Source organism: Copadichromis virginalis, linkage group LG19, assembly GCF_057382275.1.
Source record: "Copadichromis virginalis isolate Kocher_CV1m ecotype Utaka linkage group LG19, C_Virginalis_male_GT1.1, whole genome shotgun sequence".
NCBI classification, from domain to species: domain Eukaryota; kingdom Metazoa; phylum Chordata; class Actinopteri; order Cichliformes; family Cichlidae; genus Copadichromis; species Copadichromis virginalis.
In genome coordinates, this window is record NC_140636.1 from 27,139,088 (window position 1) to 27,209,851 (window position 70,764).

The 70,764-nt window shown below is 40.3% G+C and overlaps 5 protein-coding genes across 7 annotated transcripts; 3 read left to right on the top strand and 2 right to left on the bottom strand.

Annotated features, from left to right (window-relative positions):
* Positions 1-230: 230 nt before the first annotated feature.
* LOC146686302 (ankyrin repeat domain-containing protein 34C) lies at positions 231-3,948 on the bottom strand. Its single transcript, XM_085440978.1, has 4 exons — positions 3,736-3,948; positions 3,085-3,267; positions 2,594-2,810; positions 231-1,084 (listed from the first exon to the last, which is right to left on the bottom strand). Exons 1-4 carry the CDS (start codon positions 3,946-3,948, stop codon positions 231-233), a joined length of 1,467 nt encoding a protein of 488 aa, XP_085297104.1.
* Positions 3,949-8,904: 4,956 nt separating this feature from the next.
* Positions 8,905-18,755, top strand: LOC146686303 (RNA polymerase II elongation factor ELL-like). Its single transcript, XM_085442409.1, has 12 exons — positions 8,905-9,177; positions 11,503-11,547; positions 11,664-11,785; positions 12,259-12,419; positions 13,264-13,556; positions 13,798-13,922; positions 15,275-15,749; positions 15,837-15,924; positions 16,012-16,078; positions 16,195-16,366; positions 17,514-17,558; positions 17,659-18,755. Exons 1-12 carry the CDS (start codon positions 9,043-9,045, stop codon positions 17,785-17,787), a joined length of 1,857 nt encoding a protein of 618 aa, XP_085298535.1. The 5' UTR covers positions 8,905-9,042; the 3' UTR covers positions 17,788-18,755.
* Positions 18,756-19,282: 527 nt separating this feature from the next.
* Positions 19,283-23,168, top strand: d2hgdh (D-2-hydroxyglutarate dehydrogenase). Of its 2 annotated transcripts, XM_085442411.1 has the most exons (10): positions 19,283-19,420; positions 19,928-20,294; positions 20,382-20,439; positions 20,518-20,657; positions 20,789-20,982; positions 21,062-21,230; positions 21,360-21,503; positions 21,632-21,774; positions 21,925-22,090; positions 22,179-23,168. In XM_085442411.1, the coding sequence occupies exons 2-10, from the start codon at positions 19,955-19,957 to the stop codon at positions 22,442-22,444; spliced, it is 1,620 nt and encodes a 539-aa protein (XP_085298537.1). In that variant the 5' UTR covers positions 19,283-19,420; positions 19,928-19,954; the 3' UTR covers positions 22,445-23,168. The 2 variants fall into 2 exon arrangements, with proteins under 2 accessions (XP_085298537.1, XP_085298536.1); XM_085442410.1 differs by lacking the exon at positions 19,283-19,420 and having other exon boundaries at positions 19,431-20,294.
* Positions 22,615-32,396, bottom strand: acvr1l (activin A receptor, type 1 like). 2 transcript variants are annotated; one of them, XM_085442412.1, is made up of 10 exons: positions 32,237-32,396; positions 31,486-31,569; positions 30,555-30,809; positions 30,233-30,444; positions 28,111-28,210; positions 27,173-27,319; positions 26,353-26,628; positions 25,934-26,131; positions 25,573-25,703; positions 22,615-24,469 (listed from the first exon to the last, which is right to left on the bottom strand). In XM_085442412.1, exons 2-10 carry the CDS (start codon positions 31,556-31,558, stop codon positions 24,338-24,340), a joined length of 1,524 nt encoding a protein of 507 aa, XP_085298538.1. In that variant the 5' UTR covers positions 31,559-31,569; positions 32,237-32,396; the 3' UTR covers positions 22,615-24,337. The 2 variants fall into 2 exon arrangements, with proteins under 2 accessions (XP_085298538.1, XP_085298540.1); XM_085442414.1 differs by having other exon boundaries at positions 32,233-32,396.
* A 3,667-nt stretch (positions 32,397-36,063) lies between these two features.
* On the top strand, positions 36,064-43,309 carry otomp (otolith matrix protein). The gene is made up of 9 exons (XM_085441335.1): positions 36,064-36,252; positions 36,742-36,878; positions 37,110-37,212; positions 37,388-37,573; positions 38,469-38,643; positions 39,241-39,308; positions 40,838-41,022; positions 41,348-41,519; positions 41,714-43,309. Exons 1-9 carry the CDS (start codon positions 36,162-36,164, stop codon positions 41,722-41,724), a joined length of 1,128 nt encoding a protein of 375 aa, XP_085297461.1. The 5' UTR covers positions 36,064-36,161; the 3' UTR covers positions 41,725-43,309.
* Positions 43,310-70,764: the final 27,455 nt, after the last annotated feature.

Genomic DNA, 70,764 nt, shown 5'->3' on the forward strand with positions numbered 1-70,764 from the left:
AATTTATTTAAGTGTTGCCAGATAATTTTACCATTACCTTTGGCTCTTTCAATTATATTTATAAAATTTTTTGCTTTGGCCTGTCTCAAACTTCTTGTTTGAGACAGTTCCTTCTCCAAACTTTTCTCTTCCCATGATTATACAGTAGAGGCTAAAACTAGTCCAAGTACTGGTGAACCTAACTTGTAAAAATGACGCTGGGACCATTATCCTTCAAATATAATATGGTCTCACATTTCTAAATAGTTCATCCGTGTTCCTCCTTTTAGCTGTTCAAGCTGCACCGAGTGACGACGCAGTGACCTCCTGTTTCTCTCGTTGTAGCAGGAGGCAGAAGGAGGAACCAGTGAGGTGACGGAGGAAGCTGAGGGCAGTGGAGGGAGTAGAGCTGGCCTCACTGATGCTCTAGAGGGAGGAGAGGAGCTGGGTGGGTGAGGCAGAAACACCATGGTTCTGCTTTTGGCTGGTGAAACCTGGGTTGGAACCTGGAGGTGAGATGTGGATTGGCTTCCCAAAGGAGGGAGGTCAAGTAGAGGAGGGTCGACTGTGACAGAGGGGAGGGTATTCCTGCGGAGCTGGGAGTGAGGGGGCAGGCCGGTGGGGAGCTTTTTGTCTGAGAGTGACCCTGCAGGAGTGACACATCGTTTGAGGACCACGCTGCCGGGCGTTGCATGAGTCGAGCTCATCTCAGTGAGCGAGACGACAAAATGAGAAGTCTTCAAAGAGAAATCCTCATGGCTGCGGCTGTAATCCTCTCCTCCATATCCGTTATCTCTCCTTTGAACCTTGCCTCTTCTCCTCTCTTCCACTCTGGACTGATCAAAATGGGACTCCTTTTCTTCTTCCTCCTTTTCCTCACCCTTACTCCTTCCTCTCTCCCCTCTCAAATCCTCTCTGTCTCTCTCCTCCTGTGGGCTCCTCTCCCTCCTGCCCTCCTCATAAGCTCTGTTCAGACAGGCCAGGTTGTGAATCGCTAGCCAGGGTTCAGATGATATTCTCTGTCTGAGAGGGGGAGAGCTGCACCGGCTCAGTGGTTCACAGGAGGGACGTCTGCTGCTAATGCTGCTGCTACTTCCTCGTTGGCCTGGAGGAAGAAAAGAAGTCAGTTTTAGGGGTTAAAATCATAGATGTAGAAGCTGTTGAGAAGAGGCATCCTTTCTCTGTTGCTGTAATGTTTCTTCATATTTGTCATAAAGCTGGCTCCCTGTTGGATACATATAAGGCTTTTAATCTACCAATATAGTGTCTTAAAAAAGGTGAACATCTATGATAAAAGTCACTGATAATGTCTTGTTTAGAAGATATAAGCTGCAGCAGTCGTCACATTGTGATATCTCTGTCCCTGTGATTTACATCTGCCCACTTTGAACACCTCTCACAGTGCCACGTAGGAAGCCATGGCAATCCATCCTATTTCAGTCCAGAATAAAGCGAGGCAAAGCTACACATTCATATAAATATGTTGTGCATAGCGTGTGCTATAAATTCTAAAAATATTCAGCCAGGTTTTCCCCAGTTCATCACTTACCCTCACATGACACATCTTTCCCATAACAACCATCTGTCTTTATTCACTCTGCTTCTATGGTACAAATCGAGTTCATAGACGGGACCTGTAGCTTCCTTCATTACAAGCTTCACTCACCCTGGCAACACATGTTCATTTTCTCTCCTCGGGAATGAGCGTGCAGCTAATGATTTCAACCACAAGGCATTTATTCTCATCTGTCTAGACTTGTTTTTGTTCAGTGCTGATCTGCTATTATCCAGGAGAGGCAAGTGTCTGCATATAGAGATTGCAGTATTGATCTGTTTTAAGGCGGTATAGCCAGACAACTCTGATAATATTATTCAGAGCCGGTTAGGGAATCCGTTATGCTGTGGGGGGAGTGTTTTGTTGACATGGATCGGGTCCGCTAATCCTTTAAAGAGAAGCGTCTCTGAAAATCAGAACTCGTCCTGTGATGAAATGTTTCTGTTCAGATGGAAAATGCCGTGAGGGCTGCAGTAGCAGTTCTGACTGGTTTGGTGTGGTCAGAAGTGCAGCTTTGTTGGAACTTTAACTAAAACCAACAGTCGTGTCAGTGTCTTTAAATACAGTTGTGGTCAGAAGTTTACATGGAGTCATCACGGGCATGGCTGTCAAGATCATTTTCGGCTTTTAATGATTTCCTTTGAATTCTGCTTTTTCCAGGGTGGAATGATTATACAGCAGACATCTTTATTGACTTTAAAAAACAAGAATTGGATGCACAAGTTTTTTTTCAAGTATACAAGGAACTCACTGAAGATCTAAGAAATAGAACTGAAGATTCAAACAAACTGGTAATGTCTCTCTGAGCCATTTCTAAACAACTGCATATTCCAATATCATCAGTTCAAACGGTTGTATGTAAGTACAAGTTATTCAGATATGTCTTAATAACTTGGGGATTAGAGAAATTCCAAAATAAATTCAAATGTATGCACCCAGTTCTTTTTATTTAAGACATTGAAGGTGTACAGCCATTTCAGTGTACAGCCTGCTGGTGTGGGATACACCATAATTCAATTAAACCAAGGCATTTTCCTGTAAACAAAGCTCATTACTCACTTGTTGCTCTGAAGTTGAAGATGTTTTCGCCCTCGGGTGAGTTTGGCGAGCCTGTCTTCAGGACTATGTCAGATGGGGACATGCAGGACACCGGTGAGGTGTTTGGGGATGGGAGAACATTCAGATAGCGTCTGGTCACAGGGCCTCCATGCACACCCACCTCCGTGGCAATGATGATGATGTCACGACCTCTGACCTGACATGCATCCATCAATACCTGAAGTACAAGAATGCTGGTAAAGTAACTTTACAGGTCTTGTGGAGGTGTTGAAATCTCCTTCTTTTGGAGTTCTATTACATCCTGGTAGTTTTAATGATAATCATTTAAAATGAACTAAATTATATCAATTAATTGAAATGAACTCCATCTTAGGATGGTATAGGGTTAAAACCCTAACTTATAAACAATGCAAAACCTCATAATATCCTCTTCCATCCTTTAAATGTATTGATTCACACTTCATTTCATTTTTTCTTTGCTCCTTACTAACCTTCAGAGTAGGCTGATGCTGCGCGTTGATGGCGTAGACCAAAGCTGAGGCTCCAGAGTAATCCTCCATGCTTGGGTCGGCTCCTGCAGCAAGTAGTGTGGCTGCGACCTGAGCTCCCGCACGCTCCATACAGGCGTACATCAGCGCAGTACGCCCCGCCCGGTCTTGTGCATTAGGATCTGCCTGATCAGTGCAAAAGATCCAATTGAGTGATTAATTCAGTGATAAATGGTTATCCCAGAAGGGACATGGTCCGGTGTTAGGAGTCACTCGGAAAGCTCAAGTGTATATTTTATAGAAACCAAATTTAGCAGAACTCTGTGCAATTTGGCTAATGCTCTCTTAATTAGAACTGATCTGGAACTGTTGCTTTTGTGTTGTGGCTCTCAACTGTGACTCACAGTGTGTTATATTCTGTTCTCCGGTGCCAGCATGTTCAGGAACACCCTTTTAGTTGGATGGGGTACACAAGCAGAGCTGGATAGATCACAAGCCTGTTTACTATGCATTAAAAGTTCTCCTCTCTTAGAGCAAGTACAGTTTTTTATGCATTAAAAATACACCTAAGTCAATAAACTGCTGAACTTGTATGCACATGTTTACATTCAAGTGTCTGTATTTAATGGTGACTATTTGTCACTGAGGACTGACCTTGTTCTGGAGGAGGTATGTGAGGAGCTTAATTGTCTCAGACCCAGCAGGCTCCCCTCTCAGGGCCTTGCAGGCAGCCAGCAGAGCTGTCTCTCCTTTAGGGTTGCGCCCATTTACCTCTGCTCCACCGTCTACCAGCAGACGGACCAGACGGAGCTTCCCAGAGGATGCTGCACTGATGAGCGGGCTACAGTCTGACAGAGGGTCCAACATCGCCGCTGTAGGGCATTCAGTCATTTATCATTCTGATACTTATAACATCATATCATATATATAGATGCAGAAATGCCTCAATCCTGTAATCAGAGCACTAATTGGATTACTATGACATGCACATGCACTATATTGCCAAAAGTATTCACTCATACATCCAAATAATTGAATTCAGGTGTTCCAATAACTTCCATGGCCACAGGTGTTTAAAATTAAGTCCTCAACTTTCTGCAGAGTCAATCTCTACAGACCTGCAAACTTCATATGTTCACCTGATTAGTTCAAGAAGCATGCATAGAGAATGTTTTTCTAGTGATGACCCCTTCCTGTTCCCACATGTCTGTGCACCAGTGCACTAACCAGGTAACATAAAGACACGGATGAGCGAGTTTGGTGTGGAAGAACTAGACTGGCCTGCACAGAGTCCTGACTTCAACCAGACAGAACACATTTGAGATAAATTAGAGCAGAGACTGCGAGCCAGGCCTTCTCATCCAACATCAGTGTCTGACCTCACAAATATGCTTCTGCAAGAATTATCACAAATTCCCATAAACACTCCTAAACCTTGTGGAAAGCCTACCCAGAAGAGTTGAAGCTACTTTAGCTACAAAGTGGGCCGACATCATATTAAATCCTTGGATAAGGATGGGCTGTCATATGTGCATGAAGGCAGATGAGTGAATGCTTTTGGCTATTTAGTGTCTGTGTCAGCAGTCGTCCTCTCATGCACCTGTCGCTCATTCAGATGTGCAGAAATTCTACATCAGAGGTGTGCAAGCAACAGAGATACTTATAAAAAGTAAATTTAAAGAAGACTGGGGAAAGATTTTCGATTTTCTTCCTTATGTCATTTTAAAATTTTCTTCTAATATCAGTGAAATTTTTAATGGATGAGCAGAGTATCTACAAAGTACCTACATTCAACATCATTCTTACCTTAATTTTTCTGTTCAGTCTGTCTTCTTCAACAAAACACAAAGACAGCAGTCATCTTCAAGTTATCTAGATACGATGCAAAAAAAAAAACCCTACTACCCTGCTCCGAATTTTATCCTGATTCTTTACTAGCTTGGTTTTCTGCATGAAGCGTCCTCGTGTCGCTGGCCTGCAGCAATCAGCCGAACATGAAGTGATAGGATACTAACTTTCATGTACTCCCTCGGTCTCTGTCTCCCTCCGTCCTGATCTGTCCTCTCCTTACCTTCTGGGTCAAAGGGAGGTTCAGCCCACGGCTACTGTTCAAAGTCATAAATGGTTTTAAGCCCAAAATGTCACCTGTTGCAAACACTACACTTCAAAAGAGCCAGAGGGCCTTTGATATGAGTCAGCTTTGAACAGTTCTCATCTGCTTTGAGACCATCTGTGTTCAAACACTGGCAGGGAGACATAGATGAGAAACCGAACTAAGGCTAAGCAGGCTCACACATTAAACTCATGGCAGCTCATTTGTATCAGAACATTTTTGACGCACTTCTGTTGTTTGTATTTTAATCTTTTGTTCTTTCAGAGCACTAAGCGGCTGTTAATATACAGTCATGGTAAAAAGAAGTACACCTATACAGTTCTTATCGGGATAAATTAGGTAAATATGACCTCAAAAGAACAACACATTAGGATATAATGTGACATTATTCAGACCTACTACAATGACCATTAAGTAGGTCATTGACCTACTTAATAGTTACACCAGTGAACAATTAAGTGAATCATCCTGGTGGAGGACCGTTTTTCTTTTTTACAGAAAAGAGGCTTTCGCTTCTTCTAAACAAATCATACCTTTTCAGTCTTTTTTCTAACTGTACTGTCGTGAACTTCAATATTTAAGATGCTAACTGAGGCCTGTAGAGTCTGAGATGTAGTTCTTTGTATTTTTGCAGTTTCTTTGAGTATTACACAATCTGTCCTCAAGGTCAATTCGGTCAGGTCGGGACATTCCCTCTCAGGGTGATACAGTTATCTTGAATATTTTGTGAATAATCTTTCAAATTGAAAACTTTGTAACCTTTCCCAGACTGACAGGCAGCAACAACTGCTTCTTCAAAGCAATGACTTCTGCTTTTTTTTATAGAGACGCTCACAACCTACCCTCTTAATTCCTGTAGAAGCAGTAAAGTTGTACTATATTTTTATATTTTACATGTAAAATAAAATGTAATTTGTTGTTCATACGAGATTGTATTTAGCTAATTTTAAGATATGTTGATATATAAAACCTCAAATATGAAGGAGAGTGTATGAAAATGCAGATGAGTGTAATACTGCTTCCAATACTGAACTTTTGATTGAAATACAAATGAATTCAGTTAATCAAACTGTGTCAAATAAAACTGGTGAGAGCTAAGACTATAAATCAGAAAGAATCTGGATATAATAGAGGTGCTCACACTTACTGATGATTGGATAATCGAGTGCATTTGATTAGCAGCACCTGGCTGGTGTTTACATTTAGTTTTTGTATACTGCTCCTGCAAAGTGGCTGAATTTTTGTTAAATATATAATTACTTGTTGTGTTATGTAGTTGATCCGACCTGCCGAAGGTAAAATTGTATTTTTATGTCCCGACACATAAAATGTTATGAATGAAAGTGTGTGTACTTTCATTTTTGTGTACATACTTTTGATTTGAATGAGAGAAAGAAGGAGGAAGAGACAGTAGATAAACATTTCAGAAAATTGCACACCGGTTGTGTACTTGGGCCAAACCACAATTAGGTCAAGCAAACAGATTTAGCCCGGAGCAAAAGCAGCATGTATAACATGTTTATAAGGCAGTGTGAAACAAGCAGCACTGTGTCTTATGGTATTTACATTATTTTTAGTATTGAGGGCTAAAAGCTTTACTACACAGTAGAGCCTCAAAAAGCAGCAATCATCTCCCTTTTTGAAAAGGTTATCTCAGCATGCAAAATCCTTAAAGATCTTGTCTTCTATCTACAGAGATGTAATAGAGCAACAGGCTGGTTTTGAACTGTATGCAAACGTATTATCTGTCAAAGTTTTTTGGGGTGCTATCTATAGTAAATGTCAGCTGGCTCACTTTCCCAAAGATGCATATGTTAAATGAAAACTTCATCTGTGTGTGTGACAAGCTGTGTGCAAAACAATGTGAAATATCAGCTTGAGCATTTAATATCCATTTAGATACATATATATGGATTGCAGTCCAAAATGCAGTGTTACTGAGTCATTGCATCGCCTGACACACCCCATTCCTCCTGCTGGGAATGACTTCAACACTCACTCATGCTGCAGCATTCTGAAGAGGCACATTTTGAATGAGTACCTAGTAACATCATTTTGTCATGGTTACACCAATGTGAAATGACAACCACCTCCTAAATAAGCCCTTCAAGGGAAATTCCAGTGATACATGTCCACCACATCTAACTAAAATAGGCAAAATTAAATCATTAAGATTGTAATTATTAACACCTAAAAATACAACATTATCTTGTTAAAATTTGCTGGGAAGCATTTGGTTTCTGGAATTGTTTCACTGGGTCTCTCACAGCTGGAAAAAGACAAACACAGAAGACTAAATTATCTCTATATGTGTGACTCAGCAGCGACAAAATCCACCAAGAAAAGCTGAGAATGTAGATTCCCTCAGAGCCACTCTGCATTATATTTCAGCACGTGTTGAACTGTCACATGGTGCCACATTTATATCTTGATGTTACTAGTCAAAAAATTTAAATGCATCACTTAGAGTTGTAATTGTGAGCATTGTAGCGGTGATTCAGCCCAAAAAAATTGCACAAATTCTGTTTTGCAACAGGCGGCTAGAGACACGTGTCTAAAGATATAATGTAAAATTGGTTCTTTGCTAAGATGTCTGTTACGTGTCGTCACAACAGCAGTCCGTCCCTTGAGTTAGGTGCCTTTTTTTATACTTGAATGATTCGAAGGTCAGTGTTAAGCAGCTTAACAAACAAGAACAAACATAAACATTCATCAGAAAATGATCAGGTGCAAGGAATGGACTGAAAATCAGTGAAAAAGCAGCCAATGTCTGATGAAAACATTTAAAAGACCTACAGAGAGCCTGATGAAATATTGCTCAAGCCAATTTTTTTTTTAAAATTACAAGAAAGTCTGGCTCCTTGGACGCAGACTATTAAGAAATGAGAGATGTCTCAACACTTGTACTGCTGTCGCCACTAACCTGAGTATACATCACAGATCTCTTAGTCTGTCTGATTCCACAGGTGGATGTAGATTTAAGATTAACTTTTACATGCACAACACAGGCAAAGCACACGTTTTGTTAATGGTCGCCATAAACACATGATATTTTTAATGTTGTCATATATTAGGAATATCATGTAATGGCTTGTGACCATTTTGCATCCCATTTTTGTTTAATCTAAGCTGAGAGTTGTGGTGAGATTTGTTTTAATATACTGGAACTTTAATGTGTAGTCCGCTTTTACAACAGAGTAGTTGTCAGTTAGTCAAATTGTACTCAAATTGTAATGTAGTTTAAAAGAAAAGGTGGTTAGAGAAAACCTACTTCCTCTCTATAGCTGTGCACAAACGTGCTAACCAGACATCCTAACTTCCTCATTTCTAAACACATTGTTTATTCTATATGGATAGCAATCATTGCTTAAAATATTAGGTTTGTCTTGCTCACACCCTTTTATTCTTGACATGTAAAAAAGTACCCAAAAAATCAGCGTAAATTAATAATACTTGTATCAGTATTTCGCTCAGATAAATCTCCATCCAGCCGTTTATAAATCGCTGAAACAAAATCACCTGTGTCCTCGCACTCACTGTGCAAAGTACCCTCATCATGCCAAAGAAAGAGAATTAGCATAGTGAGAGGGGAAGTAGAAAAAAACAGTAGAGGTGGTTACGTAAAGCCCTACGTAATGGTTTATTTATGTCGGTGGGCCAATAAAATGTGCTCTGACTTCAGCCGTCATGACGTAATGCGATCTACTCCAGAATAGCGCGCGGCGGAGGAGCAGCCACACGGTGCAGTTCAGCTCTTTCTCTCTCCGGACCGTCTGGCCAATGTTTGTTTATTTATGTCGGATTCGTGCGGTCCGGAATAAGGCTGGCAGGGCGGGATTTGCGGCGGCATGTCGGCGTTAAAGGAGAACCAGTGTTACGGGCTGTCCAGCGGCAAACTGAGCCGCGGCGGTAACATCTCCGTTTTTCACGTAAAACTCACTGACAGCGCGGCAACAGCCATTAATACCTTCCAAAACGGCAAGGTGGGTCATTTTCTAAAGTATTTTCTCTTCAAATAATTACAGTTAAGTACACTGACATTTAAATTTAACGTACCACTTTGTCAAAGGAACAATTTTTGGGTTTTTTAACAAAGGAAAAGACGAAGTGATACTAAACGCGGGTTTGTTTTTTGTGTGTGCTTTAAATTTCGGCCGAAGTTCACCACTACCTTCCCCGGTTGTTGACTCCTACAAGCTCCCCCCTTTTCAAGCTATGAAATGGAAATACATGTTGCATAATACAACGCAGAAGCGTTTCCCTGTGTGCTGATGTTTGTAACGAGCTGCTGGCCCACTGCTCACAAGCTGCTGGCAAAGTACTAGGAATGCTAATCAGTGCCGGGGTCGAGGAGAGGAGAAAGGAAAAAGGAGGACAGGCTGTGTGTGTAGGGGGGAGGAAGGGAGGTTAGTTGTGGGAGGATATTCTGAATTGGATTTAAAGACATGGAGTACTTGTGTGATTTATTTTTCTTTTTTTAATTTGCTGAATATCATAAAGATCAGAAGACAGATGGACGAACTCAGGCAAACATTTGACCCAGTTAATCATAAATGAATCAGACGCTGCAGGAAGTGTAAAGCAGAGAACAGTCATGTACACTTCCTCAATGCACTAATTCCTCCTAATACAGATAGGAAACTCCTCAGTGAAGAAATGACAGCTACAAGCTTTTCTGATGAAAGGTGGAAACCACGCTGCTCATGTCATGTCCTCACTTTCAGCGTAATACAGCTGTGATGAGATCGAGGGGGGAAAGCACCTGATGAGGAGCAGGCTGTAATATGCATATATCAGTGTTTCTGAGCATGCATTTAGGTTCTTTATTTAGCTTTAAGCATGTCTATTCAAATCCTACTTGGCTGGATCACAGATACCAAAAAAGAAAAACCCAAAAAACACCTCCACACCTTACTCTGTACTAGCAGCCACCTCACTTTCTCTGCACTCATCAACAGGTGGACTTATGCAAAGGTCAGAATCGAGTCATCACATACTTTCCATCCCTGCTGCAAACGTGTCACTTTGGCTAGTTCGCTCCCTGTGAGAGATGATACTGTGTTTCATCATATTTTTATCTGTGGAGCTGCTTATTGACCTTAGCCAGTGCAAGGGGATGGAGGAGCAGCAGGACCTGGAGCAGACAATGGTGCATGTACCCATCTGTTTAAATGGGAACTGAGCACTCAAATAATACCTGACATGCTTGTTTAATATCCTGAGTTTATTAATAGGACTGGGTTTGTTCTTGATATGAACGCAATGGGTGTAGGGTTTCTTTTTCTCTTTCGGATTCCTAAGTAGGAGGGGGAAGTAGCTTCTGGGTGGTGAAAGTGAAGCAAGTACAGAGCTTAACAGTGACTTAACATGCATTCATTTTAATGGCCAGCAGGAGGTGACTTTTCTAGTTTCAGGAAGAAGTCCAGTTCTAGAAGTCTATTGGAAAATGACCCTGCTGCTCACTTGATCTGTACCCTTATTATATGGTTGTCTGATAACTTTATGGTTTCAATTACTAGTTTCACAGCTTATTCAATACAGCACGATTCAATAAGTGTCCAGAGGGACAGTAAAGTGGCATATCTCCCTTGTTTTTCCATCATATCCCTCGCTGTTTATAGACAGCAAGAGAGGGATGGGCCTCACTAACCAATGGATGATGTCACAACAGCATTGTCTTATATCTTATATACAGTTGGTGTGCACTATGCAGGTTAAGAGCTAATTAGGAAAGCTCACATCTTTCTAAATCGATAACCCTGTTCAAAAATAAATAAATAAATGAATACATAAATAATCTTCCAACTGTAGCACTTGAGACCTGTAATCAGACCCTTACTGGGCCGCTGCAAAAGAAGGGATACTACCTTCACTTGCAAGCTGGTGTGGGGTTGTGAGAAAAAAAGATGTTGGAAAATTCTCTGAAATGCTGTTCACAATTACGAAGAATAACAGTACACAAAACAAAATGAAAATGGGCTACTAGCAGCCAGAAAACCACCAGAAGCATTCAGATGAATAGTGCAGACCACAAAACATCCTCTACTGCCCTGCTCTATATGTATATGTGTGGGCTTGTTTTACTATACTTGTGGCATCTGCTAACCTTGTGGAAACTATTATAACTGGACTCCACAAGTTTAAGGTTAAGCATTTGTTTGACGTTGTCAACGTTAGCAAATGAAGCACTCATACAAAGAGGGTTGTGAGAAAACGAGTCAGTATGTTAATGCTTGTGGGGTTTTAAAGATGCACACATCTAATGTTTTCTCTCTTTCTTTCTTTCCCCCCCCCCCCCCCCACCACAGGGCTGGTCGGCCCAACCCACCATCTGTTTTAGTGGAAATGAAGGGGTAAGAAGGACGTCTTACTGCTGACACAAAGCGATCCTAACACATTTTAAAGCTGATAAATCTCAATCTTTCAATCTCAATCTGCTCTTTTTCTTCTTTCCCTATTCATATTACAGAGAATCACCATCCCTTGTTCGGAAAATAGAGATGAAGTCAGGAATTTCACCTTTGGTGTAACTAATGTTGCCCGTGATAATCCCCACGGAAGCTTTGACTGCATCAAACAGCTCAGCACCAGGTAAAGGCAGCAAAAAGCATCAGTTTCGATATAGGAAGGGTTTTCAGATTAAAATAGAGTTGTAAGGCTTTAACTGTATTGTTTTGTCTGAGGTGGTTAAATGATTATATGTTTACTTAGTATTATAGATGTAGAAATAACTGACTGCCTCAATGAGTATTAATCTTTTCAAATGTCTCTGCCCCCCTGCTGCTGTGTGAAAGTTACCCTGCTGCTAACGTTTCTCTGCCTTTAAATGCCAGAGAAAACTCAGGGTTCCCGACTGCATAAGCATAGAAATGCACTGAAGTGGATTTAAATGTCATGTATTGGCGAGGCAGACAAGTAGTCCAGCATGCATCTAACTGAACACTACCTAAAGCAACTGCGTCCTGAGAAACAATCTTTTATTTGACACGGATAACCTTTGCAAGGAGTCGTTAAAGCACTGTCAGGTCGCTGTCTGTACACGCTGTCTTCTCTCCTCCTCTCAGTGCCGCCGAGGAGCTGTCATGTCTCGGGGTGATTCAGAAGAAGATGACAGTCAAAGCCACAGATGAGTCGTACGATAAAGCTCGTCAGAGCATGGCCCAAGCCGAGGAGGAGACGCGCAGCCGAGGGGCCATTGTCATCAAACACGGAAGCCGCTACCAGGGTATGAAGTATAGAAAACACTTGCACGTCCACAGAGCGTACTCTGTTATACAACAGATAACTCCAGCTAAGCGAGAAGATTGGCCTGAAGAAAAATTTGTTCTGTGCTTATAAGCACAGACAGCCATATTGCATTGGTTGCCTTGGCAACATGTGTAGTAACCAGTGACATGGTAACGGCCTGTCTTGTTTTCTCCTGCATGTTTTGTCCTTTTGTGTAGCTATCTGTAAACTTTCTATATGTGATACAGTGGTTTTAAAGAATACATGGTCTCTATGCACATACAGAAACTGCGTTCTGCACATGTTCCTCAAACATGAATGTGCATGATGAAACCAATGATTTAGCTTTTTTTTAACAAACCACCAAACCATTTCCGTATGAACTGATATATTATAGCCTGAGTCTCAACTGCTTTCACCGAAAGGGCACATAAATATACGCGTATATATGTAGATGGGTTTTGTTGATTCTGTCATTTCAGAGGAAGCCTTAAAAAGAGAAAAAAACTTCCTTACAACAGGCTTGTGCAACCATGTGGTTACTTCTTAAATTAGACAGCAGGCTTTGCTCGCTGAGATGCGTGTGCATGCAGCTTCGTAACCTAAATGTGGGTTTCTGAAAGGTGAAATGAGGTCTTGTCTTTGTGTTTCTCCACATCTCTGCTTTTGGAGAAAGTTCAGGAAGAAAGTCCTTTTCCCCCTCAGTATCTGATTTTGCTTCTCTGTCTGGAAATAGCAATACATGTTAGGAAATGAAGCACAAGGTTATTTTTGATGATTGAAATCTCAGGAAGTGCTCCCCTGATGTCATTGATGTAAAAAAATGTCCTGTTTCTTTGAAGGCAAGAAGGTAACAGTGCGAGCCCCAGCCCCTGCTCTGGCCAGACTCACCAAGCCAAAACACTCGTCTCTTCTCAGCAACATTAAGAAGGGAGTCGGTGCGTCCAAGCCGAAGAAAGATGCCTGTGCATCAAACAGGAGAAGCAGTTGTGATTTGCAAGAGAAGCCCCTCAGGGAGAGAGTAATGCACCTGCTGGCTCTAAGGCCATACAGGAGGCCCGAGTTGATCCTGAGGCTGCAGAAAGACGGGCTGACAGCAGGAGACAAAAACATGCTGAACTCTGTACTAATGGAGGTATTTCTGTTCCAGTTTTATACAAACATAACATGCAAGCATTAGACTGTGTTAAAACTGCCTTTATGCACGTGACTCTTGGTTTCCTTAATATCAAGATTATGTTTTTGCAACCTTTGACAAATCTGTAAAGAATATGAACACACATGGATCAGTTTGGGAATCAAACTCTTAAGTCAACTCCTCAAAAACAATTGTCTTAAGTCTTTTCTCCCCTGTTTTTGTGCATGCTTGTGTTCAGGTCGCTCAGCTTAATAGTAGAGACAGCACATATGTTCTGAAGGACAGTCTGTATAAGGAGCTGCAGAAGGACTGGCCCGGCTACACCTCTGGAGACCAGCAGCTCCTCAAGCGCATCCTTGTCAGGTAACTTAGATAAGGATGTGCCTGCTGCTGTTTTCATACTTTATGACTACTGCAGAGCTCTCAGGCCCTACGTTTCTTCATTATAATTTGTTAAGCTTAAGGAATGGAAATAACTGGCATTTTAGTTCATTTTCATCACTTTGTAAATCACTAAAGTGGCAAAATTTTCAGAGTTCAGTGATTATGTCTAAGTGTTTTTGAGGGTTACAGGTTGCTTTTCTGCAGTGATGTAATTTCTCAAATTTGTGTTTCTGTAAATAGAGTCAGTTTCAAAAAAATCTTTTTGCATGTTTATGTAAAGCAACCGTTACACTGGCAGCAACAGTTCAGACCTGCATATGTAGGTTTTTTTTTTCTTTTTTTTAAGCTGCTGTGATAATTCGAGAGTATGAAATGACATATTTGGACAGAAGATGCAGCGATTGTGAAATTCTGAACCAAAATGAAAGTTTACCGTAACAGTTTGGCTGATGATAACGATCGACATTTAAAAAAATTAATCAGTTCCCTTTTTTTGTGCCAAGCCATTCATGATCATCCTTGATGCCAGCTTCATATCATCTTGGTTGAATTGTGCCGAGATGGTGTTCGTATTCAGCAAACATCCCTATTCAACTGTTGTAGTTACTCATAATACAGAAGGAAGCACTCAGGTTGCATAAACCAGTCTTAGTTTGAAATTCTCTTCAAATGCAGTTGCACAGCGATCGAAGGCACTGATGAAACTTATTCTCACAGCGAGTGCTCTGGTGCTGCGGATAAATTCAGTTAGCAAGAGGCCACATCTTAGAGTTTAATTATCTGATCTGTGACACCGTCAGCCGTTCGGAGGAGACTGCATGAATTAGGCCTGTATGGTTGAAGCAGAAGGTGAACGGATGGTATTTGCATATGTGGGTCCCACTACGTAGCATGGAGGAGGAGGTGTGATGGTGTTGGCGACTTATTCAGGATTCAGTGCAAAATTTAAACAACATATTTGGCAGCAACACGTCATCCCATCTGGTTTGTTTAGTGGGACATTTATTTATTTAAATAACAGGACAATGAGCCACTGGACACCTCCAGGCTCTGTAAAGCCTATTTAACCAAGAAGGAGAGTCAGGGGAATTATGGGATATGTTTGATCACAGAGTGAAATAAAGGCAGCTTCTAAAAGCATAGCATTGTGGTGCTTTTGATTTAGACTTTTTAAACATTTAACACTTGCATCATTTATTTTTTTTACCATATTATTATGTGTTTATCTGGAGGGCTCTGCTGTTGCATTGCACTGTACAGCACATGCAAGAAAGAAGAATGGATTCCAGGGAAATGCTAATTAAAGCTGATGCCCTGTGTTTTCTGTGCAGGCGACTGTTTCAACCGCAACAGAACCTCCTCGCTGTCCCTGAGGCCCAGGTCAGCCCACTGCGAGACACGCCCAACTCTTCGCCAGCACACCGTCCAAAGCATTCCCTGCCAGAGGAATACACTGACCCTTTGGCCTCCAAGAAGCCCAGGATTTCCCATTTTTCCAGCAAAGCAGCCAGTGACAAGTCAAAAACGAGGCCTTCTAAACAAGCTCACGAGGACATCACAGCAGATGACAAGCAAAGAGTATCGCTTGATCCTCAGAGACTTATTGACTCCTTGTCAGCAGTCTGTCAGCAGGAAGAAAAGGTGGCTAAAAGGTTAGAACCACCTCACGCTCCCCCGAAAGAACCCGAAATTCCACAAGATCACCCTCAGGATAACTCAGATCGCCCCCCGTCCCTTCTAACGGTGCCAGATCTTACCAAACATACAATAAAAAAGAAGAAGCGCAAACACAAACACAGAGACCATGTGAGAAACTGCTCCTTATTTGTCTTTTAATAGTTATTCCATTTGATGTGACACATTGCTAATTTGGATTTGTATTCATTTGTCAAGGAGAAGGATAAGAAGAGAGACAGGATGGAGAAAAGAAAAAGACCCAGCTCAGAGCATCCAAACAGCAAAGCCTCTCTGGACTGCACAGGTGAGGCCTAATGGCTGCTGACTCATCAGCACATGTGCTGCTTGTTTAGTTTTTCACTTAGCTGACATGTTTCTGTTTTTCTTTCAGAGCCGGCTGACATTTTTTTTGACTCTAATGCACTTCGAGTGGACAGTGACACACCAGACTATTTATTGTAAGCATCATTCATTTGAACAAGTATTTGCAATGGTCAAAAGGGGTTGTTTACTTGTCTTAATGCACTTTTATTCAATAATTTCCTTTTCTTCTTTTTTCCCGCCCTCTTCACAGGAAGTACACAGTGATTTGTAGCCACGAGCAGAGACAAAGTTACAAACAGGACTTTAACAAGGAGTACAATGAGTATCGAGATTTACACGCTCGCATTGACAGCGTGACGCAGCAGTTCATGGATTTGGACACACAACTCAAGCAACTCCACCATGAATCACATAAATATAAGGTAGATGTACAGAAAGTCTTTATTTTTCTTTTTTTTTTTTTTAAATGGAGGAAGTTTGCATAAACATCCTCTCATCTTTCTTTGCTGTTTGTAGTTAGTCATTAGACACATACCGTCCACTTTATTAGGTACACCTTACTTGTACTAGGTTGGACCCCCTTTGGTCTTAAGAACAGCCTTGGTTCTTCATGGCATAGTTTCATTCTTCAGAGATTTTGGTCCGTGTTGGATTGCATCACACGGTTACTGCAGATTTATCGGTTGCACATCCATGATGTCAATCTGCCGTTCCACCATATCCCAAAGGTGCTTCATTGGATTGAAATCTGGTGACCGGAAGCAGAATTAAGTGCAGTGACAACTGAAACCAGTTTGATAATGTTTGAGCTCTGTGACAGTGTGTTATTCTCCAGAAAGCAGCCATCAGAAGATGGTACACTGTGGTCATAAAGGGAGGGACATGGTTAGTAACAATACTCAAATACGCTGTATTGTTTAAATGATGCTCAGTTGTTCCTAGGACGTCCAAAATGTATCAAGAAAATATCCCCCACACCATAATATGACCTGTCGCCTAAATTTGTTAAACTTACGCAAATTGTAGCCTCAGTTTCCTGTAGTGGCAACAAGTTAGGTCTTCTGCTTCTATAATCCATGTGCCTCAAGGCTGCAAGTGCATTCAGCAATGCTCTTCTTTATACTTGTTGGCCCGAAGCAGTTGGGCCTGTAAAGTCATTGGGAATCCCCAAAGCACTCTAACTGATGTTAGAGTGCTTTGGGGATTCCCAATGACTAAGACATTTTCACCTACAGAATTGCCACTATGGGTGAAGGATTTATTTTTGGCTCATTAGACTGAGCAGATGAACAGGTGTACTTATTAAAGTGAGCAGTGACGTGTATATGTGGCAAATTCAGTCATATTTTTCCTATATCAAACGTTCACACACAATGGGGCCCCTGTACCAGCATTTGGGGGGGTGAAATTGTTAGGTCATGGTTCCTGAAGCCTAATAAACAAAACCATGAAGACAAACAGTGATGTATTATAGTTTTTCTGTGATCTTATAGTCACATAAGGATTATTTTGCAACTTTTCACAGACTTGATTTAAATTAATCTTCATTTCTGTATTTATCCCTGGCAGACAGTTAGAAATCAAATTCTTCAAGAGTATCGGAAAATTAAAAAGGTAATGACTTTCTTAAAACTCCCCACTTTTTTTTTTTTTTTCTTTTTTTTAAAAAAAACCACCGCTTTTAAATAATCAAGTTTTCCTTTCCTCACTACAGTCCAACCCAAACTACAATCAGGACAAGGCTCGCTGTGAATACTTGCACAACAAACTGGCACACATCAAGAAGCTCATATCAGAGTACGACCAGCAGCAGCTCCGTGTGGAGCATGCCGCTCTGAACTGAAGAGCCTAACTCGGGATGACGAGTGAACTTCACGAGTACGACAAAGATCCCCAGCCAAAGGGGATTCATGCTGCTGAGCTCAGTGCCATCATGCTTAGGTCTGTGGTCTTAATGGCTAAATATAGTATCATTAGATCTACTGCGATTGTTGGCGAGGTTAAGTCTAAGTTTTGTGAGGAGCTGGAGTGATCGGACGGCAAGATGAGGGATTTTCTTTGAAAGTGGTCAAAGTGATGCTACTGCAGCAACACGGGAGTAACATTAGTTTTGCTCTAAAACCTAGAGCTAGGGTCTTACTCCTCAAAATGCAAACACATGAGGAAATGAGGTGAAAAGCCTTAAAAACATTTGGAGATTCTCATCCCTATTACACCTTTTAGTCGTTGATTTGGGTTTTTTGTGTGAATTTAATCAATTTGAGTATTTACTAACATGTTCTGTCAAACGCATCAGTGTTGAGGTTTAAACTATAAACATGAAAAAATAATAAACTACACGCTGTACCCACCCAGACAGCTCATACAAATGGCAGGTGAAGGTTAATGTCTGATGGCAGCTGGGACGCAGATGTGTCCTGAGAAGAATCCGTCCTGTTCTTCGGGTTTGGTGAGATTACAAGTCTTGCCAGTTGGCTGTGACTGCCGAGTTTTGCCTTGTGCTCCAACTGGACTCGATTCATAGTATTCCACTGGTACTGTGCTTCAGGTGATTTTCCTGGATCACTGAAGACTGTTATGTTGAATGTCATGTGAACTTTAAGTTGTAATCAGGGAATGTGTGTTCCGCACGAGCTTCAGTAAAAGTGTAAATTTAAAATACGTTTTAATTGTCTGGAAGGACGTTATTATACTGTTTCTGGGAAGGAATCGAAATATGAAAAGACGTAGTTGCATGCTGTGTACTTTACAGAATGCATGATGCATTACTCAAGATTTTGTCTGAGATTCAAATAAATCTGTTTATACTCATTTTGTGTGATACTTCTCCTTATTTACTGTAATTTTACTCTAAATACCAAATAAAAGAGTAATGAATGATGTAAGATGAAAAGGACACTGTAATCATCGTTTTGATGCAGAAATACTACTTTATGCCTGTAAAATGTTGTCTTTGACATCTTTTCAGATAAACTAAAAAGGGGGGGAAACAAATGTGCTTTTGCCATAAGCTTGCAACAAAGATGTGTGGTTCATCCCTTGAGTTGTCTGGGGTTTTTTTTTTTTTTTTTTTGGGGGGGGGGGGTTATGCTCCAGAGTTTTATAGATTAGTTTTAGATTCACAAGTATATTAATTTGGTCCTGTTCTAAATTAATCAAATGAAAAAGGTCTGTAATTATTTTCTCTCTAAACCTCGATTCACAGCTTGATTATTCAGTCATCACTCTGTTTAATAATAAAGAAAGGCTCCCACCCATAGGCTAATATCCATTGCGTCAATCTGAAAACATGCTTCTGATTGGTCCGTTTTCCTCTCTGCTTTTTTTCTTACTGTCAACCTCAGTAAGCAGCTTCATGCACTTGCTAGCAAGCTAAAAACACGGGATGTGCCATGTTTATGTAACTGAACTGCCCTTGAACTTTGTGACTTTCATGACGCGAAAAAAAGACACACATTGCTAAATGAACGCTTCTGGTGAGTAAATGAAGCCGTTATTCGGAAATATCGGAAAGGAGCGTGCTAAGCAAAGTAGCTAAGCTAACTGAGGTTGCAGCTGCTTCAGGTGGTGATATTTGCAAGAAGAAAACATGCAAAGAGGGTAATAAGATGCATTGCTGCTGGGAAGTAAGCGTATTTGCTGCAAAACACATGTAAAAAGACAGCTTTAGTTGGTGCACTTACTAAAGCTGTTCATATCTTAGGTCTCTTATACCTCATATCTTCCATCTCCTATTGCTGTTTGTGTTTATGAATGGATGCAGAAAGAGATGCAACGAATTGCCACCAATGTAGAGTTTAATCAAGGTTGGCTTTTTATTTCTGCGTCTTTGAAGCAAAGAAAATGCAGTTAACTTCTAGCTAACAATCCTAACATTGCAGATGACTAGAGACAAAATAACTAGAAGCTTTCAACTCCACTACAAGATAAAAATGCTTTTAAAAATATCCAACTCTTCTTGTTGTCCCACCTGTTTTCTGCAGCTTGTGTTGCCGCCTGTCTCTACAGTCATGGCAGGACTTTTGAAAAGAGCACTAAGGCTAAGGACAGCTCTGAGATGTCTGTGCGACTACAACATGCTCTCACGATCTACAGCCACTCTTTCACCTGTTGACTTTCACAGTCCTTTTCTGACCTGCAGCTCAGAGCAGGTTTTGGCCTCCACTCGTAAGCTACATGCTGGGGCAGACGGGTCTAAAGTATCTCCTTCTGCAGCACCAGAGAGGTTGCCTTTCTGCAGAGTAACTGAGGAAGATCTGGCCTTTTTCAGGAAGATCCTAGCAGGCAGAACCATTGTTGACCCTGATCTGGTGGAGCCTAGTAATGTGGATTGGCTAAAGTCTGTGAGAGGTGAAGGCTACAATTGAATCCTTAATATAGTTCATAATAATAATCTACTGGTGTTGATGGCTCATTTTTCTGTTATATGTCCTGCAGGTTCTAGTGAAGTGTTGCTTAGACCTCAGACAACAGAGGAAGTATCACAAATTCTAAGGTAGATGGTAACCAAATCAACAGAAAGGTGTTTATCTAGTCATCAGACTTTTTCACATGTTTTGTTTTTCTCCTATAGTTACTGTAACAGTCGTAACCTGGCGGTGAACCCTCAAGGAGGAAACACTGGGCTAGTTGGTGGCAGCGTGCCAGTTTATGATGAGATAATTCTCTCCACCTCTCTAATGAACAAAATCCTTAACTTTGACAGTATCTCTGGTAAGTTTACTAGTTTAATTCAAAAGAATTCAACTTTGTCGCCATAGGCTGACAAATACCTGACAAATGTGTTTTTGATTTATGGTTACTTGTGCTGAAAATTCTCAAAGATCACTTTGTTTCCCTCTCAGGTGTTCTGACCTGTCAGGCAGGTTGTGTCTTGGAGAACTTGTCTTTCTACCTCGAGGAGAGAGACTATATAATGCCACTGGATCTTGGGGCAAAAGGCAGTTGCCAAATTGGCGGCAATGTAGCAACCAATGCAGGTGGTCTCCGGCTGCTGCGGTATGGGTCCCTACACGGGACTGTGTTGGGTCTGGAATTGGTGAGTGCTGGACGTTTGATACTCTTCCCCCCCCCCCAAAAAAAAGTAAAGCTTATTTTCAAATCTGTAACACATGCAGGTATTGGCAGATGGGCAGGTGTTGGACTGCTTATCCACCCTGCGGAAAGATAATACAGGATATGACCTCAAACAGCTCTTCATAGGGTCAGAAGGCACTTTAGGAGTCATTACTGCAGTGTCCATCCTTTGTCCACGGAAACCCAAATCTGTTAATGTTGTTTTCCTGGGTAGGATTTTCTATTTGCTTCTCAGATATACCTTTGTAAAAGATGATAGAGAAAGTTTTGTAAACCATTAAATGCGTTGCTTTTCTTGGAGATTAGCAACAAAACTCATGTGTCTATCTCTGCTGTTAGGTTGTGAGACCTTTGAGCAGCTGCTGAAAACATTTCAGCTCTGCAAAGGCATGCTGGGAGAAATTCTGTCTGCCTTCGAGTTCCTGGACAGTGAATGTATGAGGCTGCTGAATACGCATCTCAAACTACCCAATCCTATATCTGGTATAAGCACGTTTTCTCTCTCTCTCTCTCTCTCACACACTCACACACACACACACACACACACACCTGTAACGATCCTATAAAACGAGTGAGCACACGCAGACCTGCCCTTTCCGTTTGCTGTGCAGACTGTCCATTCTACATCGTCATTGAAACTTCGGGATCTGACCCGACCCACGATGCGCAGAAACTCCACAACTTTCTTGAGGAGGCAATGACATCATCGCTGGTCAGTGATGGAACGGTAGCAACTGAGGAAGCAAAAATAAAGGTCGGTGGACATGATTGGGAAAAATATGCTTCTGTTGCATACAGTGAAGAAACTTAAGTATTCCAAGATTGATCCAAGATCATTTTATGTAATTGCATAGGTAAATATAATGCCAAATGATAAAAACATTTTCTGCTCCCGTTTTCTCAGGCTCTGTGGTCACTGCGTGAACGTGTCACTGAGGCACTGACTCACGATGGCTTCACCTACAAGTATGACATCTCCCTTCCAGTGGAACGGATCTACCAGCTGGTGACAGACATGAGGAAGCATCTGGGAAACCGGGCCAAAAGTGTGGTGGGATACGGACACGTAGGTAAGACGACTTGATAAAATGATCTGCACATACTCTATACACATACTACTGTCAGCTATCATCCAATTCTCTCTTACTTATCCTGTAGGTGATGGTAACCTCCACCTGAACGTCACTTCTCCGTCTAAAGACCCTGCTCTCCTGGCTGCCATTGAGCCATTTGTTTATGAATGGACAGCCAGCTGTCGTGGGAGCATTAGTGCAGAGCATGGACTGGGCCTGAAAAAGAGGAACTACATTTACTACAGTAAACAGAGCCAGGCTGTGGCACTGATGGGTAACATCAAGGCTATGCTGGACCCCAAAGGCATCCTCAACCCGTACAAGACTTTACCAGACAACCTGAAGCAGTGATGTACGCAGAGGTCATGCTCGAGTTAAACTTTAGTTACCGGTACAACCTCAACCCTATATGGCGTGTGTGTGCAGTTAAGGTGCTTTTCACACATTTGGTGCAGAGCTGACAGTTCACTCAAGAAACACTATTTGTCACACAAGCCACAAAACCCAGTCTTGCAAAAAAGAAAAGACAAAGTAGTTTCATTTTATACAAAGCATTACTTTCAGACAGATATCTTCTTTAGCAAGCTGCGGAAGTGAAGTTCCAGTTTAAATATTTTAACTACCCTTGTTAGTTGCACTGATAGAGTAGCCTTAGTCTGATGCACTCCATATTCTATAGAATATTCAGCAGGTTTTAGAGCTTGAAAAGAAAAAAATTCCACTTTCTCAGAGGAAACAAATGAACAATGACTGTCCTTCATATGGTGTTTGAGTGCCACTAGAGGGCAGGTGGGTATAACAGTATGGGTATAACAGTGTGGGTAAAATGTTGTCTGGATAAACTGATGTTTGATACAGTGAATGCCACAGCTTGTAATTGGTGGCCAGCCAGATGTTCTGGATTTGGATGTAGCCATAGTAGGTGTCAGCAGCTGACTGTGTACATGTACTGAATGTATAATCATGCAGTAGCAGATTAAAGCTTTCCAATTTTGTTTGTAGAAATCAGAGCACATACTGCCCATTCATTAGGCAAGAGTGCAGTAAATGTTTACATATAAAAAGGCAAAACAACTTTTCCCCCCCAAAAAAACAAAGCCAGCATTTGAAAACAAAATCCTTCATACACCTGCAACTTTAAATTTAAAGTCTTCAATAAACATTTCCAAATGAAGACAGTTTGTTTTTCCATTATTCAGGCAACTTGTACACAACTAGATTTCACCTCCAGTCTCTTAAAATAAAATGCACATTAGAACACAAATAAACATTTTGTGATTCCTCCTTGCCTGAGCAGAAGACTTTTTCAGAATCAGCCACAGTGAGTTTATAAAGTATGCCACACAGAGGATCAGGTCATTTCCTATTCCTATCACAAGTTACACACTAATTCCTATTGGCAGGTACTTGCTGCTTCTCTAGTCCACAAACCATCAGAATAAACATGTTTGTAGTGTTTTGATCTTCTTCCCTACCCTTGTCCACTATTTCTCAAAATATCATTTCCTGTCCAAATAATGATGACGTGTAGAGGAAGTCCAGTAGAGTAAATGCCTATATATGTATGCAGTCAGTTTCACACACCCATCGCACATTAATCTGTATCTTCAGTAGTGTGGTAGCAATGGTGATTCAATACATAAATAACATACTAGTGTTTTTTTTTCTTTAAGAAAAAGGTTTAAAAACAATTTTGATTCGATTGGCTCTTTTTTCCTTTTATAAGTGAACATTGTGTTTCTGTGGTGATGGCTGATAGTAATAAATGGGTAATAGATTTCTGATTGTCTCTGAGCAGAATGCCAAAAGGCTGGAGATCAGAAATTTGAGTAGACACTCAGTCTTGTAGTGTTTGTACTGGAAGGCAAAACCCAGTGTAGTCCCGCATGGGCATTAAAGCATTGGGATGGGGTTCCTATAATATACCAGCCAGTCACACTCAGTAACAGTCCATAGTTCAAGTTGGTGGAAACACACTGGCAATTGGTTTGCCTCATATCAAAGGCTGGCTTATTCAGAAACGACAGGTCCAAATGTCTGTGTGGGCTTCAAGTCAAACATGTTGGTGGAAGGCATCCACAGAGAAAGTGAGAGAAGGATGAGGCTGAATGACTCTTGGAACACCTCTTTCCTCTAGTCCTCTTTCCATCTGCCTAATCTCCCTCTCTCTTTTTAACAAAACACTGGGAGTCTTGTTGAAGCCAATCCCTGACACCAGGCAGCTGCCTCTGAAACATGGCACCCTCACGACTCCTTGCCCTTTTCCAGAGAGCTGTGAATCTTGTCTAGGGTCTTCTTGATGCGCAGTGCTGTAAGCCTGGCAGAGGGGTTCTGGTACCAACATTCCTTCATTAGTTTCACCAGAGCAGAGAGAGTCTGAGGGAGAAAGAATGAATAAAAACAGTGATGAATCCATTCTGAAAAGAATCAATGTGACTGCAAGCACTTTCAGATGTTGGCCCATCACCAGATAATGATCACATATGTAGGCACTCATGAGTCATGGATAAAATAAGAGCAAGAGTAGTTGGTTCGTCATCATATACAGGTGCTATTAAGCAATTGCAGAAAAAACAATATACTTGATGGACTGTTTCACAGCTGTATGCCTCTAGTTAACTATTAGACCCATAATACATAATGAAGACTGAAGAAATTTAGTATAAGCAAAGTATAATTGTCTGTCTAGTAAAGCTGAGAGTAGACAAAATGTCAGATATTTTGTACAACTGCTTGTTAATGCAACCTGCCAATCTAATCTGCCACTCATGTGGCAGGAGCTGAGTGCATCCAGACATGTTCAAGATTTCATGTTGAAGGTCAAACTGAGCATCAGCATTAGAAGAAAGGTGACTTAGGAGACTCTGAACATGATTACTGGTACCAAATGCACTGGTAACAACAACTTGCATAGCCATCTCTATGGTTTAAAGAAAATGACATAAAAAGATCAAATATCAACAGTCACTCAAATAACCGGCTGTTAAAACCAAGGTATATAGAAGAGCACGTCAGAACACATCAACATTTGCAGCAGATGGGCTACAACAGCAGAAGACCGCACCATCAAGACTCGAAAAAGGTTGCCTCATCTGACGAGTCTCAATTTCTGCAGTTCTACTCGTTTCACTGAACTCAAATGGCCTCCACAGACACCAGATCTCAATCCAACTGAGCACATATGGTGTGTGGCGCTATCATTTCAACATGGACCAAAATCTCTGGGCCATTAATCTGTGCTTCAAAGATCTCAGGGAATTCTGTTCAAAGGGGTCTAATTCGATATAAATGGACAGTAAGTGTAGATGTTACTGCAAATAAAGTGTCTCATGTCAGTATTTGTCATAAACATCGCAGAAGGCCTATATAATTACCACATGGCCAAAATCTGACTTTTTGAACGCCTTCATCCTATTGACAAATATGTTGACACACAGACAAAATATTGCAGACAGACACACAAAAAGATTCTTACTCACAGGATCAGAGAACCATCGATTAGGAATGAAAGGCCTCTGCTGTTCCACACACACCACTTTCCTCATATCCTCAAAGCTGGGATCGTTTGGCACCTGATCGTAAAACGGAGGTTTGTACTCCTCAACAATGCCTGGAAAGTGGAATTTGAATGAGAAAAATTAGTGAAAATTTAAGGACAAGTTAAACAACAAGGAATGAAGAGACAACCAGAGGGCCTGGCACAGATCACCGCACTGCATCATAGTATTTGACTGTATTACAAGCAGCAGGAATTTTATGTATGAAGGAGTGCATCGTGATCACATTAGCGTACCACTCTCTGTAACGTCCACAGCAGTGCACTATGTGCATGACACTCACCATTGCTGTACGTGCGTCTCGCTATCTCCCACAGCACCAGTCCAAAGGCCCATATGTCCACTCGCTTGTAAGCATCGAAGCAGTCTGTCTGAATGGTTTCTTCCAACACTTCAGGTGCCATGTAGCGCTTGGTGCCAACCTTTGGATTGTTGCCCACATCCAGCAGATTGTCTGCCTGGGAGTGGGTCACGGCCAGCCCTGTAGCATGCAGTTACACACAGTGTTATAACAGGACCTGAAATTGATGTCTCCTGAAATGAGCGTATGATTTTTTAGTACTTTTAGTATCTAATTAATTTATGTTTACTCTTTTGAGCAGGTAGCACTGGTGAATCACATGCCTACAGTTTATCTGAATCCCTGAAATAGGTGAAAATCCCAACAGTTTGGAGGAGACAAAAAGCAGAAAAGTGACTGACCAAGGTCTGCGATGCAGCACCGCAGCTCCTTGGTCACCAATATATTTTTACTCTTCAGGTCCCGGTGTGCGATGGCCGGTTTCCCCTCTGTGCCAAAGATCTCCGTGTGCAGGTGCACCAGGCCGCACGCTATCGATGCAGCCATTGCCAGACCTTCTGATGTCTCCACTGCGACTCGCTGCAAGTAGTCATAAAGCGAACCATTTTCATGGTAATGGGTGATGAGCCACAGTTGAGTGCTGGAGTTTCGAGAAGTCATATCGGATGCCATGAACCCTGAGGGACAGAAAGGTGAAAGGTAATATCATGAAATTGTGTATTATTGATTCAGACGTAAGTCAAGTTCCTCTGGCATCCATCACACTTATTACTGTTGCATTTTGCTGAATCCTTTTGTATTATCTTTCACAGATCATCTTGTACTTCCTGGTCCCTTTAGGGGGTCACCACAGCGACTCCTCTACCTCCATCTCACTCTGTCCCTAGGATCCTTTTCTGTCATACCAACCCTCTGCATGTCCTCTTCTTCTGCATTAATGAATCTTCGTGGTTTTACACTTTTCCTCAAGCCTGGCAGCTCCATATTCAAGATCCCTTTGTTTAATATATCCACTATCCCAGTAGCTCTAACCTGAGCCGTCCCGCTGACATCATGATTTCCGTGACTTAGTGCTTTAAAATAAACTGAGAGATTGTCCAGTTCAGGAAAGCTGAGGTTAAAATTAGGAGCTGCCATTACTATGCAAGGAAACACACATGTTAGCCTAACCAAATTTGGGGACAGTCAGCAAGACCAAAACATTAAGCGTAACAGACTCACCCAGTATGTTTTCATGCCTCAGCAGCACTGTATTGTAGATCTCTGTCTCTCTGAACCAAGACTTCTCATCTCTCGAGGAAAAGATTTTCACGGCCACATTCTCGCCCTGCCACTGTCCTCGCCACACCTCTCCATATCGTCCTTTGCCTGGCGGAAAAAATATATATGTATAATAAAGAGAACACAAGAGGAGACAACAAACAGCAAGTCAGAAAAGAAAAAAAAATACAGATGCATGCATTTTAAAAAGACAATCACTGTCTACTTTTTAAAATTTGAGGGGTGAATTTTCACTCTATTCCATTGCTACAGCAGTGAGATTCTTTTGGCCCAGATTTGATGTTTCCACATCAAAAGCTCAACTGTGCACAAAGCCACAAACTTGAAAACCAAACTCTTACATGCTGTAGTTCATGATAATGTGGTATATAAAAAGGACCCCAAGACAAGTAACCTACATACTTTTATTTGAAAGCTACATCAAAATCTGTCAGATTTTATAGTGCTTTTTACAGTGACATTATCTTTATCTTTAACTTCTGACAGGTGACAGTTTTGAACATGGTCAACAACTCACACAAATAAAAAAGGAACTGATAAAATGTTTTGACAGTTTCTTGAAGTAAGTCACAGATGATTTGACCTCCCGTCTCTTTGACATCACTCAGATTCCACGGATATGTACAGTCATGACTGTAGTCAGGATCGCCTGTGGCGTTAATTATAAGCATGCTCGCTTCTGGGAAACTAACTAATGTGTGAATATATCCCTTTCCTCCTGATTAATGATAAGAATTTGTTATTTTCGTGATGAATAACTTATGTGTCATGACTTTGGATTTTTTTCATGTCATCTGAACAATTTGCTTTTCAGTAGAACTCTATCAGATCTGCCAGTCAAACAGATATGAATCTGAAATGTTACGTGTTATACCTACCTACGCACTCCATCAGACTAATCTGTCGGGCCACAGTTCTTTGAACAAGGAAGGGAAGACCTGAACCACTGCCGGACGTACATGAGTGATCCAACAGGTCCTGCAGATAGACAGATTTGATTTTAGCTTTGTTTGCAAAGATTTTTTTTTTTTTTTAAAAAGAACATAAATCTTTACATGTCATATGTAACTAGCATGTAGAGTCATATACAGGTGTATGCTTAATATGCTTGCTGAAAGCTACAGTTGTGATCAGAAGTTTACATACACTCATCAGTGTATGTAAATCATGAACTTTATGGCAATTTTGTACTTTTAATGACTTCTTCAAGAATTGGGTTCACAAGTTTCAATTTAATTGGATTTTCTAAAATCTGCATGGGGTGAAAAGTATATCTGTGAAGGTTCTCATCCATCCAGGTCATCGTAGCCTATAGGGCTGCCACGATTTGTCGACTAGTCACGATTACGTCGACTATCAAAATCGTCGACGACTGATTTAATAGTCGACGCGTCGTTTGAAGCTTTGTAAGATCACAAAAGACGCAGGAATAAGTGGCAGGATTTAAGAGTGTAATAACGGACTGAAACAGAAGATGGCAGCATTGCATGTACAAGGATGTCAGCTACCGCTAAACCCCGAAGAAGAAGAAGAAGGAGCAGCTGTGTCCCAGAATTCATAGCGCGGCCCAGCGCAGTTTCCAACAATGGCGGCAGCTAGTTAGTTTTAATGTTACTCTTATTATTCTTTCTGGGTCACAAAATAAACGTTTAACATATTTTCAGGCGAGAATGTAGCTGTGTAAACCTCAAATATCTGCTCAGTTTATCAAGACACCACATATTTTCAAAAGCGCTCCGACGTTTTCGGAGACATCTGTTACCCACTAGCTTAGCCGGGGCTAGGCTCACTAGCGCCGTGAGAACACCGGACTCCCCGCAAATCGTTTTCAAACCCACCGCCGTCTTTCGCTACTCAGGTTAAATATATATGAGTCACTTAGATAACTTAAAATGTTATTGTTTGGCTTTTTTTTTTTGTATTTTATTTGTTCCTGAGTAAATCAGTTTGTCTGAGATTAAAGTTATAGTTTTTACACAGCTGAATAAACGTCAAGCAGACAACTGATTATCAGAAGTGTGAGATGCTCCAGAATATACTCCAGTGTCCTGTTATATTTTAGATAGCAAGGAGTTTATTAAACTTCACCGAAACAATCTGCAAATTTCATTAAAATTTAATAAACTATCATCTTGTCTTTATTTTTAGTTAGCACAGACCTTAAACACTTAAAGCTGTAAGCTAATGATAGTTATATAAGAGCATATGCTGCATGGTGCAATAAGCTGTAGTTTTACGTCCAATGGATGATGATCTGATTAGTCGACTAATCGCAAAAATAATCGGTGACTAGTCGACTATCAAAATAATCGTTTGTGGCAGCCCTAGTAGCCTAAGGAGCTTGGAAAGAAAAGGGTCTGGACTTTTTTAAGTTGCTTGAAGATGTTTCACCTCTCATCCGAGAAGCTTCTTCAGTTCTAGGGTCAAATGATGGAGAGCCCCAGATTTAAGCCCCAAGTTACATCTAGACCAGAACCTTTTGGTAGTCATTTACATGTTTCTGGCAATATATCTCACCACTTTTTCTGCAGAACTGGCACAGTTGGCAGGTAGTCATTGTCCTCCATTATTCCATCCACTTTGTGCAATGTACCAATACTATAGGCAACAAGACAGCTCCACGCTGGGCAGTTGTCACAGTGTTTTTAGGTTTGAAAGGCTCACTTTTACTACACTTTTTTACTTTTGACTGTGTAGTTTAGAGAAACTCCCAAAATAAGTTCAGACTTGTGCACCTAGTTCTTGTTCTTTAAAGTCATTAAATGTCTATGTTGTACAATTATTCCACCCTGGAGAAAGAACAGTTCCAAGGAATCATTAAAAGCCAAGATTACCATAAAGTTAATACCCATAGGGGTATGTACACTTCTGACAATAACTGTTAATTCAAGGTGAAAAATATCCCAATACTCAGAGGCTGGAAGAGAACACAAAGCGTGAGATGGGCCTTCTTCTTGCTTTGGCCAAATCCCTTTTCATGGTTATCTCTGTTACTCTTACCGCTAAAGTGCTGTCTCCGACATTGGAAGTGATGAGACCGTCTATGGCTCCCTGCTCAGCGTCAAACTCCTGCAGTCTCTGCAGACGTCCATGATGGAGCCTTCTGCAAGCCAGCACAGATACTACAGACAGCAGAGCCAGAACGACCACTGGGCCAAGTACGAAGAGAGCTAATGTCTCCACACGATATCGAACTGGCTCACCTTCTGGGGCTGTGGGTAAATGTAAAAAAGAGATATGTATAGTTTGAAATTGGGGAAAAACATTTATAGTAAGGAAAAGAGCTACAGGACAGTCCAATTTCCTTGTAGACATAAAGCACCTGATGGTAGCAGAGACATCAGATATTCCCTGGTGGTATTGCTGTTGCACCTGTCCTGGGAGCAGCATTGAATAGCCTGGTGGTAGGACGTAGCTGTGAAGCACTGGAGAAGGATTTGGTCCGCGTCGTCCAAACAGCCACGCTCAAAAAAAACTCCACTCTTACTAACTTTGACTGAAGAGAAGCACTGGGTACCTTGGCACCGGGTGGGGTGGAGGCATTTAGGACCCTCACATGCACACTGCAGCTGTCCATCTGTAAATAACAGGATGCAAGTTCACAATATTAACTTTGAATTAAAGGTAACAGGTTCTAATAAAGCAAAAGACATAATAAAAGATAGGTAATGGACTCTCAGTGTGTTCGAGATAGAAGGTAGGTGGGCATCACCAGACACCCCGTGATACAATATTTTCACATTACTTTAAACCCACAATATATTATTGGGTTTTTAATTATTGGGTTGCAGAGTGTTACAGTGATATATATTGCAACTTCTCAAATGTTTTTAACTGCAAATGATGTCATCAAATTTAAACTTTGTCATATCCGTTTTATTCAATAAGATAAAAATGATCTGACGTCACTTATTTTCTCGCTACAAAATGAGTACAACATTGCCACTTAAGTAAATGTTGCCTTAAGAGAGTGAGTCTGCTATCAGTCTGTGACAGTTAGCTCCACCCACACATCAGCTTACATCTTAATTTCTTTTTTTTTTTCCAAATCCAGAGTACATCACTTGTAAAAATTTTATTTATTTATTTTTTTTGTCGTATATCACACATAAAATTAAAGACCATACCTGTTCCGGGTATTATTTTTCTACTACAAATAAACAATCTCCAGCAATTTAATATTCAGGCTTGAGCACAAAGCAGCGAGAAGCAGTCTCACAAACAATAAATGAAAAAGCACATGAGTACAATACCTGGACCCTCAGCTGATATCGACAGAGTCTGCAGCGAGAGCAGCAGCAGGACATGGACACTGCAACGACCCATGTTTCAGTGCACTAAGAGTGGGGAGAAGATGCAAGATGAGCCAGAGAGTTCAGAGGAGTACACTCATAATTACATTTAGCCTCTTTATGTTATCTGACGAGCCTCATAAGGCTCCATACAGAAATGAAACAACAAATTATAAAGGCTGAATGAGTTCAGTTTGTCTTAGAAACCATTACTTAGTATACATTAGTGCAATGGATTAAACAGAAGCCTTTTTAAAAAGACAGTCACCATGAATTACTTCCAAATGTATAAATGTCTTCACCTGAACATAATATAATCGTGTGGTTTGTTCTTAAGTGGTTGACTAATAGACTAATTGCTTTATATGTAAGACTTGATGTACTATAACTGTTCCTCCGCAGGCTAGCATGCACAAACATACACTAAAGTCAGCCTCTGGTTTTGACCTAACATTCAGAAACAACCAAAGCTATCAGCAAATCCTTCTTTAAAAGGAAAAAAAAGATAGGGGACCTAGTTGTTTGCTGTGGCCATTAACAGGCGACCTCATTGGCCGCTCACAGGCGCCCCGGAGGCGCCAGGATGCCTGGTGCTGCTGCCCTGTAAACTAAGCTAAGCTAAGCTAAATTAAGCTAGCCACACAGCACAAAGCGCAGACTTACAGCCGAACGAGGACAGCCAAAACAGAGCATTAAAACAACACCCACCTACCTGGCGCACACGCAGCGCAGTTTCTAACTCATGCTGTTAAGCCTGCACATTCGTACACGAGTATTAAATAATCGTATCGGCGTGATTTTCGATGTAAAACCACTAAAAGAAGGGACCACTGCCCAGCCCACCCACTGGCTGTTTTCGCTTCCAGCTACACTTGACGTCACCAAAACATTAACATCAAGTTGCATTGTGGGGCAGAGAAGTCCGCCAACTTAAAATCAGTGTAACGCCAGTGATATTAATGTGTATTTGAAGTGTTAATAACGTCAGCCATTATTATATGATAATTAAATGAGAAGAGACTATTGTTTGTTAACCTCTGTGGTCAGTAAATGCTGCTCAATGGGTCCTAGGCTGCAATCATTACACGTTTGTGTAAGCACTTATTGAATTTAAGTGCATTTTTTTTTTTAGCATTATGCTGGTTTCTAATAGTGAAAGATTCGCTTTTTACTTCACAACATACCCTTGTTAATTCTCATATCATTGTTTAAAATATTATATATGTATTGTTATAGATTAAATGACACAAAGATGCATTGAGCTATTAAAGTTGGTCCCACGGTGACCAGCTACAGTATTAAACCTGCTTAAATCCTCTTACATTGATAAAAAAGAAATCCAGCAGTGATAATTTTACACTGAAAGAGTGTGCATTGTATTAAATCACTTATTTACGTAAGCTGAATTTCAATAAATACATTTTTAAAAGGTCACATATGCATCTATATCAAATCTGGATCAAATCCGGATACCAGACAGCTGATTTTTGGCCTTATAAAGAAGGCATTTCAACATCTCTTTCTCTATCAACGGGCCAGTTGTTGAGAGGCTACATGTGCCTATACAAGTCGTCATCATGGGACTTAAACACTGTTTCACATTGTTAGTAAAGCGCACCTGGGGCTCTATTTCCTCCAACCAAGGAAATACAGGGTTAGTTGGGAAAGTATAATTCATTTGTATAGAACTGTTATGGATTAATTTCTCCATCCTGACTTGGTATAGTAACACAATCAATCAGGGCAAACAATTGCTTGAAAAAGTAGTAAGTAGAGCCTTCAAGGTCATTGGTTGAGGTCTATCTTCCATAGCTTCACACTATGGCACCAGAATCACCAGGAAGGCTGGAAGCATCATCACTGACCCCTCCAACCCTGTACATCACCTATTCAATCTTCCTATATCAGATTGTAATCAAAAAATCTGGAACCATCGAAACCTATATTTATGTATCATGTCATCATATTCAAGTTAAAGACACTGGCAAATATCTGTTTTTGTCTCGCTTGAGTAGACTAAATTTAGACTTAGTAGAGGACTAGTGTCAGAGCACAGGCTTTCCAAATACGAACTATGACTCACAGCAACAACCCAGAGGAGAAGTTATGAACTCACCTTTAATTTTAGTTCAAAAAAAAAAATACAGTTCGCTTATACTTTGGTCTGTGTGGGGGAGACTTTCTTGCTATTATTACAGCTGTTATTGCTGCTATTATACACAGACATTTAGAAACAAGACTAAAAATAACCAGTGACTTCCATTAGGAGCAGTATTCAGACATGATGCAATCTTTGTTTCCCAGTTAAGAAATTTGTGTAAAAACTGCTGATTATTTTATTTGATAAAAGTTGGTGAACTTCACATTACAACTAAAGACACTGTTATTTTCTGGGGAAAAGTTGGCAATGACTACATTTAGATGAGTTTGATTCTCTTTAATTATGAACCAATTATCAAATGATTTGCTGCCTAATTATTCAGAGTGATACACTGCAATAAGGTCAGGTCTAACTTCTTGCTGTGACACACTTTTTATGCATGTCAGGGTTTTTGTTTCTGTACCTCTTTAAAACTGATGAAGAAATGCTTCTTAATTAAGATTCAGTAGTGATCCATCCAGGTGGGTCACATTTCTATTTCAGTTTTAAGACATCTGTCTCCTGCAACTCCTGCATGTAGTACAGAGCAGGTCACATTCCTCCTGAATGTGCTGAGCAAGATATTGACCTCAAAATTGCTATTGTTCTCAATTGCAAGGCAAATATCATTCCATCTCTAGTAATTATTTTGGCAATGCAGCTTTGATGTGGAAAGGCAAAAGCGGGACGAGGAGCAGCAAGACTCCCTCTTGGAACAGCAGAGACAACAAACATTAAATTAAGTATGAATGGAGCAGCTGGTGTGGAGGTGTGTTGCAAAACGACTTGCAGATTGCAGAGGTCCATCTAAACAGGTTATCAGGCTTTATGCAGGCAGAAGCAACATAAATAACATGTCCTGTATAAGATTTGCCACAGGCATCGGCTGAGCCTTCAGCAGGTGTTAAGGTCACCTGATCTGCCAGGTTTCTGTTGGCTGAACTTGACTCAGTAGAGCCATTGCTACGCTAGCATTAGCCTTAGAGAGCATTTTGAATTGATCTGTCTTTTTGCCTATGTTTTCATGCTGTCTTCATCCTCCAAGGAATAAAACATTTACAGTGATGGTGGTCAATGGTGGTTTTAAAACGCGTCTTAAAACCCATTTTTACTCCTTGGCATATGACACTGTATGACCCTGATTTCATTGGTTTTATTGTTTTTAATCTATTGTGCTCATTTTATTGTTTTTAATTCTAATGATCATTTTAGACTTTTTTTGTGCTATTTGTGCTTATTTTTTTATTTTAAGTTTTTATTTATTTTATTTATTTATTTTGGGTAAATCTTTTTTTTTTCTTTTTTTCTTTTTTTTACTTAGTCATGTATCATTTTTGGCATGCCAAGTGTACAGCACTTTGTGTTCAGCTGTGTTGTTCCGAAAGTGCTATACAAATAAATTGCTTGCTTGCAAGGTAAATAAATTAATAGAAAAAAGGAAAAATAGCACAGTTATTGATATGAACCAAATGATTAAAGATAAAGATCTGAATGTTTCAGAAGTTCATCTAAACAGGTTCTTTTGGGAAAATCCTATTTTCTCTCACTAATTTCTCAAAGCTCCACATTTAATCACCAGTATTATGTGAGTGCTAGACTTCAAAAGTCCTTCTGTGCTCCCTGTCCCTTCACTGAAGTGTGCAGAAGATCAGATCTCCCAACTTTCCTCTTCCTGAAAAGGTTCAGGAAAACCAACAGGACTCTTCGTGCCCTGAGCTCTCATGCAGATCTATTATTACATAATACTGCACCTAAAATATGGACTCAATGATATATTAATTTCACTTTTCACCTCTGAAGACTCCTTCAATTATTGATTGGCACAGTAGATGTCAAGAAAAATGGCAGTGAGTTTCTGTGCGTGTGTGTTTGTGTGTACGCGTGTGGATGTGTTATTATGTGTGTGCAGAGCAGAGAGCGAAAAGGAGAATTGTATCAAGTATCCAATACGTTTTCCCTCCACAGGGTCCGTTGACCATGAACAATGGCCAGTGCTGTTTGTTCCTGCTTACCTGAGGCTTAGGTCTCCAGTGAGTCAGCGCAAGACCCAGCCAGTATCTATTCTCCAGGAACAGAGTTCCAGCACAGAGACACATTATCCGCAGCTTTCTTTAATTAAAGACCCCCGGTCGACACTCTGTGCCAGGTGACCTGAACTGCTCCGAGCCTGCATGTTTCTACCACTATCCTCTCCACTAGGGATAAGTCTCAGTGGATAATTAGAGAGGGAAATGCTATACTGCTGTCATGAGATGGAGGAAGGATTATCTACTAGGACTTTCAACTGAAGAGGCGGGGAAAGAGGAATAATGTGATGGTTTCTTCTACAGTCAGCCTACCTATCTCTTTCTCTTACCTTTCACCCTCTCTCTTCCTAAGACCAAATAATAAGCGAGGGAAGGGACACACAAGTGACTTTTCTTAATGTATTCCACCTGTTTCTCATCTCAGCTGTGTTAGCGAGTTAGTCCCAAGCAGGTTTCCATCCAGAGCTGACATGGAGTATCCAGGGAGAAGACTGCTTTCAGCGTTCCTGCTTTTTCTGCCTCTTCTGTATGTCAGATGTCTCTCCAATCAAAAAACTACAGGTATCAATTTAATACTGTTGGATAGTCAGATTAACCTCCTAAGACCCGAACTCTTCCATGGCATGCATTTTTAATTTCTCTTTGCTATTTGGGCTGATTTGGACCTGATGAATGTAAAAACAAAGAATTACGTGATTTTTTTTTTTACCTTATTTTTGTTTCTGAGAAAAATGAGATTCACATATGAGGACATTCACATTAAATTTCGATAGAACAGTGGCAGTGTAACGTTCTCGTAAGTGGATATCAGGCCCTTGTAGAGCAAAATTTGGTACTTTGGTCTAGACAACCCAAAATATGTAGTCAACATATGTGGACACCAGGTCCTAGGAGGTTAATGCTAAACACATCAGTGATCAAATCCTGCTTGTTTGTATATTTAAAGGGAGGCTTTAGTGGCAGAACTGCATGAGTTGTGGAATTTGAGGTCTAACTGTTTAAAGTTTGCACATATGTAATTTGCAACTTGTCCCTACTGTGTTTGAAAAGTCTCCTGGTGTGTGCTGTCTGATGCTGAGGAGCAGAAGTGTCTGGATTTGGCCGGAAATGCTACAGCCCGAAATGTAAAAGGAACACTGCAGTGTGTCCGTGGCTTAAACACCAGGGACTGTATGGAAAAAATCAAGGTACACAAGAAACAACTGATGGGGAAAGTAGATTCTTACCAAAAACTGTCGTACATTTCATTTCATTTATTTTATTAATTTTTATATCAGCTCTGTCAGATGCATGGCAGTTGAAATTTCTTAACATTAATAGGAACTGTTATATCTAAAAAGTGACTACAAAAGAAAATAAAAAGTATCTGTGAGACATAAAATGGGAAATATAAAAATATGAATATATATTTTGCTCAGAATGGAACTGCAGATGCAGCCTCCATGTTTGGAGATGACATCTATGCTGCTGGTTTCTGCCATGGCCTGGAGCTTGCTGCAGGAGAGTCCTACAATGGTGTAGGTAAGTCACATGTTTAAGGTCTGCAGCAGGTGACACAGGAAGGCACTGAAGTCTCTGCAGCTTATGCCAAAATGCAGATACTGTTCACACAAAATACTTTCTTGCACCCACTGCTTAATCCCAATTTTAAAATTGATTCCTTTTATTTATTTTTCATTTTTGGTCTCTTCTGTAGATGGTATCAGCTACTATGTGGTGGCAATGGCGCGCCGCTCCTCCTCAGACCTGTCCCTGCTCGAGATGCATGAGCGCAGCTCTTGTCACCCCGGCATTCGAACCACAGTGGGGTGGACTGTTCCCATTGGCTATTTGGTCAACACATCCCAAATCAGTGTAGGAGAGCAGTGCAACTTCCCGAGAGGTGAGTCAGAGGGGACAGGGGTGATATAAGTGTAGATGTGTTTTGGTGGAAGGTGTATGAAATGTTCAATGCAAGGAGGGGAAATCGGGAAAGCAGTGAAGGGGAACAAAGAGCTGAAGATATGAGGCAGGCTGGAGATGCAAGGAGAGGAGACAGTCACACAACAGTGCTTCTTTCTGTAAATGTGAGGTGGATAAGGGGATAAAAGGGGAAACACAATAAAAAATCAGAAGGAAGGATAAACAGGAAAAATGCTGTCTCTTAAAGTTTATTATTATGGTGCTCTGGACACATGGTTCCCAACCATCAAGAATTTAGTGTGGTCTTTTTTTCTATAAAAATCCAGCATCCAAATCTTAAAATACATTTTTGGCTGAGCATAACTTGCACGTGTGGTCCCAAACAGTGAAGAGGCTCATACTTATTTAATTTTAAATCAGTAGGTAAATTTAAACTGCACAAAAAAAAGATAAATCTGACTTTTAAAGTCTTGTGATATTGATAGCAAACTATAAAATTCAACAGTGGGAAGATGAAAAAGAAAGACAAGTGGACCTGAGTTATTTACTTTGACAGGGAACCTTTATGGTCATTTCCAGTACTATATTTTTATTCTTGGACTCTCTTAACTCTTGGAATTGAGTAGTTGGGCATGACTCACAGTTCACCCTGTCTGAGATTTCTTCTGTGATCACAGTAGTGTGAGCTTAAGATGACCACAATAAGGATATCCCCTCTCAATTACATCATACTAACTGAGTTTAGAGCGTTCTGTAGCCTTGTACAGTCCATATGCTGACCATGCAATAGTTTATAAACAGGACAAAAACCTTAAGCATGAAAGTGCAGAAGACTTTTCAAGTGTTCTTTGGTGTCTGTGTCTTTTTATTGTTAGTGGTGGGGAACTTCTTCGGCTATAGCTGCGTGCCAGGCATTAAGGATCCCCAGCACGATCCCAGAGGCAACAATCCAAAGAACCTCTGCGAGGCCTGTATAGGAGACGAGAACGACAGACACATCTGTGCCAACAACCACAGAGAGCGGCATTACGGAGAATCTGGAGCTCTGAGGTACACTGACATTAGTAACATGGGAAATAATACAACAACAGCACCCAGAGGTGAAGTAGATGTTATGACTGCTGCCTTTGTGTCTGCCCTCAATTTATATCCATCCCAGCGTGCTGCCTCCATAAAGAAAATAATAGTGGAACTCTAGTGTATGCCTTATCTGAAGGTATGCAGTAGAGATAATAACAATACAGTGACAAATTACTGTGTGTATATATAGTGAACAGATGGAACACACAACCAGATTAAAATAAGAGAACAGAAAATAATAAATCTAACAGTTCCTGTGATTGTGTCGCATAATTTGTTTAGAAAATCATGTATGTATTAAAATATAAATATATAATACTGTTTGTGCTGTGCAGTACTGCCGTCTGTGCAGAACAGTCTTTGGCACAGTACTGAATGTACTTCAGAGGGGAACAAAAGAACTACAGGGGGTGATTTCTTAAAGTGCCACAGTAAGTGGCAGAGGGAGTTTACTTATGGTCTCCAGAGTGTGTTAACAGTAGCACACTGGCAACTGTGCTGATTTCATTCATATTTCAATCTGTTTATAGACTGAATGTGTCTTGCTGTTTGTGTGTTTTCGTTCAGGTGCGTGGCTGAGAACCTCGGCGACGTGGCTTTTGTCAAACACGCAACAGTCTTTGACAATTTGGATGGTCAGTGTGCAAAATATTGTTTATTTTAGAGACTATGATAGTCGTTGTTGTGTGATATAATTTTTATAATGTCTCAATTTGTGATTACATTGCTTGGAATATGCAGAGGGTGCAACTCCCTGTCAAGACATAGGATGTCAGTGTTTCATAACCCATTTGTGCTTTTTACAGAAAGTGGAATACAGTGATTGGATTGCACTATAATTATGATGTCATATGATAATATGTGGGAATGTGAGGCGGAGAGAAAAGTAAGCAATCTGAAAACAAGAGAAGATAAGAGCGAGAATGAAAAAGAAACAGATATCACACACAAACGCACACACAGGATAGTCACAGAGTTGCAGACATTTTGTCCAGCAGTGAAGTGCCCTAATTCTCTGTTTGCTGCATCTGCTCCTCTGCTTTGGGCAACATCCAAAATTAATGGCGATCATTATCGCCGTCACGCTACACAGGCTCTGCTGGTATAGCCGAGAAGGAGCAGTTTGACGCCAGCTCCACAAAATGCTGTCGCTGCTTAACGAAGCATGTTTTATCATATGGTTCAGAAATGTCCAGAGTCAGAACGATTAACAGAGGTCAGGAAAACACAGAAGGTCTGGGCTGTTGTCTGGGAATGCTGTAGGCTTCAAGGTGGTTTACCCTTTTTTCACACAGTTGTTTGTTTTGTTAAACGGGGTTTCGTTTCCCTTTTTAAAATTCGCAGGGGACCGATCAAATCTGACAAAAACAGCATATAAAATATTGGTAAATTAGTCATAAATCAGGATTGCACTGTTTGATAAATGTGTCATCATAAACAAATTAATGAATGCACAAAAGAAAATGAAAAACTAAAGTAGTTCTTAGTTAATATAAATAGCTTATTCAGAGTATGAGGAATAATCACATACTAAACATTACAGCTTTCAAATGGTTTTAGATAAGGAGGTCAATGCATATGATGTTACTTTCCTTAGACTTAACTCAGAGGGAGACCGTGCAATTATATGGACAACTATGTCTTGGTATACTTACTGTAAACTTTTTTTAAATATTACTTTCGTGGCATTTTAGCCTTTATTGGACAGAGACAGTGTAGACAGACAGAGAGGGAAAGACATGCAGCAAAGGGCTGCAGGTCAGACTCGAACTCAGGCTGCTACTTTCTTTCACATGCTCGCCTGCTCACCCACTGAGCTAAATTGGCAACCCACAACTTACTGTAATCTTATCATCATGATGAGGACCCAGGATATCTCTACAGCTGGCCAAGAAATACACTAGTTTCTCTAAACCACAGTAAAACCATGTTAAAGAAAGTGCATATTCATTACTGGCTTTTAGAGGCGTTGGCATGTGGACTTTGCTCTGTGATAGTCAGAGATACCTAATCCCTTAATAGTCAGGCTGAGCTTTAATGTAGCTGAGCTTTACATTTAATAGACAGATTGGTTCCAGTTGTCTTATGTAACGCTGTGAAAGAAATCAAATGTGCATTTCCCATAATCCCAATCTCCTGTTTATACATCTCCTCTCTTGCCCAGGTAAGAACCAAGAGTCCTGGGCCCTGGATCTGGAGGTGGAGGACCTGAAGCTGCTGTGTCCTGATGGAACGGATGCCGGTCTGGAGGAGTATGAACGATGCCACATTGCCGCAGTCCCTGCCAACGCTGTGGTGGTGCGTATGGAGGACAAGTGCCGTGTCTGGAAGTACCTGGAACGCTTACAGGTGGGTGTGGACATAAGCTGCATGTGCTTTGCTTTTGTGTGCGTGAGAGTGTGTGTGTGTATGCACGTTTTTCCACAGAGCTGTGTGTGGATCTCTGGAGCCTGTGCTATTTATCTGCACATCTTAGTACGCAGGTATCTGCTAAACTGTCACCCTTCCTCCGTACTCAGTGTGTGGGAGACTCCAGGATGATTGATACGTCCTGTGCTGATCCGCCCAGCCTGCACTTACAATCTGAAAGACACTTATGTACACAGAACGCCAACGCACATCCATGCATGCCCTCATGCATTAAGCGCAGTCACACACTTCCTCTCTCCTGCAGAATGTGTTTGGCAATGCCACGGAGGGCTTCAGCCTGTTCAGCTCAGCAGGCTATGGCCAATCCGATCTGCTGTTCAGTGATGCCACCCACCACCTGCAGAGAGTTCTGGGTAGCTACTCCTCTTGGCTGGGCCCCACTTATACCACTGTGCTGCAGGCCTTCGAGTGTGAGGGTAAGAGTGATGACGTGTGCCTATTTGCCTGTGTGTAAAAATGTGTTTATGTGGAATTGCTGATGAAGAGTGGGTGGCTAAGTGGCTGGAGGAGTGTTTTTTGCTTTATGTGTGTGTGTGTGTGTGTGTGTGTGTGTGTATCTGTGAGCGCATCCACTGCAGCTGTTCTCATTATTGCACTCTCCCACCACCAGGCTTCTGCTGATGGAAGAGGAGGAAGACATCTAGCACATCATCTTCCACCCCATCCCGCTTTCTCCATCCTCCCTCCCTGCCATCTGTGTCCCCCGTCTCACCATATTTTCTTCTTTTAGCTTTGCTTTATTAATGTTTTTTCCCCCCTGCATTTCACCACCCAATCTTTAATATTATATCCTTGCCCTCCTCCAAACTTTTATGACTTTTAATATGCTTGCTGGCAGGTTATGACAAGGTTAAAGAGTGGCTAGTTGGCTGTTAAAACATAACTAAAATTGAACATGTTTTTTAAAGGGCGCTGGGGGGGAAAGTGTAGAAAAGAAAGGGATAGGACAAAAAAGTTAATGATTGTTGTGGTTTTTCTTTTGTGTTTGATTAACACATACCAAAAAAATCTCTTAACATTTGCTGCCCTGTATATTTGTTGGGAAACTGCAGCCTTCTTGGCTTGTTTCATTAGACTAAGCTTCGGTACCACCTTTCCACCTCACTCCCACAGGGTCTGTCTCTGGCACTGAACAACTGGGTGCTATTAACTTTTTGCTTAGAAGTCTCAGTTACTGTGTGTGTGTGTGTGTGTGTGTGTGTGTGTGTGTGTGTGTGTGTGTGTGTGTGTGTGTGTGCACCTAATTGGTGCTCTGGCATACTATACTGTTTGTGCATGTGTGTGAGTGCATATGTGCGTTAGTGTTGATAGCATTCCTGCTTTCCCATGCCTTGTATAGCTTACTCCTTTGGATCACTGCTTTCTCACGTCCGGTATGGTGATCCAGGCTGTGTCAGCTCACAGTGTATTTTAACACCTTATGATTAGAAAAGGGGGAGGACTTAAAGTTGAGTTGCCTTCAATGACCCTTGAGGGAGTCTTAAAAAAATGATAATTTTCTCATCTGTGACAACATTTGCGTCACCCAGATTCCTCAAGATTTGCAGCCTCTCCCACACTGCTGTCTTTATACACATGTGGGGGGTTTTCCTATAATATGTCATTTATAATTTAACATTACCACCAGTAGTGAGATGATGATAATGATAATGTGTAAGAGTTACTAACAGCAGGATGTTTAATTAGTCAGTTTTGAATTTAATCTTATTAAAAAACTGTCCTGGGGAATTACTAAAGAAATTGCAACTGCAATTGACAAAAAGAAAAACAAAACAGCATCTATAAGCATTTATAGGGCTCTATAATTAAAGAGACGCAACCAGTTTAACCTTACTTGACCTACTGAATCGTGTACTGTAATTGTGGGCTTTTCACCTCATGTCCACCTCATGTTATTCCACATAGCGCATCACTGAGCTTGGCAATCAACTGATAAGCCGGATGAAGTTCTTCTCATCAAACTGTGGTCTTTAGACCTCGTCATGCATGAAGAATCCACAGCTGGTACAACAGATAATTTGCAGAAATTTGGCGGCAGATTTTTTTGTGTGTGCATTTCTGTTGTATTTCTTCAACTCTGGTTTTGGTGCTGTTTGTTGCTACTTTTGTCCAACAGGCTTAAAAGAGGCTTGATGTAAATACTCGTCTCTTCGTGAATGTGTAGTGCTGCAAACCTTCTTTATTTTCAACCAATTAAACGAATGATGATAAAGAGAATAATCCTCTCTTCTTTTCACGCTGGCTTCTAATTATCCCGAAACAGCTATATATCTGTGTGGAAATGAATTAGATTTGATATCAGCTCTTTTGCTTCATCACCCACTCTCTGGCTGCCTCTTGCACACACATTTACTCAAAAATAGTCACTTTGCTCCCTCTCAGTCATTTGGAGAGGGACACAAGAGGATGAAAAGAAGCAGAAAAGCACAAAGGCTCAGGTGTTCACTCGGTTAGCGAGAAGCACCTCCCAGGTGGACAGGTGAATCAGAGACACACTATCTTCATAGGTGGTCTACATGTGCAAACAGAGCTCCATTCAGGGTAGGCTAAATGCTCCTGCTGGCAAAGCTACCAGATTTACAACACCAGCGGCTTAGAGAAAGCCCATGTTTTTGATGGAGCAGTATCATTTAGAAGTGAGCAGATACTGTAGATTGAACTGCATTGCAGCAGAGTGCTGCAATCATTCTCAATCCTCAGCTCTCTTGCTGCCCATTTTGCTGCAATGCACAAATAAAAACAACTAATTCAATTCAGTCCTCTGAAACTTGAGTGTGAGTATATAAGAGAAGGGAGCGTGTCAGTGCAAGTGTTGGAAAGTGATAATTAGTCATTTAGAAATGGAGTTTTTTTGCACGTATACCAAAGCATACTATAGCTGTTTGCATCTATATTTGTGTACTGGTGTGTTTGCATTGCTTTGCTAACATAAGAGAAACTTTTGCTGGATTTATTGTCTTGCTTTGGCTTTGTGTGTGTCTTTGATTACAAAGAGAGAGGGATTATGGGAATTCTACCTACACAGAGGCACATCTAGAAAGGCCATTACACCTCCAATAAGATTATTGGACTATCTAACAAGAAGCCTTATGTATAACCAGAGGTCCAGATAGCAGGAGATCTTAAGCATTTAGATGTTATTTTGTGCAGTAGCCCAAAAAGGTCAACAGCAGTTGTGCATGGGCTGAGTGATGAATGTGTATAAAAAGATGCTTGAACAGGAAAAGAAGCGAAAAGTTCACACACAAAAGAACACATAGCGAGCACAAACATTGGCTCCAGTGTGCAGATGTCATTGTTTTTAACACTTTACTACAAAGACGTGTATTATGTAGTTTGTCTATTATGACTGGATTGAGGGTTTGCAGACACATTAACACTTACCATGTGGCATTTGTGTGTCCAACACTTTGAATCTGTGATAATTAATCCTGATAACAAAGTATCAAGAAAACAAGGCACCAGATACATATGCTTACAGGCCAATCCATAACCATCTGGCAATGACCAAGTGAGGTATTCCCCAGTTGGCAAGCGATTGCTGGAAGTTGACAGCGGTCACCAGAAAATCAGTTGCTAAAGCCCCAGTCATACTGGCCTAGAGACCAATATGTGACACACTGGCAACCATGAGTCACAAGTGGAAAATGTGTATTCCCTGACAGTCTGGCAAAAAACTCCTTGATTTGATTGCCAGCAGATTGTATGTGATCACCTGTAGTTTGCATGGAGCGTGAAGACTTGTCAACAAGCACTCACAAGCTACTTCAGAGAATTACTGAAACTGGGAAATGTGCAGCACAAACTCAGAAAGTCAGAGAAGACCCACCAAACCCCAAATTCATGATCCAAGATAGCAGAAGTGCACACAAACAGTAGTAAAACTGTAAAGTTTTTAATGTGTGTGCACTACTGCGTATTTCTAAGTCGCTAAATAAGTGATATGCAGCACACTGACAAGCTCCTATCCATGAACATGCTGCAGAGGCAAAATGAGTAAAGAGCACATTTAACATAGGAAAAATCCTGGCTATTGCATTAACATTGTGAAGAAGCTAGATAAAATGAAAGCTTAATAAATTTAATTTCGGTTACTGTACATTCATCAAACTACTGTGTTTACACCTCAGCAAAGTTGTGGTCTGTCGCTGCAAGTGGTAAGATTTCTGTGAAGGTGTATGTCAGGCCACAGGCTGTAGCTGTAACACAACTATAAATCAGCCTGAACACTTTGGAGCCATTTATAAAAGAACCACTTCAGTTGCTAATGTTATTTTGCTAGCCTTAGCTAACAATACTCGCAGTTTAAACTTTTAATGTAAATGAAACCTCTGGATGATTTTCCTATTGTTTTTAATACAATAATGCCTACAAAAGTTGTGTTTAGTGTCATCTTGCGTGTTTGTGGGTGTCTTCATCTGCGCTGACACGGGTGATGGCGCGAATGGTTTGACCGGAGGTTGCCAGGCGAGAGAGCCAAAGATGAAGGGGATGACAGTGATGGAGGGGGAGAGGGGAGAGGAGTGACAGGTAATCCATCAGAGGCGTTACTGTCATTATTCAATTACCACCCATCCTTAGCACTCTTGATAACCCTAAAACACACACACAGGCTACAAGTGTGTGCATGCAGTTGGAAGCTGCAATGGGTTAGCAGATCCTCTTACACACAGTGGGTTTGTGCTGTGTGGGTGGTGAGGTGAGTCGGGACACAGAACTTGGCACTAGTTCTTTATATGCTTTTAGTGCAGTAGACCCTTAAATCTCCACCTCTTCCTCTCTAATGTCCTCTATTCCCTTCTCACAGCTCTCATCGCTCACGTTTTTCTCCCCTCACCTCTCTTTATCGACCTCACCCTCAACCTAACCCTCTTGCTCCTCACTTCTCCGTCTCCATTCCATAGTTCCCACCATACCCCCCGCCTCCTCCTCCTCTTCCGCCTATCTCTCTCCTCTGTTCCGTCTCCTGAGCCCAGAGCTGATAAGGAACACAGAGTATGATTAGACGCCAGTGACACCAGGCTTATCGTTCTGCTTCCACAATGCTCCCAAGATCACTTGCCCAATAACAGCCAAGCATGGCAAGCATGAACACACACATGCACACACACATGTTGCATCCATAATACGGCCCAAACTGGGTGAAAAATGACCACAAGCAGCAGATTGTTTAAATGTGAAGTGGTGGGGAGGAGGACGTTTATGCAGCGTAGTGTGCATAGGTGTATAGAGCGTGACAGAAGATGCACGCTCAGGGTTTTAAATTTAAAACACTAGATGGCACTGTCCACTCAGCAGTGTTCGTGTATTCATTAATGCTTTTTCCAATAAAACCATTATAATGCCAGAGGGCATACACATTACTGACGCTCCTCAGGGTGTTTCAGCATCCTCTCTTTTCCAGTTTTCCTCTCACTTTCCTCTTCTCATTTCATTTTCATTTTCTCCTTTCTTTCGCATTTACACTTCTGTTTTTTTGCTCTCTTCTGTCCTTGTGTCTGCCTTTCTGTTTGCCCTTTTTCTTCCCTGTGTCCAATCCCTTTCTCTTTTCTCCTCTCTGATGTTCTACTCATCAGTTTTTGTTTTCGTGTCTTGTGTCCTCTATTTCTTGCCATCTTTCCTCTCTCCCCTTCTTCTAAATCTTCCCTGCACCCCCAAATTTCCTTCCCACGCTTACCTCTGCTCCACCTTAGTCTCTTCTCTCTCATCTCTTTTCTCCTTCACCCTTCCTTTTCTGTCATGTTTTTTCACTTCCCCCCTCTGTTTCTAATTTACCCTTTTTCTTTAATTGTTTCACCTCCTTCCTTTCCCCCTTTTCTTCTTCTCCTCCTCTTCTTTCATATATTCTTCTTTTCTGGCACTTCCTCTTCTCTGCCCTTTTTTCTCTTCTTCTCCACTCACACACTTTTTCACTCTCCTCTCTCGTCCATGGGGCAGTAGCTCTGTAATGTTGTTAGGACATGCTCTCATTAATAACCTACACTTTGAGAGTCTTTGCTAGTGGAGCGTGAATCTCCCGTTCGTTTGGGGACGAATAGAGGGTGTTTCACCGTGTGTGCGTGTGTGTGTGTGAGCATAAAAGAGAGAGAGAAGACAGACAACGAGAGAAAAGCCAATGGGTGAGTGTAATGCACAAAAAGCATGTTGTTTCCTCACATTGTTTAATGGTGCTCGATCAGCTTGCAGTCTGCTGGTCCAGTATGTTTTATGTGTGTGCGTACTGTAGGTGGGCGTGTGGAACCGTGCCAGACGTCCTTGAGTCTGACCCTGTTAAGGAACCTTGCCTTTGGGCATCCCATGGCTCAGTGCTCATTACTGCCATAGTCGCACGCATGCACGTACACCTTTTCAAGCTCAACCACATGCCAATTGATCGACTCGGGAGCCAACACCCACCTCCAATTACAGGTAAATTTACAGGTCTGTTCTTCAAGGTGTGTGTGTGTGCATGCACACTACAGTATATTCACTACATTATAAATTCTAGGTGAAAGACTAATTTGTGACCAGCCCTTTCTCAAACCGCATTACGAAAAGTGTTTTTTAAGTGTCACCATTAAGCGTGAAAGTTAAGGTAATGGCGGAACTCAGGCAATTAGCGGTGACAGGAGAAGTTAAAGCAAGTTAGAGAGTGAGTTTGAGTCAAACACAAGTATAACAAGGATGTGTGAAGGTGTGTTTGCGTGCCGTACGTGCGAGTGTGTGTTAGATTTATGTTCCGCATGCCTGTTCCTGTTCCTGCTCTCCATAACGAGCCGACAGGTGTACGAGCCAGCAGGCTGGACACTGACTGATGCAGCACTAATGCTCACAAACTCCTCTCTCCCGCCCCTCACCACCTCTCCCACCACACACACACACACACGCACATGAATAACATACTGTACAATAGGTGTTGTCTTACCTCAGCAGTACACTGAGCTTTGGCAGAGAGGCAAAAAGAGAGAGGAGTGATTAAATAGTCTAGTTAGTCCACAGAGTGGTTGAGAACATTAAGAGCTTGGCCATTCATCAGAATAACACACACAAAACACTACATATACACGCACCCACTCATATTGATTGTACAAGTTAAAAATGTCTCTGCTTGGTGAGCCAGTGAATTCTCATAGGAAAACAGCACTCAGACACAGAGACACACACGCAAAATCCCCCCCAAAACTCACATATGCACATCCGCACACACACACTTACTTCCTGTCTCTCTAAAACAGATTAATTTTCCATCACTTACCCCTCCTGTCATAAGTGTGAGCACCGACTCATTAAAACTCTTGAAACTCCCTCCCACACCTCCCCATCAGTCTCTCCCTCATAAATGGACAGGGCTCCTTTACTGCTATGGAGGTGGGGATATAGAGCGAGAAAGAGAAATACACAGACACACACACATACAATGAGAGTCTGGGAGGATGAGGAGGAAAAGCAGGTGGGCTGTCAGACAAGAGAAGATGAGGAAAGAGAAGAAGGGGGGAAAAACAGGTGGATTGTCAGAGAATAAGCAGGCAAAATGAGGAAGGAGGAGGGAGGATTTCTACAAATAGGATGAAGAATGAGCAGACGGGGGAAAGGACAAACAGTCCGGAAAAGGGAGGATAAGCTGTTGGGATGTTAAATAAGAAGGACACAGAAATAGAAGGACTGAAGAGGAGGAATTAGGAGGGTTAACGAGGAAAGAAAATAAATAAATAAATAAATTAAGGACAAAATAGGGAGAAAAACTGTGTGGCATCTCTGCTAAAAGGCTGGGATAAGAAGAATGTGGAGGAAAAAGGAGGAGCATTCACAAAGAAAGCTCAAGATGGTAAATATGGAGAAGAAGAGATAAAGAAATGATGTGAAGCAAACAAAATGAAGCATTTACTTGGTGATTAGTAAACGGGATGAAAGGTAAAGGAGAAGAGGCAAGGACATCATGAGAGAGAGGGAGCAGAGAGGGAGCAGCAGAGCAGCAATTTCTCCTCCTGCTCTCCCAAATATGAAGTCCCTTGTTATCACTGTTAAGTTTTAATCTTCAGCCTAACAGTCGTTTTCATTATCAGGATAATGCCAGTTATTACCTCTTCATTGCCAGGAATATTATGATGGATGTTTTCCAATCAGCCCCAGCATTAATACGATCAGCGCAGACATTAGCACAATCAGTCAGCACGCTGCTGATAATAACTCATGATTGTTGTGATTTAGTCCCAATGCCACGACAGCTGGAGCTGCGTTTAAGCACCATTAATTACAGAGAGATGGGGTGAGTGAAGGAAATAGAAAGGAAGGAAAAAGGGGTAGAAAAGGATGTGACAGAAGATGTAAGGAGCAAGGAAGGAAGGAAGGGAAAAAATGAGGGTGAATGTGAAACAAAGACAACAGCAGGCAGAAAACAGATTTTCCCTGCATTCACAAACATGTTTGGATTCAGCACGTAAAGTGTTTGTTGCTTTAAAGTGATTCATTCAGGTGCCAAAATTGAGCACCAAACTCAGGCGGTACCAAACAACTGCAATGAGATGAGATGCAGGTGTAGGCTGTCCACGAGGAAGAGCACCTCTTTGTTTCGGGTGAGAAAAATAATCAAATTTGACTGTTGAACCGTGCCCGTGTGCTTGTGTGCAGCTCCACTTCTGACTGATATGAGAACTCCAGTGTCTTCTGCTGGTCTACTACTTTGTCATTTTTCCTCTTCATCTCGGAACCTTTATAAAGTAGATTCCCAAAGCCCAGGACTGAGTGCGCACTTTAAAAGTTAAAACCTTTAGACTTTGAGCAGAACAAAATCATCACATTTGTTAATACAACCCATTAGAAATCCTCGACCTTGTGCTACTTTTGTAGACAGTGGCGCCACACTGTGAGAAATTTCCCTTTTGTATAGCAGAAAACTACTGGCAGCTAAACTTCCCACCATTAAACTATTACTTTACATTGTGTAATTGATTGTACATTGTATATTTATAAATCTTAAAACGTATCTCCACTTGAATGTTGGAAACCACACACACAGCATAACTGAACTAACTAATCCCAGCACTCCTATATGAACATGTACGTTATACATTATATAGTAATATAGACATTTTTGCTCCCATTTTAGTCCACAGGTCATTATAGCGACTGACTAAAAACAATTGTTGTGAAAATGATTGTCTTCAGTGGTTCAGGGGTCTATCTGACCTCCATACGTCGTTGTTGCTCAGATTTGGCCCATTTAACCCTCCTGCCATCCTTTAAAAAACTCACACCCATCACCCTAGGGACCATTCTCAGCCACGCCATAAAAAGACCATATATCCATATTTTATTCCACTTTAAATTAGCCAACCTTGTAAAACTACTTCTCCCTGAAATATTCATGTAAAGTTTTAATTATATTTTCGTTGTTTTAACCCTTCAAATCCCAGTGTTATTACATGAGCGCCCTGTGTTATAAGTCCCAAAAACCAAAAAACGAAACTAAATATTTCCACAAAAAACCAGTTGAAGTAATATGTGATTGTCATTATAAGTAGGCCTTTAGATGGACCAAAGATTGGCACCAACATACATTTTGACCTGCCATTATTTTTTTTGCATTTTTTTTGCAATTTAAAAATTAAAACTTCAAGGCCCTGAGTCTTCATTGACATCCAAGAAAAGAAGAAAAAATAAAATCATATGATGATAATTTGGGGTTGAAAAATAGCGTTTATAATGGAAGTCAATGGGCAGGAAATGGTCCCCAGGGTGATGGGTGTGGGGATTTCTGCTGCTCAGCCATTTTAGGCTGATTTAAGGAATTCACACTGGAATATTAACATTGACAGGTAAAAACTATCCTGTGGCAAGTTTGGTTATATTCCACTGAACACAGTGGAAATGGCAGCCATTTAACACATAGCAGTGGCACAAAAAGGTCCCAAGAAGGCAGGAAGGTTAAGAACCGACCTCTCACTGGTAGCAAGCACTCTTCTGAAACACCCACTGGTCCTCACCTGTTATTAAAAGCAATTCCTCTCACCTGTACTCACCTGCCTGCCCACTCTCCATTGCTCTTGGACTCTCCATACTCTTTGACAGTTTTCCTTCCAAAGAAAACCTCAAACTCTCCTGTAGTGTAATCCTGTCATGTTCCTGTTAATTTCATTAATTCATTCAATTTCCAAGCAAAACAAACAGTATTTTTCAAAAACAAGGAAACAAGTGTGTAGGCAGAAGTAACAGCTTATACGCGCCTATCTCTCATAATACAACGTTTAGCTAAACACAAACCGAGGCTGCAACAGAAGACAGTATTTCATAATTACAATAATTTCAAAGAAATCAAACATCTATATATTTATTCATTTATGTTTCTTTGATAGAAGTGCCATGTAATGTCAATACATCACTGGCATTCATTTACTCCAGTCAAAGAAAAACTGTTTTCTTTTCTTTAACATTAGTTTGTATCTCAGGTTTCCTCTTAATTCATAATTGGTTGTTCTCAGCTGGAACAAATCCTGGACACCTGGAGATAACTGGTGGTTTTTTATTTTGTACATAATCTGCATAATGTTGAAACCTCTTAATTCATGAATTTTTAAATGTATTCAACAGAATGATCGGTGGGGTAGTGGAACTGTAATAATTTGCACTGCACACTATTCATATTACTTCCGTTTGTGATAGAAATATATATGAGTTGGTGATATGTATTTGTATGTATTTTCCCTTCCTTCCACCTCCATCAGTCAAATATGAAGCTATGAGGGAGCAGTACAGCATGTAGAGAGAATCTGGATTTACAAGTTCTTTGGCTTTGTGTAGTAATGCAATTGTCTAAGAATTTTTTCTTGTGTTGTTTAACGTGAGGTTTCCAACTGAATTTACAATTAAGAATACCCCTAAGCAATACATCTCCTGTGCTCTTACAGCTACACTATACCTCTAGAGTTTTTCGAAATCACCCACAGGCATTCAGGTGGATTTGTGGCTGTGAAGGCTACTGCGTGTGATTGTAATTTGCAAAATCTAATTTGCAAAATCATTAAACTAAACTCTTTTCTTTTTCTTCCTTATTTGTTGGAGACCATGTACAACAAACATTAGGCTCTAAGAAAAAAAAGATGCATTGCTCCTGATTTGGCTCTAGCTAATTTCCATCTGCAGTGCAGATCTGGGCAAGACAAGCCACAAATAGAAATACATAAAACCCACACTGTCAATAAAAAATGTAATAGGCCAAACATCCCAGTTAAACTCACCTTTACACATAAATATCAAATACATCTAAATATTATGTCAAAACTTTGAAATATAAAAGAACAACAGATGGACAACAGATGGAAATTAGTCCTTGGCTATAATCTGGTATGTTTACATTCATGTAATTTTTACATGTATGTTCATTAACATGCACTGTCCTAAATAAATAAATTAAATTAACCTGAAGAATTTATACCTGTATGAATCTATCAACATGTATCATATCTTAAGTGATTTAAGTAAGTTAAGTTAAGTAAGTTATGATTTATTACAACTACATTAGATAGTCACCATTTAAATGCACTTGCGCAGTCTTTGATTTGTGTAGCATAACTACAAAAATCAGTGACATATTGTTTCTTCATGTGAACTTGACTGGTATGAACACCTGAAAATGTCAATTATAACAACTTTATTTCACTAAAACTTTATTTTGACCCTTCTGCATCGCCTAAATGTCCAAACCTGCAGGATGGCAGATTAGCAAAGCAGGTCAATAAAGCTCTGCTCTTTGTCACTCCTGTTTACAAGCCCAGTTACACTTGTAATTGGGCAGTGTGAACATAAAGGGACCAATTAAAAGAATGCAACAAAGCAAACTTTTTTAGACTATGCCTTAAAAAAGTGAACCTTTGCCCTCAGATAACCGCTGCTAAAGTGGGCTTTATTTTTGGTGCCAGGCCGATCTATCAGCAGAAAATTGTGTTTGTGAGAACAAGAAAGTAGCTCCGCAGGAACAGAGCCCAAAAGAAGCACACCCCCAAAAAGCGTTTGCTCTCCCCTATAGCATTACAGCACCCCGTGGTGGGTTTCTACGCTAAACGAGCTCCTATCGAACTTATGTGTTGCAACGTGGGAACTGGTTGTATGCGAGAAATGGAGCAGAATGAACAACAGGGTAGATCCTATCTCACACAACTGCCATTAATATTATATTAGACCACATCACCAAAAGACCAGATCAGTGTTGCTCACGCTCAAGCTCGCCAACATCTATCGCAGAGTAAGTGGAGCACTCCTTATGAATATTACACACCTCTCTGTGTTAAAAGCTTTCTGTCTGCGTGACATCGCTGGCAAGCTGCTCCACAGCTGTCAAACCAGTGTTGGGGAGTGAGAGAGAAGGTGTGGAGGAACAGAGTGTAAGCGTGAATGAGTGCGTAAGGCCTGTGTGTATGTGTGTGTGTGTGTTTGTACAACATGATGGAGTGGCTGGTTTCTGGATGCATTTTGTCAACATCACACAGCTGTGAGGAACTGTTTATGTGTGTGTGTGTGTGTGTGTGTGTGTGTGTGTGTGTGTGTGTGTGTGTGTGTGTGTGTGTGTGTGTGTGTGTGTGTGTGTGTGTGTGTGTGTGTATAAAAGAAAAGCAGAAGGGATCTTAACATGTTTATGAATATCTTAAATACCTTCCATTAAAAAAACATGTGTGATTATTAAGTCATTGCTTTGTCCCATATAGTTGACTGCAGTTGTATGTTGGGTGATAATGGGGGATGTGCATTTCTCTGCCCTGTCTCCCAGAAAAAAATATGTTTACACGCCAAAAATGTTTTCTCCTAATTGCATTTTGAAACTAATTTTCAACTCAGAGTTGATTGTGTTTCCAGGCAACATTTTGCGTGAAAGCAAGTCATGGGAGATGGTTGGGGTGAATGGTTGGCATGGAAAGCAAAGCACCTGCAGGAATAGTTCAGGGTTTTGGCAGCTATGCTACCACCAGCAGCCAGCTCACTGGATTAGTACAACGACCGGAAGCAGTATAACAAGCTAGCCTGTCTCCAAAGCAAACTAAACCCACCATTACCTCTTAAGGTCACTAGTTAATGCATTAATATGTTCAAGCCGTAAGGAAACCAGTGAAGAAAGAAAAGGCTCTTAGCCAACTCATAGCTAAGCCCATAATAAGCCATAAAACTGGGAGATGTCTTTTTTAACAATTTAGTTTTTGTACAATTAAGCAAAAGTGACACAGCATGCACAAGCTATACAGACATGTGGGAGTTTTTGTTACAGCTGCAATTCCAAAAACATCAGGACACTATGTCTTGTAATCCAAAATGCTGCAGCAAGAGTGCTGACAGGGACTAGAAAGAGAGAGCATATTTCTCCTGTTTTGGCTTCCCTTCATTGGCTTCCTGTTAAATCCAATATTGAATTCAAAACCCTGCTCCTCACATACAAGGTCTTAAATAATCAGGCCCCATCTTATCTTAATGACCTTGTAGTACCATATCACCCTATTAGAGCACTTCGCTCTCGCACTGCAGGCCTACTTGTTGTTCCTAGAGTGTTTAAAAGTAGAATGGGAGGGAGAGGATTCAGTTTTCAGCCCCCTCTTCTGTGGAACCAGCTTCCAGTTTGGATTTGGGAGACAGACACTATCTCTACTTTCAAGATTAGGCTTAAAACCTTCCTTTTTGCTAAAGCATATAGTTAGGGCTGGACCAGGTGACCCTGAATCCTCCCTTAGTTATGCTGCAATAGACGTAGGCTGCCGGGGGATTCCCATGATGCATTGAGTTTTTCCTTTCCAGTCACCTTTCTCACTCACTATGTGTTAATAGACATCTCTGCATCGAATCATATCTGTTATTAACCTCTGTCTCTCTTCCACACACACACATTTACCCTGCTTAGTTTATTTTTAAATCGACGGTAGCGGCCTGTCTCAAAAAAGTTGGGATCACAAGGCTGGAAAACTAAGTGGTATTAAAAAGAAACAGCTGGAGGAACATTTTGCAACTATTGAGGTTAACTGGGAACAGATCAGTAATATGGCTCGGTATAAAAAGAACATTTTCAGGAGACAACTCTGCAGGAGAAAAAGGTCCAGAAAGGCATCTGGTCCAGATGGTGTGTATTGTATTGTATTGTATCTTTATTTGTTTCAGACATATAAAACAAAAAACAATATATACACACTACATATATTTTCATTTACAGATACGAATATATATGTAGATATACACACACACACACACACGTATGTGTTCAGATAAACAAAAAATATATAATGAAATAAAACAAAATCGTCTGACATAATGTAACAATGTTTGGTCTGAAAAGGAGTAGGAAGAAGTATGAACATACTTATTAATTCCTACCCCTGCTCAACATCTTATTGATCCCACATAATTCACCTAATTCCCATCATCACATACTCCACACGATACACGAGGAGAACCTATATAAACTTGGCTACCGTGATTGATATAATTTGGATATAATTTGATATTTTTATACATACAATGGGTGATCATCTTTATCGGTATCATATTCTTCCAAAATCAGTTTTCGAAGTATTTTCATGAACTTACTAATTCCTGAGCATTGCTGTAGATCTATAGTAAAACTATTCCACAGTTTTACCCCATAAATAGTGACACAAAAGGTTTTAACCTTTGACCGTGCTTTAAGAATCCTTAGATTCAATTTCCCCCTCAATTCATAGTCTCCTTCTCTGTCATAGAACATCCTCTGTATATTTCCTGGTAACATATTGTATCTGGCCTTGTACATAATTTTTGCAGTTTTATATTTTATAAGATCCATAAACTTCAGTATTTTTAATTTCAAAAACATGATGTTAGTATGGTCTCTAAATCCTGCTTTATTAATCATCCTGATTGCTTTTTTTTGAATTTTACATATTGGTTGAAGTGCAGTTTTATATGTGTTTCCCCAAATTTCCACACAGTATTCCAAATATGGCAATATAAGTGAACAATAAAGTACCCGGAGTGATTTGGAAGGCAAAAAATATTTAACTTTACTTAGTACGGAGATGCTTCTTGACAGTTTGGCTTGTATATGCTTTATGTGAGGTTTCCAGCAGATTTTGTTATCTATTATCACACCCAGAAATTTTGTATCCGAAACTTGCTCTATTTCAACATTGTTTACTAATAATTTTGCTCCTGCATCTTTTTTACAATTTCCGAATAACATAAATGTAGTTTTTTCCAAATTTAATGATAGCTTATTTCTATCAAACCATGTTTTCAGTTTAATCATTTCTTGTGTGACAATTTCCAAAAGCTGCTGTAAGTTCTCTCCAGTACAAAAAATATTTGTATCATCTGCAAATAGAATAAACTGTAGTATATCTGATGTTCTGCATATATCATTGATATAGAGGATAAACAGCTTTGGTCCCAATACTGACCCCTGCGGAACTCCACAAACAATGTCCATACACTCTGATTGATATTCCCCAATTTTCACAAATTGCTGCCTGTCTCTCAAATAACTCTTTACCCATTCTAACACCACTCCTCTAATGCCGTAGTACTCCAGTTTATCAAGTAATATGTCATGACTAATTGTGTCAAAAGCTTTTTTTAGGTCAATGAATACACTAACTATACATTGTCTTTTATCTATATTGTTGGTGATATTTTCGATCAGTTCCATTAATGCCAATGATGTTGATCTATTTGATCTGAAACCATACTGACTATCCATTATTATTTTGTGTTTATCTATAAATTTGTCAAGTCTATTACTAAAGACTTTTTCCAGTATTTTTGAAAATTGAGAAAGTAGAGAGACAGGCCTATAATTTGTGAATTGGTGTCTGTCACCATTTTTAAACAGTGGTGTTACTTTAGCTGTTTTCATTTGTTTTGGGAATGTACCAGTTTGTAAGGACAAATTGTAAATGTGTGTTAAGGGTTTGGAAATGCCCTCTATCACTCTCTTAACGATTTCCATATCAATGTCGTCAGAGTCTGTAGAGTTTTTTGTTTGTGATTTCCCAACAATATCAATGATTTCCATTTCTTCCACCACCGTTAAGAACATTGAATGAGGATTGCGGTCAATGAGTCTAGTTTCTTTCTCTACAGAATCTGTTATATCAGGAATTGTTTCAGCCAAGTCTGGCCCAACACTTACAAAGAATTTGTTGAAATCATTTACCACATCGCTCATATTAGTAATGTTTCTATCATTATTTGTGAAATACGAAGGATAGTCTGCCTCCCCCGAGCCCTTTTTGATGATGGTATTTAATGTTTTCCAGATCCCTTTAATATTATTTTTATTCATAATCAGTAATTTTTCATAGTATTCCTTTTTACATAACATTAAAATACTCGTTAATTTATTTTTATATTTCTTGTATTTATTTTCAGCTTCTGTACTTCTGTTCATTATAAATTCTCTGTATAAGGCATTTTTCTTCTTACATGCATTTTGCAATCCTTTTGTAATCCATGGGCACTCTGCATATTTTTGTTTTTTACTATATTTCTTTACTGGGCAATGACTATTATATAACAGTTTAAATTTTCCTAAAAAAATCTCATAAGCTTTATCAATATTTTTTTCCTTATACAGCATCTCCCATTCTTGCTTGAGTAAATCACTTTTGAATGCGTTTATTGACTCTTCTGTTCTCACTCGTTTGTATTTTATTGTGTTTTGCTGTTTAACCTTCCTGTAATTGCTGTTATACACTATAAAAACAGGTAGATGATCACTGATGTCATTAATTAGGAGACCACTTATGGTTCTATTTTCTATTTCATTAGTAAATATATTGTCTATTAGGGTTGCCGACTGTGCTGTAATCCTGCTGGGCTTAGTGATCACTGGAAAAAGTCCCAAGCTATACATTGTATTAATAAATTCCTCTGTCGCTCTCTGCTTGTTTGGATTTAGTAGATCTATGTTAAAATCCCCACAAATGAACATGACTTTTTGATTTGTCCTAATGAATGTTTTATCTACCCACTCCTTAAAAATTTCAATATTAGAACCTGGTGTTCTATATATACAGCTTACAATGACATTTTTCTCTTTTCCCATACTAATTTCTATTGTTACACACTCTAATATATTATCTACCGCCATCGTCATTTTTTCTACCACCTTGTATTTTAAATTTTTATCCACAAACAAGGCCACACCACCGCCATTCTTATTCTTTCTATTTGTAAGATTTAATTCATATCCATCTATTACAAAGTCCTCTCCTTTCTGTTTATTAATCCATGTTTCAGATACTGCAATCACACTGAATGGATGTGTAAATTTGCTTAAATATTCCCTTATTTTGTGAAAATTTGCATATAAACTTCTACTATTAAAGTGGATTATAGATATTTTGCCGTCGACCTTGACAGTTTTGTTGAATTGTTCTTCAGTATGATAGTAGCAGGTATTTTTGATGTTAAAAAAGTTCAGTTCTGGATCAATGTCCTGCTCTGTGAAGTGTGTTTTGTATTCCGTGTTTACTGGTGAATTTATCTCCTGATTAGCAATCCTTTGTGGTAGCAATGTATAATTCCCAGATAATGAATTAATTGATTGTTTCATCCTTGAATACGTTACGCTTTAGCTTCCGTTGTTGTCTTCTATTACCTGCTTTGATGACTGTAGATTGTTTGTCCCGCTCCTTGCCTTTGTAGTCAAGTGACCTGTTAATATTTTTCCAGATCCTGGATGCATTTGATGACCAGCACCTTGGCTTCCTCCGGTGTACCGTTGAGCTTTATAAATATTTTACAGTTTGCAGTCCAGGTGTTCTGAATTTTACCCAGTTTCTTTAGGTATCGTGCTTTCTTCGCTATGTCAGCATTGGATTTGGTTAGATGGTCATTCATGTAGACGTTCGATCCTTTTAGTTTCCTCCCCTGCTTCAGCAGTGCATTCTTGTGTTTCCTGTTTACAAATCTTATGATGATAGCTGGTTTATCACTAGCATTTCTCCTGGGCAAGGGGTGGCATGCCTCGATGTTATTACAGTCCAGGTCGATCCCTTTCGACTGCAAGAAACCAGCTACTTGTTGCTCCGCAGAGCTCCCATCCAGATCTCCTTGCTCCTCTTTACTGCCAGCAGTCACAGCCCGAGCATATGACCGGGGTTTTATGTACAGCCCTGTGATGATCACGTCGTTCATTCTGGTATATTGCTCCAGGTCCGCGACCCTGCTCTCCAGATAGACGATCCGTTTCTCCTTCTCTGCATTCTGGTTACGTAGCGACCTTATGTCACCCTCCTACCTCAAATTCTTCACTGATCACCTGGCACCCCATCTTCACGCTGATCTTCTACAGATATCTGGAGGTGTGTGAAGCCTCCTCCTGTTTTAAGCATGCCACAATGATACCAGTCTCCAAGAAACGCTCTGTCACCACGTTAAATGACTACAGATCTGTCTCACTAATATTTGTGGTGTTGACATACCTGCAGGACATCGCAGCCCCACTACTAGACCCCCTACACTTGCTTACTTGGCTATCGGTATAAATATATATACATTTCAACACCTTGGCTGCCCAGCGACATATGCAGGGTCCTGTTTGTGGACTTCAGTTTGACATTGAACGCCATAATTCCCGAAGTCCTTCACATCAAACTCATAAAACTCCCTATGCCATTATCCATCCTTTGAGTGAATCACAAACTTTCTGACAAACATCAAGGAAAAACATCAAGTCTCCCTATAAATCAGTTTAAATTTCCTTTTTCTGTTTTCTTTGTTCCAAGTCTTTATGAATTAATATTCATTTTGGATCAGCTGGTTTAGGATTCACTGCAGAAATTTTACCACAGACAATTTTTTAGCTATCAGTTTCCAAGGTTTTACTGTTTTTTTTTATATACATACAATTTATAAGCAGACATTACATTATTTTGCCACTTGCAGGAACAGGTTACTCCTCTATGGTCCCAAAACAACCACAGTTCTCAGCATTTCAAGCAAATATCCTTTTATTACCTTGGTAGCACTATGTTGCATACAACCACCTTTGGAATTTCAATGAATTTAATGCATTTACCCTAGCATGAACACAACACAAACAGCTTATCCATTTCAGGGGAGCCTATATATATTTGGCAAACGACAGATTAGATCCTGGACAGGATAACACACATATTGATACCCATGGCATTAGAATATAAGAGTAACCAGTTAAGCTAAATTAACCTGATAAGTATGTCTCGGGACAGGTTTTTGTCTTTTTGGTTTTTTTCCCCTAAGAAGCAACTATACTGACGTTAACACTGTAAAGTAAATTGACACTGAACCCCGAGCTGAACTGGTGTCCAGTCTCTTAATCTTCTGTAATAACAAATAAGTGGGTTGTTCCATCGCTCAGTTTAACATCTCTCTGTGTTCTAACTTCACTTTTCTCTGTCACCAAGCACTCCAAGCAAGCTCTTTAAACCACATTAACCCATTCACACAAACATTCATTATTTACTACCGTGCATCACAGATGCATCAGAGGTTTTATTAAAGTTCAGCATCTGCCCAAGCATACTTCAACATATGGACCAGAGGAAGCAGCAACCTTCTGATTAGCATATGAGCCATTCTGAAAGCTGAGAAATTGGTGAGAGAGTGCCAGGAGTCCATGCAGGAGATGTGGCTAATACGACTAATAAAGCATCTATCTATATGGTCTATGGGAAGTCTATGGGTCTATGGGTTGGCGTACACACACATACAAACACACACAACAGCAGCCTTGGATATAGTCCTACCCAGTTATAACATTTTACCCTTAACATCAGCTTTTCATTAATGAGGTCTTGATCATAGTCCTCACAGGTGACTATTCATCCAAATATTCATCCACACACACACACACACACTGCTCCTCACCTCTCCTTGGCACCTCTCCTCTGAGGCTTCTCTAAAGGCAGCTGGCTGTGGGAGCAGGTCTCTGCTCTATTAAAATCAGACCTCATCTCATCTGCCATCTATTCCACTGTAAATACACTCTCCATGTTCACACTGTGCTCTGCTCTCCTTGAGTGCTTCGACCCTCCGTCCTCTTTGCACTGGCAGCAAAGCATGCATTAGGTTCTTTAAGGCTGAGTGTCCTTGGACCATTATAAAGTGCCTTTTTAGTGCCTCCTGTGCGTATATCCAACGACTTAGGCCACTGAATGAAAATGTGGATATAAAAGACTTTTGGCTCTTTATTAACCCAAGGGTACTCTTTAAAGGAACCAAAAGAGAAAAAAAAAATCTAATTTAGTGTTGAATTGAGTCTCACAATAAAATAGGGGCTAAATCTAATTGCAAAATTAAAAGACACAAAAACACATGTCAGAATAATATTTTCCAGAGGTGGGACCAAGTCATTGTTTTGCAAGTCTCAAGTAAGTCTCAAGTCTTTATCCTCAAGTCTCAAGTCAAGTCTCAAGTAATGTCAGGCAAGTCAGAGTCGAGTCTCAAGTCACTGGTGTAAAAGTCCGAGTCAAGTCACAAGTCTGAAACTTTGAATTTCAAGTCCTTTCGAGTCTTTAAAAAAAAAAAAAATGAAAAAATAATGTTGCAGTTATATGCTAAATGTAAATATTAGACCATGTAATTTTTAAATCTGTGTTTTTCTCAACACATGACAAAATAGTGAACTTAGAAAATATACACAAATTGTGAAATTGCACCTCTTTAAAATGCAGCTCAATTAAACCTAGCTCCAAGAATAATTTTCACCAACAGTTCTGAGATAAGCTGCATGTTATTCTTGGATGCGGTTGTAGGACCGGCTTTAAAATCGCATGACAAAAATATCATACACATTAAAAAAACTGTATCACCAACGTAGCCTGGACAACATTTGCTAGTTAGATGAAGTCAGCTATCTCATCGTAGCATATTTATATGCATATTTATAATCATACGGTTCTTGGAGTGAGTGCACACACTCATGAAGTTTAGTAACTTCCGGTCACTGCAACAAGCCCAGGTACAGTTTACCGCCGGATGGGTGCAGGACCTTGAAATGCACCGTGTAGAACGAAAGACCATCGTAAGTATCATAAGTTTACCAGTCTCACAAATCGTCGTCATAAATACACATTCGTTAACCGTTTATTAATAGGACCTTTGAGCTCAATGGTAATTAATTAGTAGTGGAAATAATTTCTGGTAGCATCACAGAAATGTAGCAGTGACAACAATATTGTATGCTGTAATCGTACTGGACAATTAGTGATACAAAAAACCTGTTTTATCCTGTGAATAAAAGTATATGTTTTTGTCAATGTACCATAATAACAGAAGCGAAACGCAATATTGTGTCAGGACAATTCACTATTTATGCACAATAAATAAAGGAGCATAGCGCGACAATTTCTGTTCAGCGCCAGACTTGCTTGTAACCTATATCACCAATTATGTTATGAAAATGACGTATTAACTACTAAAAAACACTGACCTTCGTGTAAATGCTTGGAGCAGACTAACCTGTGAGCTGGAGTGTTCTGGGACGTTATAATTGGTCTTTGAATGGCTGCAATCCAGGCCATCCGTCGCCTCTTTGTTACTTCGGAAACATGGCTCGAACAATTTCTCTTCAACGACGTAATCCGATAACAACCGATCTCTTTACCCGTCGGCTTCCCGTGGCTGTCATGCGACCGGCTATTGCAGTTAATAATACAACAGCTTCTTGACATTTTTGTGTTTCTTTTTATCGCTGTATAACTGATTTTAATTGAAAGCCTGCGTGCGCTAGTACCGCTTGACCGCTTGCCACGAGTTCCCAGAATCCTTTGCGGTTCTACCCGTGAATGACGTCACATTTTCAATCTCTATATAATATGCATGTTAAATTTTATATTTGGGGTAAAATATCAAGTCTTTTCAAGTAAACCGGTTCAAGTCCAATTCAAGTCCCAAGTCATTGGTGTAAAAGTCCAAGTCAAGTCACAAGTCTTACAACATTTTTTCAAGTCAAGTCTAAAGTCATAAAATTAATGACTCGAGTCTGACTCGAGTCCAAGTCATGTGACTCGAGTCCACACCTCTGATATTTTCCACCTTCAACAGACAGCTTATTTGTCTTTTCGTAGATCCTTAAACTCCATTAGCCTTTTTAGAGTTAATAAAATCATATTTCATTACAAGATTATACATGAGGAAGCCATCTCCACAATAATGCCTGCAACAGTGTTAAATCATACCATGTTACACCACATAAATCCATTTAGCACAATGTAAACCAACAAAAGGATGTGTCATTTTTATTGTGGAGGGCTATATAATTAAAGTTCAATTGTGCCCACTGCATAAAGGGAATTTTATGGTAGAGCATCGTGAGCAGTTCTCAAGAAAATTGCAACCCACATTCTGACCATTCTCCAAAACCACATTTTAAACAGGCAAACACACTTGTTGACTGCGTATGATGTGTTTCAGTGACTTCTGTGAATTAGCAGTTATACAAACAGAACCTTGGTGACATGCTCTTCCAGCTCCCTAAATGCACTGAGATCACTGATGTTCATCACATCTGATTTAGTAAAAACATGAAGTGCGCAACGCTTTCATCACAACATGTGCTCTCAAAGTGCTGTAAAGCAAACATTCTTGCAAAAATATGATAAAAATAATACATCAACATATAACACATAATAAGTTGATCATGTTATGTATTTTGTCCAGTGAGAACTCTAAAGTAGACACAGGCTGGATGGAAACTTACTTACTACAAGGGAGGAAAACTAAAGAATGTTAAAAACAAATGAAGTGTAAAGAAAAGAGCCAAGGGCACACAAGGATTCATTCACAAATATGAACAAAACATCTATAAACTCTTAACTTGAACCCAAGAAATCATGGAATTAAAAGCATCACATAAATGCTGAGAAGTGGCTCATTTCAGAAAATTATAATTAAAAAAATAAAATACTCAGAGACCCCTTACCGCCATTAAATTCTGCATCTGGGTCTGGGTCAGGCTCATTGGTCATGCATGAGAAGGAAAATAATTTGCATTTTGTACCTGTTCTTTTGCATAACTGCCAGAATTAAAATTTCCTCTGTGGAACAGAGGAAAGGATTTAAGAACTATTTATGGATGGATCTATATATTCGTATTTATTATAGGCTTAAAATTAGACCAATTGAGGAACATGTATCCTACAAATATTGAGTTATTTTAACAAAACAATATTTTTTCCTGTACATATTTCTGTCTTACTCGGAGTACTAACGACTGTCACCTTGAAATAAACAAGGAAATAGATGCACAGCTACTTTGACAACTAGATCTTTTTTGCAAAAAGCAAAAAATATTTCAAACTAAAAGCTCCAGTACTTCAGAATAAGATAAGAAAAACAAATGACAGACTGTCTTTGATAAGTAGTTTGCCCAAGATAAGAATTAGCGCCTACTGGAAGAGACATTACTAAGGATAATGTGATAAGTGTTTTTATATACGTTTCAGTTTTGAAAAAACAAAATCACACAGACACGCTGCACAGAATTTGTCAGCAAAAGCGAGACGCATAAGCAGCGTTTCCAAACATCTGCTAAGTGCTGCTACTTGCTAATAAGTGGTTCGCAGTTGCTTTAGGGACTCATTTAACAAACAGGTGTTCAGAGGAGGAAGAGTAGCTGGATGTATTTTTAAGAATGTTATATTAACTGACTGAAATGAAATAAAAGGAGATCCTTTGCTCAGTATCTACATATATCTGCCAGTGCGCTGGCTCAAGTCCACATTAAATGAAAAACGCATTTTGTCCACAGCAGGACGATTGGTATAAATTTCCATTTAAACTGTTGTACTAGACAGTTTCTCCTTATTCTTTTCTGCCACCTTTACAAATTACAGCATCATTTTGAACGGATGGGGAGAGTGCTTGAGTTAGGTTGAGACTAATCTTATTTTATTAGGGGATATAAATCCCTGAGGTCTGCGGATGTTCCTGGACTCATTCCCTGCAGTCTTAAAGGTTAAGAGCCGCCTATAAATAAGCAGGGCACCACATTAAGTTTCTGATCAAGATGAGGATACATAAGGCCCTTGAGCGCTGTTAGAATGTGTCATGTTGCATAAATTCCCTGCCTAAATTGACAGCGATTACTCCCTAATTAGTCTGCGGAGACAAAAGAGGTGTGATGAGGGTGAACCATTTCTGTCAGTTATAACGCAGCAGTGTCGTTGTGATGCTGTGAGGTGCAACCCAGTTTTGTCAAAGAGCGAACCATTTGTTTTGGTGCTAATGCATGCAATCCCAAAACAGGTAACATGTTAATGTTTAATTCATTAAAAGCACTTTGCAGAGGCTTTTTGTGTGATTTTGGCATCTTTTAAATGATCCTGTTTGTGCTTGTAGAAGAATTAATCTGGGGTAAATTAGAGCATTCATCTCATTGTCCTCTAGTCTGATTTGTGGGTGTGGGACTCTTCAGTGTGTAACACCCAGACTCTCCCTGAGTCTGGGTGTTATTTTTTATGTCTCTGTATAAGATTTTTCAATCTTATATAAAGATTGAATGATTAGTTTTATTCGTGTGAGAAATTCACCAACTTTAACAGAGTGGTTTCAGGGCCAGATTTTGTCACTGAGTGTGGTCTTATTGTGTTCATTATTTCCGTTGCAGCTGCAGAATGTCTTTGTGGTTTGACATAATTTGAATTGCCAGCGTTTTTCTATACAGCCAACTTTTTGGTGCACTCACTTTCTGTTTCACCTCCAATTACGAGGCTTTGAAAGTGTGACTCAGCTGCGATTTTATTTCCAGCCTCAGTGATCGTTTGAGTGCTTTTGTCGACCTGCTGGACTCCGCTGCATGCCCACATTTCAGCAAATTACTTTAGTGACTAAAATGTTTTCATAAGAAAAGGACAGGACTGAAAACTGTAAAATAAGACCCATGTTTTAAACTCAACACTCTATGTAATGGTAAATGTGTTCACCATTAGCTAGTTTCTTATTAGAATGCATATTGGCTGTTTATTAGTCATGATAAAGTACTTATTTGGGCATTACATTTTTACACTGAAGACACACAGGTTCTTTCTCCATTCAGGATAAGAAGGTTAAAGTTAGCACAACAAGTATTAGCTTCTTCTTCTTCTTCTTTTCTTTTTTTTTTTTTTTAAAGAATATTCATCCATTCATACATTTTCTTCTGATTATCCAGTTCAGGAGAGAGACAGCCTTTCCCACTCGCAGTCATGCAGTTCAACCTAACCCCAGTAACTGCATGTCTTTGGACTGTGAGAGTAAGCTGGAGTACTCACACAGACACAGAAAAGCTCTTACTTTGAAAGGTTTCCACTCAAGGACACGTGCTATAAAAGAAGATTTTCAAACATATTATTTGCATGTTACTTCAAACCCCAAATACAAATTCACTGATCAGACTTGCTGTATAATTTTTAGTTGACAGAGTTGTTTTTTGTGTAAGGATCAGACTTTAAACTACATCTCTGTGTATTTATGATTCTGATGATTCTATATCTGTGTGAGCTATTAAGTGTCAGATTCATGTACAGCTTCAAGGCTTGTTATCAAAAAAAAAACAGTAATTATGAGGTTACAGAGGGAAAAGTCAATAATGGCCAAGCAGTAGCAGTTGAGGTAAAATATAGTCATACAGAAAGAGGCATTAATAAGTGCTATATATTTAACTAATAAAGAACTGATATTCTATGAATATCAAAGACGTTATGGGAAGCTTAGCATTAGAAAGTTTAGCACTGCCGCCTCACAACAAGAAAGCCCTGGGTTTAAATCCAAGCTGGATTTTTTGTGCAGAGTTCGCTTATGCTAGCTGAGTAGTCCAGCTTCGTGTCACAGTACAAAGACACGCATGGGTTAGATGAAGGGGTGATTTACCTAAGGTGTGAATTTCAATGTGAGCTTTTGTCAGTCTCCAGCCATCCAGCAGAATGGTGACCTGTCCAGAGTGTATTTTTCCTCTCACTCAGCTAGGATAGGCTCAAGCCATCCCACGATCCTCATGAGTGATTGGATAGATGGGTTTACATCTTTCTAGACTTTTTTTTTTACAGCGTGAAAATTGGTAATGCACCAGTTCGGTGCTCTGGTGGTGTGTTGATCATGCCTCGACTCTAGATCGAGCTGTAAATGAATGAACGCATGGTATGAGACCACAGAAATTAAAGCTATAGCTCTCTTCACATTCATTTAGATAAATGCTCAGTCTTATTAAATGAAAATAACTACCCAGTCGCTGGCTAGACTTGCTAGAAGGACTTTGATGTTATGCATACTAATAAACAACTAGGTGGTGGTGAATGTGTGTAGCTTAGAGAAACCTCTACTGATGACTTTCTTTTAGTTTGGAAGAAATGTGCAACACTCTTCCAAGAAAATTAAATTAAAGCACAAAAGCAAGTTTTTACGGTCTTCTGACATTCATTAGATTATCTCTGATAATGTTCCCACTGAGACGGCATTGAAATGTCTGTGTACTTTCTTTCTTTTCCTTTTTTTATTACCTGTTGTTTTCCTATTTAGTAATCTGCCTGGCACTTTTCCAGATATTGCTTTGAGCAGCGTCTTAATTCAGATACCTGCTTTGAAACCAAATGTTATAGATTAATTGAGTTCTAATTTGAAACTCAATTCATTTATTAAGATGAATGTGCACGCACTCAGACATACACTGAAAGGGAAAACCCACACAAACTCCCTCTGTATTTCATTCACCACACTTACACACATACACACACACACTTTGAGCTTCCACTCTCCAATGTTTCCTTCATCTCCCCTGTGGCACTATCAGAGGGGTGAATCTGTATCGTTTCCCTGCAGCATTACATGAGCTCCATCCCCTCGCATTCACTGACTGACATAAAACTTACAACACACACTGAAGCTTTTACACTCACTCTGTTAGACAGTTAGTCTTGGTCAGATGGAAAATCTATATGAAGAAGTGAAAAAAATGGGAGATTTCTTTTTTTTTTTTTTTTAAAAAGCCTTTAAATGCACTGTGGGCCATTTGTTTCGCACACACCAACCAGCAAGGAATCCAGACTGACACTCAGAGGGATAATGATTATTATTACTCCTCTCCTTGTGGAGGTTTGGGATAACCTTCTGTGTCCGTCCCCCAGTGTGGTGCTGCTGCTGGGGCTGCTGGGCTGGAGTAGCTAGAGGGCAACCAGGATCCACTGAGGCCCCATGATGGATGGACCATGCTTATTTATGGGGGGAAAACTCTGCGGTGTGGTGTGTTTGGGGGTTTTTTGTGCGTCTGATATGTATGAGTGTGTGTGTTGGACTAAGAAACAAGTTGAAAAAAAAAGTGTGCAAGATGAAGTGGGCCAGTGATTTTGAAGTGTGCTCTAACCTTGACCTTGCTTCTGGGCAGTATAAGGCCAAACTCTGTGTGTGTGTGTGTGTGTGTGTGTGTGTGTGTGTGTGTGTGTGTGTGTGTGTGTGTGTGCGCGCGTGTGTGTGTGTGTGTGTGTGTGTGTGTGAGTGAGACCAAGAGAGAGAGAGCAATAGAGGCTGCATAGCTGACAGGTTTTTAAAGGCCAGAGGATAGTCTAACCTTGGCAGAGAATAGGTTGGACACCAGCCAGCCTCATCTTCACCTTAATCCCCGAGCCTCATATATCCTTCACCAGACCCCGTAGAGACGATGGCATATTTCACTTTATGACCTGATCATATTTCTGATAAATCTTCACCATTTACACCCCAAAAGAGCTCACTGACTATCACCCCGTTGAATTTTCAGAGCTGTTTAGCGATCGGCAATGCCTCCCTCTATCTGTTGATGGCACTATTGAGCTTCTGTATCCTGGCCTGTAATCTCAAGTCATCAACAGTCAGATGCAAGCATTAACAACCACCAAACCACCGTGCAGCCCCCTCATACCAGGTTCCAGAATCCCCCCAGCTTGCTGCCTCCACCCACCCACCCCTGGAGCTGTGATAGATGAGCATGCCTGCAAAACTACTTGTGAAACACTTAACAATAATAATGTTGTTATTTCTCATTCACTATTCCACAGAGCTTCCATTTAGTCTCTCCAGCTGAAGCAGAAGGTAAATGACAAAAACCCACACTTGTCATAAAATGTCATATAACTAATACAAATGGGGAAAACATGCAAAACAATGGTTGCATCCATATTCTAATGGCAGGAGTGGGTGCCATTGGTGCAATGTAAATACAAGCACTGTTGACTGATTGTGTATATGGAGAAAAACTGCACTGAAGACTGGATGAGAAGCAGAGGCATAAACAGAAAAGAGCTGAAGGGCAAAACAGAGCCCACAATATGCAATTTGTCTTTCTTCTTCTTCTTTCCTTTTCAGGCCATACATGTACATATGCCTATCAATACACTTCTGTGCATTAATCAGAGGGCACAATTTTAAATATCAGCAGTCCTCTGGGTTTCAGTAAAAAAACAGCCAACTTCAGCTCTTCAGTAACCTGTGCATGTTTCCATCATAGTCACATATTTTGATCTTTAACTTATTCAAAAATTATGCTGCATTAGTAAGTATCAGAAGAATGTTTTGTCTGGTGCAATTATATAGATCCGCCCTGGCAGTGGGAACATAGTGCATTATTAATATCTTCATATTACAGTACATTTTGCGGGGGTAACCAGCAGAGATCTGCTTTAGAGAAGAAATCAGAACTGACAAATATCTTGTTTGTCACTGAAGCAAGTTTTCAGCACTGACTAATAAAGGATGGAGGCAGAGCAGGCAGGCTTTCTTTCCAAACAGGCAATTTTCCTTTTGCCTTAACCCTTACCCTGACCCTACCTCTAACCTCCACCCTGTCCAATCCCATGGACAAAGAGCACATATTTCATGTGTTCAATCATTGTTGCTGACATTATGGCCATTGGCTGTCCTGTCAGGCGTGACTATATACCGGCTAACCCTCGGGTCCCTGCAAACACAGCGACAGCAGCCTCCCACAGTGATAGCTGCCTGGGAAATAGAAGTACAGCCACCCTGTGATCATTCCAGGAGCCATCCTGCCTAACAGCTCTGGGCTTTATGGCTCTGCTGCTTCTGGTGATTCACACTCTGTCACATAGTGCAAGCACAGCTACACGGACAGACAGATTCATGGGCACGCACACACATGTGCACCTATGCACACATACCGGCAAGGGTGCATCGACAAACGAAGCACATTCCTGCACACACACATTGGGAAACACATGTCCATAAACAATACATATACAGACAAACCTGAGGAATAAAACATATGTTCAAAGCACATATTGCACATGGGCACATTGGAGAAAAATTGGTGTTTATCAGTTTTTAATTTTTTTTTATTATTATTAAAAAAATAGATAAACACACATATTTTCTTTCTTTGAAACCGCTCTGCACTTCCTAATCTTAAACTGGAAGGATTAATGCTCTCTTATTGCAACTTGGGTCTTGTTTAGATGTTTTGGATGCCAAACCAACCTCAGCTAATTGAATGAATATCACTGCTGAGGCTGAAAATTCCCTCCATACTATGCATGAATTAAGTTCCTGCATCTAAAGGAACACCTGCCTTTTGTTTAGTTTGAGATATTTTCATGACAATATGTCCCAATTTCTTTTTTGTTATGATATCTATCTGTCAAGGCATGATGTGGAATGTCCATTTTTGATCTATCAATGGTAAAAAAAAAAAAAAAAAAAAAGAAAGAAAAAGAAGAAGAAGAAGAAGAA

Excerpts from the sequence above, each read along its gene's own strand:
- LOC146686303 (XM_085442409.1), top strand. The coding sequence starts at position 9,043 with ATGTCGGCGTTAAAGGAGAACCAGTGTTACGGGCTGTCCAGCGGCAAA. Across the intron at positions 12,420-13,263 it reads ACACGGAAGCCGCTACCAGG|GCAAGAAGGTAACAGTGCGA; the intron begins GTATGAAGTATA and ends GTTTCTTTGAAG. Across the intron at positions 16,367-17,513 it reads ATGAATCACATAAATATAAG|ACAGTTAGAAATCAAATTCT; the intron begins GTAGATGTACAG and ends TATCCCTGGCAG.
- LOC146686302 (XM_085440978.1), bottom strand. The coding sequence starts at position 3,948 with ATGTTGGACCCTCTGTCAGACTGTAGCCCGCTCATCAGTGCAGCATCC. Across the intron at positions 2,811-3,084 it reads AGCATCAGCCTACTCTGAAG|GTATTGATGGATGCATGTCA; the intron begins GTTAGTAAGGAG and ends CTTGTACTTCAG. Across the intron at positions 1,085-2,593 it reads CTTCAACTTCAGAGCAACAA|GCCAACGAGGAAGTAGCAGC; the intron begins GTGAGTAATGAG and ends TTCTTCCTCCAG.
- acvr1l (XM_085442412.1), bottom strand. The coding sequence starts at position 31,558 with ATGGGTCGTTGCAGTGTCCATGTCCTGCTGCTGCTCTCGCTGCAGACT. Across the intron at positions 28,211-30,232 it reads TCGGAGACAGCACTTTAGCG|GACCTGTTGGATCACTCATG; the intron begins GTAAGAGTAACA and ends GTCTATCTGCAG. Across the intron at positions 27,320-28,110 it reads TAGTCTGATGGAGTGCGTAG|GCAAAGGACGATATGGAGAG; the intron begins GTAGGTATAACA and ends TTTTTCCGCCAG.
- d2hgdh (XM_085442410.1), top strand. The coding sequence starts at position 19,826 with ATGACTAGAGACAAAATAACTAGAAGCTTTCAACTCCACTACAAGATA. Across the intron at positions 20,658-20,788 it reads TAACTTTGACAGTATCTCTG|GTGTTCTGACCTGTCAGGCA; the intron begins GTAAGTTTACTA and ends TTTCCCTCTCAG. Across the intron at positions 20,983-21,061 it reads CTGTGTTGGGTCTGGAATTG|GTATTGGCAGATGGGCAGGT; the intron begins GTGAGTGCTGGA and ends TAACACATGCAG.
- otomp (XM_085441335.1), top strand. The coding sequence starts at position 36,162 with ATGGAGTATCCAGGGAGAAGACTGCTTTCAGCGTTCCTGCTTTTTCTG. Across the intron at positions 36,253-36,741 it reads CTCCAATCAAAAAACTACAG|TCTCCTGGTGTGTGCTGTCT; the intron begins GTATCAATTTAA and ends GTGTTTGAAAAG. Across the intron at positions 37,213-37,387 it reads AGAGTCCTACAATGGTGTAG|ATGGTATCAGCTACTATGTG; the intron begins GTAAGTCACATG and ends TCTCTTCTGTAG.